The sequence below is a fragment of the Tenrec ecaudatus genome, chromosome 6 (assembly GCF_050624435.1).
Source record: "Tenrec ecaudatus isolate mTenEca1 chromosome 6, mTenEca1.hap1, whole genome shotgun sequence".
In the NCBI taxonomy this organism is placed as follows: domain Eukaryota; kingdom Metazoa; phylum Chordata; class Mammalia; order Afrosoricida; family Tenrecidae; genus Tenrec; species Tenrec ecaudatus.
In genome coordinates this window covers 53,100,834-53,161,781 of record NC_134535.1, presented here as the reverse complement: position 1 = coordinate 53,161,781, position 60,948 = coordinate 53,100,834, and the positions used below count along the sequence as shown (strand labels likewise).

Sequence of the window (60,948 nt, the reverse complement as noted above, 5' to 3'; positions counted from 1 at the left end):
AACTTTCTGGAATAAATATTACTTCTTTAGTCAGGAAAAAATGATATAAATTTCATTGAAAAATAATGACCTGAAATTTGGCATAAGTAAAATATTTTAGCAAGAGTTTGTCCCAAGGCTCTAGATGACACTAAGCCCAGAAACACAGATGTCTTATATTCAGAGAAAGTTAAAATATGATACTAGACAATTACTGATCATCTTTGAGGTATTATGAAAAACAACCAGAAAAAGATACCAAATTATTATATTTATTGCTTATTATAGTTCATAAAACAATTTTACATGTCTGATACTGTTGACTAACTGTGCTAGATACTAGACCTTCCACCAGATCAGAGGTTGACAGACCATAACCCAGGGGCCAAAGTTCAATATGCTGCTTGTTATTGTGGTAAGAATATTAAGATAAGTGATTTGGAAAAAATTATAAGAAATATAATGTTTGATAATTAAATTTAATTGTCCATAAATAAAGCTTCACTGGGACAAAAACCACGGCCACATGTTTACATATCATAGATGGCAACTTTGGGGCCACAAAGGTAGAGTTGAATAGTTGTAGCAAATTTTTCTGGCTTGCAAATTCTAAAATTTTTTAAAGTATTGCTATAAAAGCATAGAACATTTTTTAGATTGTCTTTCTTCATAGTTGTATTGGCATTTAATTCATGTATCATACAATTCAATTATTTAAGCATATTAAAATGGTTGTGCAATCATCCTGACAATCAATTTCAGAACATTTTCTTCACTCTTGTACCCCATAATAGCTGCACATTACCACCCCAACCCCCACTTCCCTTCCATAATCCTATGGAACTATTTAATCTTAAGCAAAGAGAAAGCTGAAGATAGTAGGATGCAGAACAAATTTAAAATGAATCAAAGGGAAATAAATGATAATGTCTTAAATGTTAACCTTACCATGTCTGCAGTAATCCACTTTGTATTGTACTGTCTGAAAACAAAACTATTCACATCTTTAGTCAATGGTCTGAGGGAGTTCAATAGAGGCTTAATCCAAACAAGGAGTCTGCAAATGGAATTCAGGCTTCCCTTTTCATCCAAAGCCTTATGCAAAACAGGCACACAGAATTTTGAACTCTGATACCACTCCCTCCTTTGATATTGGATTTTATTATTTACAATCCTTGGATCACATGGGCTAGTGCACTCCTTTCGTGTGAACTTAGCCGATGCCTCACTTAGCTGGCTGTTTATTTTATGGCAAGAATCCTGCTCTCTTCAATTTCCACCATTTCAAAATGGTAGTTTGGGTATCCTCAAGTGATTCAAACCATATTCCTCTTAAGTGTTCTTTGATTTGGGGCAACAAAAAGTAGTCTGAAGGGGCAAGATCAGAGTTGTATGGTGTATGGGGTGTGATTTCCCAAAGAAATTCTCATAAGATAGCCCTTCCTATCCCCTAGAAACAAGCAAGTACATTGTCACAGTGGAGAAAAAAAATGTCCTCAGCACAACTCTCCTGGCCTTTTCTTACCAATGCAGTTTTTGATTTTCTAAAAACTTCTTTCTAAAGGAATAATGTCTGGGTTTTAAAGGCTTGTCTTAAAGCAAGTAGCCATCTAAGAGAGGTGTCAACTAAGTCCACACAGAAGAAACACACCACTCTGTAATCCAAAGACTTTAAGTAATAAAATCCACATATGGAGGAGGGAATGTTATCAGATATTGAATTCTGAACACCCATTTTGCAAAAGTCTATGGATAACAATGAAAGCCCAGAACCATTTGCAGGGACCCACACATGGATTAAGGTACCAGTGAATCTCCTCTGACCACACTCCAGGTATCTGTCTTCCAAATTTCTTGACATAGACAAGTCTGTTGACAGACTTTCATTTATTTGTTGAAAAATCTTAATTAGTATTCCATTAATTCCTAGAACCTTCTTTACAGTTAATACCTTCATTACACGTCAGGTTCTCCCTTTAGTAACACTGGTTCTTGCTCATATGCTACATCCTGAAATTGTTGAAAATCGACCAATTCTTTTTAGTGCATAGGCATGCACATCGATCAAATAGATTACATCTGTTGAAAGAGCTAACAGAGAAACCCAGTATTATCTGTCAGAACAAGACAAGAGACCGATGTTGGGATATACCATCAATTGGCCATATGTAAATTCAAGTTGAAGCTGAAGAAAATTAAAACAAATCATTGAGAGCAAAGGTATTACCTTAAATATATCACATTTGAGTTTAGAGACCGTCTTCAGATTGATTTGACACACTGCACACTAATAACCTTAGACCAGATGAATTGTGGGATGAACATACATGAAGAAAGTGAAAAGTTACTAAGAGCCAAGAAAGACAAGGAAAGACCAAAATAGATACTGGAAGATATTTTCTCTTGAATTCAGAGTAACTAAAGCAAATAGAAAATATGATGAAATAAAAGAGCAGAAAAGAAGATTTCAAAACATGACTTGAGAAGCAAGACTCCTCATTTATTGACGTGGTTAGGTTCTAAAGACCATGTCACTATGAAAGTTGGCATGATGTGAAAATGGAGGATGATCACATCAGTTCACAAATAAGAAGACCACTATATCATTACATAACTTCCAAATCACTGAGAATCATGGCCCAGTAAAATTGATCCATAATTTTAACCATCAAAGTCAGTGTGACTCTGTGTTTTACCTTAGTGTTCATTACTTCCAGGCATACACTGTTAATGCTCAAATTAATCAGAAAGATTTTTTACTTTTTATAAAGATACAATTTAAGATAAGGAGATAGCTAATAAGTGAGAAGTAGGTATATATTGTAATGTACAAATATTGTAGTAGTTCTTACAACAAAAGGAAAGAACACGGTTAGTATTTCTCAAGCTGGAGGAATTGAAACAAAAATTGAAGCCTCAAGTTGAAGTACTGAAGGAATGTGTGAGACAACTACTGAACATTGCAGGAAGCATCGAAAGAAGATGGAAGGAATAGACAAAGTCACAAAGTGGTTGGTCCTGGAGCCTTTGCTAGATTTTTGCCTATTGAATTGTATCACATATGACTAATACATACCCTGCTAGTAAGCGCATTTCTAGATTGCATTATCTGTGTTTAAGTAATCCTTTCAAAATAAGCAAATTACCTGTAAGTATCCATACAAAGAAACTGTGTGTGGAAAATATGTTAATAATGCAAGCAAAAACTATCAAGGTAATGGCAGAGTTGCCACTTCCAAACGGAAGAGGAATCCTTTGTGAGCCACAATGAGATCAAAGCAATTTATAATCTAAGCTGGCCTGGCCTATCCAGTCTCATTCCTTGATCTATAAATACAACTAATAACATGAAAAACATGTTGCCTCCTTGTGCTTACTACAGGCTGTGCTCTTGCACTGACTGCATAGAAAAAGGAGGCAAAGTAAGTGCCCTGTATACACCTCAATCCTAGCCCTGTCTGTGCCTGGTTTGTATTGTGAACGGGGCAAAATGGCACACACCAAAAAAGAAAAACATGCAAGATAATTAGTCAAAGTATTTTGTGGCCAAATAGTTGGAGATCACTGACGCATATATGCAAAGTAAAGGTGAATCCTCAGGATCATTGAATCCAACAAACACCAGGAACCTTTCAGTAGTTAAATGTTTAGGGCTTCTTCATATGATCGGTACAACTTCTACTTTCTTTTTTGCTTTTCAAATGTTGCCAGCAGAATGACAGTGAAGAAATTGTAAGTATTTCCCTGGAAGTTGTTCGCAGTCATTCTGAGCCAATAGTTAACAGCGTGAGGCCCAAAGACCAGCAGCATCGGCATAACCTGTGAACTAGGGAGAAATGCAATGTCTCCAGATAGCACGTCTACCAAATTAGAAACCCTGGAGTGGGGCCCAGCAGCCTAAGTTTAAACAAGCTTCCTAGGTGATTTTGTTATAGTCCAAAGTATCCTAGGTCTATTCCTAAGGCAAGTTAGCTGAGATGATTCTTACTCATGGCACTGCAGAGTAGAATTGTGCTTTAATGGGTCTCAAGATTGTAGGTCACCAGGCTTTTCTTCCAAGGTGCTTCTCTGTGGGTTGGAACCACCAATCTTGGACAGTGGTTCTCAACCTCCCTAATCCCGTGACCTTTTAATACAGTTCCTCATGTTGTGGTCACCCCCCAACCATAAAATTATTTTCATTGCTACTTCATCACTGTAATTTTACTACTGTTATGAATCGGGCAACTCCTGTGAAAGGGTCCTTTGACCCCCAACAGGGTTGAGACCCACAGGTTGAGAACCGCTGGATTAAGCATAGAATGTTTAACTATTTTCACCCCCCGGGGACTCCAGTTCCCTATGTATGTTGTTGTTCGTAGGGGCCTTTGAGTCAGTTCCACCTCACCGAGACCCAAGTCAACACAACCTCGTCCTGTGCCATCCTCACAATTGTTCTGGGTTCGAACACATTGTTGTAGCTCCTGGGACAATCCATCTTGCTGAGGGCTTTCCTCTGGTTAATTATCCCTCTACTTTACCATGATGTTCATCTCCAGGGACTAGTCTCTCCTGACAGCATGTCCAAAGTATAACATTTTAGCTGTATTTCTTCTGAGACATATTTGTTTGTTCTTTTGGCAGTCCATGAAACTTTCAGTATTCTTCTCCAGCACCATAATTCAAATAAATCAATTCTCCTTCAATTATCCTTTTTCAAGGTCCAACTTTCAATAGTCCACCATTTCAAGAGATAGCATATGAACAAGAGCCAATGGTGTTGAAGGAAGAACTTCAAACTGCACTGAAAAAGCTCTGTTCAAAGTCATGTCTCCAGGAATTGACAGAATAGCAATTGAAATGTGTCAGTAAACTGATGAAACACTGGAAACATTCACTCATCTTTGCCAGGAAATGCAGAAGACAAATACTATGCCAAGTGGCGGGAAGAGATTCATATTTCTACTCATCCAAAGAAGTATGACCTAACAATGCTAAAATATCATTAATATCACATACCAGTAAAATTGTGCTGAAGTTCATCCAACAGCGGTTTAGCAATATATTGACAGAGACCTGCTAGAGGCTCAGAAGAGAGTGTGGAACAAGGGATAAAACTGTTGATGTCACATGGATTTGGGGCAAAAGCCAAGAATTAAAACACACACGCATGCATATCTCACTACCATCAAGTTGATACTATCTTATAGTGAGCCTATAGGAGAGAGTAGACTTGCCCCTGTGAGTGTCGGAGACTGTCACTGTTTATGGAAGTAGAAAGCCCTGTCTTTCTCCTGCAGAATGGACCTTGGGGAATCACAGCCTAATGCTTAACCACTACACCACCAGGCCGTGTAAGCCAAGTCCAGCAAATATTAAATGATAAATTACTAGAAAGATATGTGGGGATCTCTCAATATTCAAAGATAACTAATTATTAATAAAAGCCACTTAAAATGAATTCCCTTAGCTTCTAAATGTGTAGTCTTGTTACTCTGAAGAGCAGTCTAAGCAGAGCTAGGAGCTTTTAGAAATGTAGAACCAGACTAGGCCTTTTAACCAGCTTTCTGGGTGATTCACATGCATATAAACATTTGAGGCATTTTATTATAGAAAATTGTGTTTTAAAAATGTTTTGTTGGGAATTAGCTTTCAAAATGTTGACGTGTTGGCTTTTTCTTTGGGGCAAAATGGCATGATAATAGGATACAGTGGTCGCTCCTGTAAAGAATGCCCAATGGGGAAGTTCTACTCTGTTAGAGAGGGTTGTTATGAGTCAACATCAATTGACAGCACACAGCATCTTAACTTTTGTGACAAAAGTATTTGAGAGCCTCATCATTTTACTAAGGATGGCTTCTAATTTTTTATTTTTCAATGTGTGTTCTCTTGAAGAGCCTATCATCGTCCATTTATTTTCTCTTAGTAGAGTTTCTGATCAGCTTCACCTCCTCCCTTTAACAATGGCTTTTAAGTGGCCCAGCAGTTTCTCAACATCATGATTACTGACTTCAGGAAGCATATCGTGGTTCTAGAAATTCACAATCCATCCAGGGAATAACTGTCTGGCAGGCTTGTCCACAGGATGAGGATGGAAGCTAGAGTTAAATTGAAGGATGTCTGGGATGATGTGGTCATTAATTTTGTGTCACCAGGAGGTGGCTCAAGGCTTCCAGCTTCTCCACTGCTCGGTTCTTGTCCCGCTTGCAAGAAATATTTCAGGTGAGGGACAAAATTCAATCCAGAGTCAGAGAAAAGGGTTGAACAGAAAGTGTGACTTTATTGCAAGAGACACTTTGTGTGTGTGGGGGGGGGGGGAGTCCAAACAGCCTTTGGCTAGTTTAAAAGGCCCTGTAGAATGTAGAGTTGAAACTTTCATTCTGCGAATGGCGGACCACTGGCTACGTTCTGGAAGGCTTCTGCTACTGGCCGATCCTCTGTAGTGTCCCTCCTTTTTCCAGGTAGGATCATCCTCACCAGTACCCTGGACTCCATGTGGTGCTCTCGTCTCTAGACCCCAAACCCAAGGGTCTAGTCAGTCGTTGTAGGGGTAGTATAGACATCCCGCCTTTCTCCACCCAGCCTCTTCCCTCTCTCCATTCTCTTCCAATGAGGAGGCAATAGGTCTTAGCTGCCCTTCACCTTCTTTGTGCTGGAGAGCACCTCTCCTCCATGTTATGATTCCTGCCAAATTCCTGCCAAATCACCTCCCCTTCCTTCACCTGCTTCTGTCTAGCTAAGGACTCAGATAATCAGTGACATTTTCCACATTGTGGTGATTATTACTTTCTTCCTAAAAAAAAAAATGCATTTTGTCAAGCACATTTGTACATTTGTTGCCATCATCATTCTCAAAACATTTTCCTTCTACTTGATCCCTTGGTATCAGCTTCTGATTTTTCCCTCCCTCATGAACACTTGATATTTTATAAAATATTACTATTTTTTCATGTCTTACACTGGCCGATGTCTCCCTTCCCCCACTTTTCTGTTGTCCATCCCCCTGGGAAGGGTTTGTAGATAGATCATTGTGATCAGTTCCCCCTCTCTCCCCATACCTTCCCTTTCCCCTCCTGGTATGGCTCCTCTCAATATTGGTCCTGAGGTGTTTCCAGCTCTTATCTATACCCATATACATGCTCTGGTCTAGTCAGATTTATAAGGTAGAATTATGGTCATAATAGTGGGGGGAGGGGAGGAAGCATGGATTGTCTTCTCCCCATGACCATTCTGTAAGGGGATGTCCAGTTGCCTACAGATGGACTTTGGGTCTCCACTCCGCAATCCCCCTCATTCACAATGATATGATACTTTGTTCTGGGTCTTTGATGTCTGATACCTGATCCTGTCGACACTTCATGATCACACAGGCTGGTATGCTTCTTCCATGTAGGCTTTATTATTTCACAGCTAGATGGCTGCTTGTTTATCTTCAAGACTTTAAGACCCCAGATGTTATATCTTTTGATATCCAGGCACCATCAGCTTTTTCACATTTGCTTATATCCCTTCTTTGTCTTCAGCGATTGTATTGAGAAGGTGAGCATTAATGAATGCTAGGTTATTAGAACAAAGTGTTCTTGTGTTGAGGAGTACTTGAGTGGAGGACCTTAATACTAACCCTATAAATATATGTACATAGATCTATTTCCCCATCATCATATATAAATGTATTTACATATGTACATGCCTGTATTTAGACCTCTATAAATGCCTTTTGCCTCCTAGTTCTTTCCTCCATTTCCTTTTACTTTCTTCTTGTCCCACTATCATGTTTGATCTTTACGTGCATGTTAGTCCTAGTAGACTAGAGAATCAAATTCATAAACATGTATATGTATATAAGAAAGAACTTTATATACGAGAGAGATTGAATATTGAGAAAACATCCTAGCTCAGTTCAGATCAAGTCCACAAGTCCAATATTAGCCCATATGTCCAATATCCATCTATAAAGTTCTCTTCAGACTCACTTAACACATGCAATGACGCCGAATGCAGGAAGATCACAAGCCAGTAGGCGGGAAATCCTGTGGATCCAGTGATGTTGTAAGCATTTCAGCGCTGGCAGGAGTCTCCACATGGCTTCTCCAGCTCCCAGGGTTCTGACTGCATCAGGGCAGCTTCATGTGGCTTCTCATCAGAAATGTCTCGCAGGGAGTGAGGAGAAAGAGAGAGAGAGAGAGCCTCCCACCTCCAAGGAGGAAAAACTGGAATTCCCAGAATCCTCAGGAGAAGGCCATTCCCAGAGACTTCATTGGCTATCACCGGATTGGCAGGCTAGACTCTACCCCTTCATTCATAATCCTCAAATTGACAAACAATTATATAACTACCACAAATCGCATTTCAGTAAATCCTCTCAGCTACATTGCGCTTGATCAAACCCTACTAGGTATTCTATGCTCGTCTTACCACCAACAGTCTGGGAGGACAGGGGAGAGGGGTAGGAGGGGGAAGAAGGGGGAGCCTACAAACCCAGGGACAAGAGAATGACAAGTGACCTTTCTTAGATTACCTCATATTAGGCAGCTGGGCTGATGGAAACCTAGATGACAAAGGCCCCAATGTTCACAGTAATTTGGGCATGAAGGGTCCAAGGATTTTTATTTTCTTCTATGTGCTTATCAATATTTTCTAAACGTTCTAGAATGAATGCAGCTATTTTTGAATTCTGGGGTGTAGGGAGTGTTATCTAACCATTTTAAAGATTATGGCAAATTTACATTTAGTAAAATGCACAGAGATCCTGGCAACAATTCAATCTCCTGCCTCAGGCTCACTAAATCTCTTCGGAGTCTCTCATTCCAGGGCCTCAACCCATAATTTTTCCATTTCCCATGATCATTCTAGTGTACACACATTTTACAAGTTCAAGTCTATTTACATTTCAGTGTCAGCCATGATTAACTTGGTTCAAACCAGTTCAAACTCTGCCTCCAACACAGAACTAAGACGAGATGGTCAACACTGCATTCTGCATCTCTTTCTTGTGTTCCCCTTTGTGTATTTCTGACTAACGTTGTGAATAGAAGATGAGAAAAATATTTTTCTCCCACAATTTCCCTTCCCTTAAGCAATTTCTTTTTCTCCATTCTCCCTGATTCCAAATGCTAGTGAGACTCCTGAGAGGAATCTTTTGGGACAGCGTTTCCAACTATTTTTTTCCCCCCAGTTTGACTCACTGCTGAGAATTTGCATTGCCACCCCAGATACACTGAATCAGAACCTACATTTTGAAGAGGTCTCCATGTGATTCATATGTATTCATACGACTCTCTTGAGAATCTATAAGAATCACCTGGGGATCTTGTTAAGATGTAAATCCTATTTCTTTTTATCTGAGGTGGCAATGTAAATTCTCAGTGGGGTCAAACCAGAATGAACAGGTTCAAAACTTTTCCTCAAAGGTGAAAGCATCGTCCTTGCCACAACCTAGGAGACGTACCATTAAGTCACAGCCTTTTCTCCTAGACCCTACATACCCCTATCAACAACCACATGGCTTTTAAGCATCTCCTTACTGCTCTGATTTATGGTAAGGACAAAAGCAGTAAAAATGTTGAAATAAAGATAAAACTTTAAAAACACAAAACATTTCCATAAAAATGTTCTCGTTTTGTTAGGCTTACACAGCACCTGTTTATATATTTAAATTCCATATGCCAAGCAAAATAGGCACCAAGCAAAAAATAAAAAAGGAACAGTTCCTTACAGTTGGAGAAACAAATGAATATGAGGAAATAGGTGATGTAATGCAAGGTGTACATGCATATTAAGCATTGATTAACATCAATATTAAAAACTGATAAACAACCTAACAATAGGAATATGTTAAGTTGGCACACAGCTGAGTGGCCATCAAAAGTTAATTTTGGAAGACAAGGTTGAGTCCAGGTGTTTTTTGCTCTTGGGAGGATTGTCTGCTACTGCTGATATGGGTGGTTTAAGCTGGTCAGATGGGTGAATGGTACAGAACAAGGGTATGGAACTGAAACACATGATTCTTCAGGGGAGAAAAACACATTATTCTGTGGTAGGGGCAGAGAAGTAGGGTGGGGATATTGAAAATAGCACAGGCTATTATAATATGCCACATGTTAAAATGTTCATTGGATGTGTAACTGAGTCCACATGTTTGGATACAGTCCTTAAAGTTGTTTAAACTTTAAAAATGATGATGGAAGAATCCAACCTTTTTCCTAATCTATTTTAGTGTTATTGTTGTTGTTGTTTGTTAGGTGCCATTGAGTCAGTACCAACCCATAGCAATCCAATGCACAACATAACAAAATACTACCTGGCCCTGGGCCATGCTAGCAATTATTCCTATGCCTGAGCCGATTGTTGCAGCCACTATGTCAGGGCCTTCATTTCTCTGCCACTCTGCTTTACCGAGCATGATGTCCTTCTCTTGGCACTGGTCTCTCCTGACAAGGTCGAAGTATATAAAACAAAGTCTTGTCATCCTTGCTGTGAGGAAGGACTCTGTCAGATTTGTTTGTCCTTTTAGCAGGCTAGAGTACTTTCAATGGTCTTCCCCCACCACAATTCAAAGACACAATTCTTCTGCAGGGTTTTCTATTCAACATCCAACTTTCATTTACATACAAAGCAATTGAAAATAGCATGGCTTGGGTCAAGTGCACTTTATGCCTCAAAGTAACATTCTTGCTTTCAAATACTCTAAAGAGGTCTGGTGTTGCAGATTTCCCCAATGCGAGGCAGCTTTTGATGTCTTGACTGCTGCTTCCATGAGCATTGATTGGATTGTGGATCCAAGCAAGATTAATCCTTGACAATTTCAACCTTTTCTCCAATCTTTATCACGGTGCTACATTTGCTCCAGTGGTGCAGATTTTGGTCTTCTTTACATTGAGTCATAATCCACACTGAAGGCTGCAATCTTTGATCTTCATCAGTAAGTGCTTCAAGTCCTCCCTACTTTCAGGAGGCAAGATTGTGCCATTTGTGTATTTCAGGTTGTTAATAAACCTTCCTCTAATTCTGATGCCACACTCTTCTTCATATCATCTAACTTCTCTGCTGATTTGCTCAGCATACAGATGGATAAGTATGGTGACAAAATACAACCAGGTCACACATCCATCCATCTTTCTTTCTTTCTAAACGTTATCAGTTATTTAATTAAGTTGTTTTGCAAGCAATCTAGAAAAGCAATTTATGAGGATGAATTCCATTTGTGAGCATGAAGGTAGCACACAAGTAGCCTTGGAGCTGGGAACAACTTTGATTTTTGCCAAAAATTTTCCAGTCCAAGGCTTTCTGATTAGCTTTCCGCTGATCTCGTCTTTCTCTTTCTCAATGTCAAAGATCTCACCTACCTGGCGTCAAAGATTTCGCCTACTTGGTGTCTGTGCTTCCATGGCAGTTTCTTCTTGAAGTAGATGTCCATGAAATGCTTGGGGATTTTCACACCACTAATATCACCTTTGGTGGAGGTGGTGATGACAAATTTCTGGTGACTTCTCCACAGAGGAAATCGATTGAAGGAGAGAGGTCAAGTCACAGGCAGCAAGCCACTTCAGGAAAGCCACTCTCTTGCCTGGGTGGCGCCTGTGAAGATGATCAGAACGGTCCCCAGGGGGATGTTGGCGAGTTCTCCTACCTGCTCTTTTTGCTGTTGCTCAATGCTTCGGAGGCATGTCTTCCATAGGCATTTTGCACCACGGAACCATTTGGATACCACCATTCTTGTCACCACCAACTGGCTTTGGACTGTTGCCAGCTGCTGGTCTTCTTCTTCCACCTCCTCCTTCCCCTTCTTCTCAACCCTGGATTTGACCACTTCCTCTTGTGCATGGCCTTTCTGGTACACATGGCGGAGAGGGAACACCAACCAATTCCTCTGACCAGGATGAGGGTTCGGTGGCAGTGGGACTTGCCCTCCTTGAGCTTTTTGCCCTTGATTTTAGTCTTCTTAACTTGGCCACCAGCATTTTCCTTCTTGACTTCAGGCTTCTTCTCCTTGGTGTCTGGCTTCCTCTCAACCTTTTCTCCCTCCATCTTGCAAGATGGGAAAGAGAGTTAAGGACACAACTTCTAGTCTACAAGGCATCCAACACACACTTCCCCTGATTTTAAACCATGCAGTATTCCCTTGTTCTGTTCATCCAACTGCCTCTTGATCCATGTACAAGTGCTACAATGAAGATTCTGGAATTCCCCCTTTCTTTCCCCTCAAGGTTATCATCCATAGTTTGTTATGGTCCACACAATCCAATGCCTTGGCATAATCAATAAAACACAAACAAACATTTTTTGGTAGTCTCTGCTTTCAGCCAAGGTCTATCTGACATCAGTGATGATGTCCCTTGTTCCATGTCCTCTTCTGAATCTGTCCCGAACCTCTGGCAGCTCCCTGTCAATGTACTGTTGCAACCGTGATTGGATGGTCTTTGGCAAAACTTTACTTGTATGTGATGTTGATGAGATTATTCCATAATTTGAGCATTCTGTTGGGTCACCTTTCTTTGGAATGGGTACACATATGGCTCTCTTCCAATCTGTTGGCCAAGTAGCTGTCTTCCAAATTTCCTGATATAGAGGAGTGAGTACTTCATCAGCTTATTGAAACATTTCTTTTTAAAAAATTTTTTAAATTATTGGAGGATTTTACAGCTCTGATATACAACCCGAACATCAATTGTATCAAACACAATTGTACATATATTGCCATCATAATTTCTTTTTTTATTGAGTGTTATTTTTCATCGTTTTATTAGGGGCTTATACAACCCTTATCACAATCCATACATACATCAATTGTGTAAAGCACATTTGTACATTCATTGCTCTCATCATTTTCAAAGCATTTGCTCTCCACTTATACCCTTGGCATCAGGTCCTCATTTTTTTCCCCTCCCTCCCCATCCTTCCCTCCCTCATGAGGCCTTGATAATTTAGAAATTATTATTTTGTCATATCGTGCCCTGTCCGACGTCTCCCTTCACCCACTTTTCTGCTGTCCGTCCCCCAGGGAGGAGGTCACATGTAGATCCTTGTAATCAGTTCCCTCTTTCCAACACTCTCCATCTACCCTTCCAGTATCGCCAACCATCATAATTTTCAAAACATTCTCTTTCCACTTGAGTGTTTAATATCAGCTCCTCTTTTTTCCCTCCCTACCCCACACTCCCACCCTCGTGAACCCTTGATAAATTATAAATTATTATTATTTTCATTTCTTACACCATTTGCTGTCTCCCTTCATCCACATTTCTGTTGTTCATCTCCCTGGGGTGGGGTGAGGGTTATACATTGATCATTGTAATCAGTTCACCATTTCTCCCCCTTCCCTCATGGTATAAATACTCCCATTACTTTTCCTGAGGCTTTTATCTGTCCTGGATTCTGTGTGTTGAGAGCTCTTTTTTTTTCCTACTTAAAAAATTTTATTAAAAGATCATTTTATTGGGGACTCTAACAATTCATACATCAATTGTATCAAGCATATTTGTACACATGTTGCCATCGTTATTTTCTAAACATTTACTTTTTATTGAGCCCTTGGTTGTTGAGAGTTTTTATCCTCGCCAGTGTACATGCCTCGGTCTAGCCAGGTTTATAAGGTAGAACTGGGGACATGATAGGTATGGGGGAGGACACATTAAAGAACCAGAGGAATGTTGTGTGTTTCATTGGTGCTGTGCTGCTTCCTGTCTGACTTGTTTCTTCCTTGTGACCCTTCTGTGAAGGGATGTCCAATTATTTACAGATGGGCTTTGGGAAACGTTTCCATTGGGATTCCATCAATTCCCGGAACCTTGCTTTTGAACAATGCTTTCAGTGCAGCTTGAACATCTTCCTTCAGTACCATTGGTTCTTGCTCATAAGTTTCCTCCTGAAATGGTTGAATGTCAACTAGTTCTTTGGGTAGAGTGACTTTTTATATGCTAGCCATCTTCTTTTAATGCTTCCTACATCATTCAGTATTTTGTCATAGAATCTTTCAACCTTGCAACTCGAGGCTTAAATTTTTTCTTGAAATCTTTCAGTTTAAGATATGCTGAACATGTTCTCCCTTTTCAGTTTTATAACTCTAGGTCTCTGCACATTTCATTTTAATATTTGACTTATCTTCTCAAGCTGCTCTTTGAAATTTCCTGTTCAGCTCTTTGACTTCATCATGTCTTCAATTTGCCTTGGCTACTCTAAAATTAAGAACAAGTTTCAGAGTCTCTTCTGACATCCACTTTGATCTTTTCTTTCTTGTCTTTTAAGTGATTTTTTTTCTTTCTTCATGTATGATACTCTTGATGTCATCCCACAGTTCATTAAGTCTTCTTTCATTAGAGTTCAGTGCAGAAAATCTATTCTTGAGATGTTCACAACATTCAGGTGTTATAGGGTCAAGGTCGAATTTTGGCTCTCCTGGACTTGTTTTAATTTTCTTCAATTTCCACCTGAACTTACATATGAGCAATTGATGGGCTTTTCCACTGTCAGTCCCTGGCTTGGTTTTAGCTGCTGGTTTGAACTTCCCCATCATATCTTCCCAGAGATATAGTCTGTTTGATTTCCATATGTTCTGGAGAAATCAATGTGTATAGTTGCCTTGTGTGCTTCTGAAAAAAGAAACAGAAAAAAAAAGTCTGGGCTACTAACCACAAGCTCAGCAGTTCAAATCCACCAGTAGCTCTGTTAGAAAAAGATATAGCTTTCAATTCCCATGAAGAGTTACAATCTCAGAAACTCACAAGGGCAAGTTGTATCTTTCCCTACAGGGTCACTATAAGTTGCAATTGGCTTCAACTCAATGATGTGGCAGGGGGAGCTTTTGTGGCTGGTACATAAATTTAAATAATAATGATATTGATTGGATTTCCTTGAAAGCAGATAAATATAATCCTATCACAAATAGCATTGTACTTCAAGATAGCTCTCAAAAAGTCCTTTTTGACTATGAATGCAGTGCCATTCCTCTTGACTATGTCATTCCCAGAAGAGTAAACCATATAATTTTCTTAGTTAAAATGATCAATACCAGTCCATTTCAGCTCACTAACATCTAAGACAGTGGTTCTCAACCTCCCTAATGCCACGACCCTTTAATGCATTTCCTCAGTTTGTGGTGACCCCAGTCCTAAAATTATTTTTGTTGCTACTTCATAACTGTAATTTTGCTACTGCTATGAATCATAATGTAAATATCTTATATGCAGGTTGTATTTTCATTGTTACAAATTGAACATAATTAAACATAAGTGAAGCATACTGATTAATCACAAAATAATGTGTAATTATATATTGTAAAATATTTATGTGTTTTCTGATGGTCTGAGGTGACCCCTGTGAAAGGGTCATTGGACCTCCAAAGGGGTCGCGACCCACAGGTTGAGAACTGCTGACCTAAGATATTGATCTTTATGTGTTCCTTTTCATTTTTGATGAATTACTATCAGTTTTCATAGATTCAACTTCATATGTCCCATTATGATTATCAGTAGATTTTTTAAGGTGTTTCTTTCACCTTGAGTTATCTCCCCTCCTTCCCCACAAGCTTTACTCCATTCGTTTCACCTGGGTTGAAGCTACTTTGAGAAGTCAGTCCTCTCCAGGCACATTTTGAGTGCCTTCAAACCTGCGGCCCCTCCCCTAGCACTGTCTCTGACACCCTTCTGCTCCCATTCATTAGACCTTCAGTATCTGACCATGTTTCAAAGCTACGTATAACGTTTTCAGTGACTACTCCCTCCCAAGTGGACAACAATTCCTTCTTTATCTGTTCTTAGTCTGGAAGTTTCTCTTAAACCTGTTCACTTTGGATGACCCTGCTGGCATTTGAAATACTGGTGACATAGCTTCCAGCATCACAGCAACATACCAGCCACCACCGTATGACAAACTGACAGACAAGTGGTAGATCTCAATGTTATCACCCCCTTTTTACAGAGAGGGAGACAAAGGCTCTGAGGTGTTACAGAACTTGGCTGAAACCAGAACTTGGTAGGTGGCAGAACTAGAACTTCTATTAATTTTGAAGCTTTAAGTTTAGAGCTCTTAAATTTCACAATGATGCCTCACTAGTATTATTTTTCCCCAATGTATGCCAGGCATTCAATACAGTAGCTGTGTCTGAACTAGCATGTTGACTACACATAGTGGTATTTGAATTGCTGCTTCTTATTTTCAGGTTTAGAACTCAACTATGCTTGTTTGTGGATTCCTTTTTGATAAAAGGTTTCTTTTATATATATATAGAAATCTCTTTCTTATACATATATTGTATCACTGGATTGTTTCTCTAGACCACCTAATGATGGAAAACCTAATGAGACATCAAGGTCTCATTAAGATGACATCAAGAACATCATACATGAAGAAAGCAAAGGCCATTAAAAAGACAAGAAAGAAAAGTGGATGTCAGAAGAGACTGAAGCTTGTTCTTAATCTTAGAGTAGCTAAGGCAAATGGAAGAAATGATGAAGTTAAAGAGCTGAACAAAATATTTCAAAGGCAGCTTAAGAAGACAAAGTCAAATATTAAAATGAAATGTGCAAAGATCTAGTGTTATAAAACCAAAAAGGAAGAACACACTCAACATATCTTAAACTGAAAGAACTCAAGAAAAATTCAAGTCTTGGATATTGAAAGATTCAACAGGCCAAATAATGAACAATGCAAGAAAGTTCAAAAAAAGATAGAATGAATAAACAGAATCACTGTAGCAAAAAAACCAAAACAAAACAGAAAATCCCTAGTAGGCATTCAACCATTTCAGGAAGTAGTATATGAGCAACAACCAATGGTACTGAAGGAAGAAGTCCACTATGCACTGAAAACATTTGCCAACAACAAGTCTCCAGGAACTGATAAAATACCAATTGAAAAGTTTCAACAAGCTGATGAAGCAATGGAAGCACTCGCTTATCTATTCCAGGAAATTTGGAAGACAGCTACTTGGCCAACTGACTCGAAGAGATCCTTATTTGTAACCATTCCAAAGAAAGATGACCCAAAGGAATGCTCAAATTATAGAACAAGTAAAATTTTGCTGAAGGTCGTCCAAGAACGGTTGCAGCAGTACACTGACAGGGGGCTGCCAGAGGTTCAGGCCAGATTCTGAAGTGAACATGGAACAAAGGCACATCATCACTGAAGTCATTTAGACCTTGGCTGAAAGCAGAGACTACCCAAAAATGCTTACTTGTGTTTTATTCACTATGCTAAGGCATTCAACTGTGTGGACCATAGCAAATGCTGGGTATCTTTGAGAAGAATGGAAATTTCAGAACACTCCTACTCCTGCAAAATTTGTACATGGATCAAGAGGCAATGTTGGGAAAAGAACATGAGCAAACTGCATAGTTTAAAGTCAGGAAAGCTGTCCATCAGGGCTGTAACCTCTTATGTACCATTCAAAGTATACTGAGCAAGCAATCAGAGATGAATGTGGCATCAGGATGGGAGGAAGGCTTATTAACAACCTGATTTCTCTACTTGTTGATGAAGACCAAGGATTGCAGCCTTCAATATGGATTACAACTCAATGTAAAAAGAAAAAAAGAAAGAAATATTCACAATTGGAGTCGGTAACATCCTGATAAAACAAGGTTGAAGTTGTCAAGGATTTTAATCGAGATCAAAAGCTCCATTGCATTGGGTACATTTGCTTCCAAGACCTCTCTGAAGGGTTGAAAAGCAAGGATGTTGCTTTGGGGCCAAAAGCACACCTGCCTCAAGCCACCAGTATTTCCAGTTACCTCGTAAGCACGTGAAAGTTGGACCTCGAATCAGGAAGATCCAAGAAGAATGAGTGCATTTGAATTCCAGTGCTGGTGAAGAATACTGAAAGCAACAAGGATGGCCGAAAGAATAAACAAATGTGTCTTGGAAGAAGTACAACTAGAACGCTCCTTAGAGGCAAGAATGCAGAGGTTTTGTCTTATATATTTTGGATGTATCATCAAGAGAGACTAGGACCTGGAGAAGAACATCATACTTTGTAAAGTAGCAGGGCACTGAAAGAGAGGAAGTCTTCGAGAAGAAGGAGTTGCACAGTGTGGCTGCATCAATGGGCTCACACGAATGAGCGATGGTGCGAAGGGTGCAGTGTCTGGCAGGACTTCATTCTGTTAGGCGTAGCATCATGAAGGTTGGAACTTAAGTAATGGCACCTATCAGCAAGAATTCTTTAAGAAGCCAGCTCTTTCTCAGTCATACTTTGAGTGGCTCATTTTCTGGCATGCTCTCTGACAATGTTTGTCTAGTTTTCATGAAGGTTTCAGTACCTAACAATGTTCTGCCTCTGTCTACAAGGTTTTCAGTGGCTAGTTCCTCTGAAGTGGACAGACTATTTCCTTTTCACAGTCTCTTCTTAGTCTGGAAGCTCTACCGAAACCTGTTTGGGGTGGCCCTCCTGGTATTTGAAATACCAGTGACAGAGCATCAAGCGTCACAGTAACATGCAAGCCACCACAGAATGACAAACTGAAAGACAAGTGGCAGTGGAAAAGGGTCAGAGAGGTGGAAATACTGTTTTCAGAAGCATATCGACCTACATGCAGAACATGTTGAAAAAGAATAATTTCACATTTTGACAGTTTTGTTCAAAGTTTCTAGGATTTTATAGCAATACTTTTTTTTACTAACCCTTGTATCATCTCATATAATTCTTGAATCAACCTGATAAAGGAGGAGGAGTATTTTTCCCTCCATTTTGAAGATTTATTTAACATTTAATGCTAGACATAAATTACTGAGTGCCCAGCGCCGACATGCTAGTTTAACATATGATGATTCCTTTAGTCCTCAGAGCAATCTATACTGTGAGGACTATATCTTTCCCTCTTTCACAGAGGGAAAATGGAGACATAAACATTTAGTAATTTACCCAAATTCAATTAGCTAGGAAATAATGGAGCTGAGATTTAATACTGTTTGACTCCACAGCCCATGATCTTGTCTTATTTATTTATTTTAAATCATTTTATTGGAGGCTATTCCAGTTCTTATAACAATCCATACATCAATTGTATCAAGCACATTTGTACATATGTTGCCATCATCATTTTCAAAACATTTTCTTTCTACTTGAGCCCTTGGAATCAGCTACTCTTTTCCCCTCCTTCCCCCACCATTCTACCCTCATGAACCCTTGATAAATTATAAATTATTATTATTTTCATAACTTACACTGTCCGCTGGTTCCATTCACCCACGTTTCTGTTGCTCACCCTCCTCAGAGGGTGGAGGGCTATATGTCGATCATTGTGATCAGTTTCCCCTTTCTCTCCTTCTTTCCCTACCTTCCCCCACCCTCATAGTATCAATATTCTCCATATGGGTCCTGAAGGGTTTATCTGAAGCCAGATTCTGTGTGTTGAGAGCTCTTATTTGCAGTAGTGTATATGCTCTGGAGCCCAATTTGTAAGATAGAACTGGGGTCAATTGTCTACAGATGGACTTTGGGTCTCCATTCAGACTCCCCTCATTCTCATCAAAATGGTTGTTTTGAGTCTTCTGATGCCTGATACCTGATCCTGTTGACACCTTGTAATCATAGGGGTAGGTGTGTTTCTTCCATGTGGGCTTCATTTCTTCCAAGCTAAATGGCCACTTGTTTATCTCCAAGCCTTTAAGACACCAAATGCTGTATACCTGGGCACCATCAGCTTTCTTCACATTTGCTCTGCACCCATTTTGTCTTCAGCAATTGTGTCGGGAAGGTGAGCATCACAGAATGCCAGATTATTAGAACAAAGTGTTCTTGTGTTGAGAGAAGACTTGAGTAGAGGCCCAATGTCCATCTGCTACCTTGATACTTAACACATAAATATATGTACATATACCTAGATCCATACCTTTATATATTAATATATTTACATATATGCATGCCTGTATTTAGACCTCTATAAATGTCTTTTGTCTCCTAGTTCTTTCCTCTATTTCCGTTTACTTTCCTCCTGTTCCACTATCATGCCCTACCTTCATTCAGCTGTCAGTAATTCCTCTCGAGTACATTGAACTAGATCAAACCCCACCAGAAGTTCTACACCCTCCTCACCATTGATTTTAGATATCTTGTTGTTCCCTAGTACCTGGGTTTGTTGGCACCCCCTTCTCCCACCTCCGCCCTCTCCCCTGTTCCCCAAGGAACCATCGGTTCCATTGTTTCTCTTTGGGATTGTTTGTCTTCCCTATCTTATATAGATAGACATGAAAAAAAGAAGGGGAAAAAAGGGGGGGGGCGTTGTCTACAAATAGCTCCAGGTCTGTCAGCTGACCCTTATGTATGTTTTCTGCCTGAGTCTGATGAGATGACAAGCCCTGCCCTCTGAGTCTGAAGTCTCTTTCCAGGATTTCTTGTGACCTTTGCTGCTTCGCTGCCCTTGCTGCTCTGTCGCACTCCCTTTGTGTTTTGCCCGTTTGGGGAGGGGGACCAGGGCAGGTCAATTCCTGTGCTAGGTCTCCAGTGCTGTCCTTGCAGCACACGTGGTCTTAAAGAGCATTTTAGCTCACAGGTAAAATGGTCAAAACAGAATCAAAGAAGTGATTTTTCCAGAGTTAATTAGTAGATAAGGGATCAAAGTCAGAATTTGAACTCAAGTCTTTTACTGTATGCCTAAAATACTAAGTAAATAACTCAGCAATGGGTGCTGCTGGGGAGTCTACCTTGTCTGACATAAACCATAACCAAATCTGCTGCCACTGAGTCAATTTTGACACATAGAGACCTTACCTCTATGGAATCATCTTTATGGGAGTAAATAACCTCATCTTTCTCCCAAGGAGCAGTGGGTGAATTTGAACTGCCGACCTTGGGGCTAACAGTCCAATGCATAACCCAAACCATCACCAGAAGAGCTTGTTTCTGACATAGTTATGACAAATATATTTGTTACCCAGTTTTCTTTTTATTCTATCTGTAACTGTTTTCTTAGGATGGGCTCCCTGAAGTTTTACTGTTGGGCTAAAAGGATATAAATATTTTGAAGATTTTTAAATAAAAGCTGCTAAATATTTTATCAGGTTGTTTTAGTTTAGGCTCCAACCCTTGGCATATGAGAAGTCTTTTCTCACTACACAGGCAAGCATTGGTATATTCGCTTTTCATTCATAGGTGAAAAAAATCTTTTAGAAAAATTGCACAGATTGAATATTTTTTGTGCTTTTTAGTTTTGCATTTCTCGATTTGAGAAACTACTTTTAGGGTTTGTTTTTATAGTTGATAAATCAAACCAAAACAAATAACAAAGGTTACATTTAATTGTGTTTATCTAAAGATGTTCAAGGCTTGGCAAACAGAAGTCAAAATGATACAGGGGAATATGAAGAGTGAGAAAATTCCAACTTAGCCAACTTGAGATTGCCTCTTTTTCTCCAGGAAGGTTCCAGCAATCAGTGTCTATATATCTTTTAAATGAGAGAATAAATTCCCGTGTAACGGTTCTTACTACAATAATTCGTACTAAATGTACTATAAAATTTCTGGCCTCCTGGACTGCCTGTAAGGTCATTAGGTAAAGCTCAGTGATTATTAACGAAACAAGTCCTTGGCAAAGCAGCCATAAACTTCTAAATATGCAAACTCCCTGTCATCACATCAACACTGACTCATATCAACCCCATAGGACAGGGTAGAAATGCCCCTGTGGCTTCCTGATACAATTACTCTTTGTGGGGGTAGTAAAAAGCCTCATCGTTCTCCCTCGGAGTGGCAGGTGTTTTTGAACTGCTGACCTTGTGGTTAGCAGCCCAACACATAACCACTACATCACCAGGGCAGTCATGGGCAATTTAATCATATGGGGCAACTGCTTGACTTGAACTGACAAAAATTACTTCAGTAATTTCTAGTGGCTCTATAAATGGTGATTTTTTTCAATTGTGAAGATCTGAGCTGATCAACTACAGTCACTGAAAAGGGAGTCCCTGGGGAAGACAGAGTCCATGGATGAATCCACTTTTCAGAAACTGGCACTGTTCTGAATGTGACTATGAATCCTAATTTTCCTCCAGTGACTTTCCCTAGTGCTTGCCCTTCTCTTAGGAGATCCCCAAAGAGGTATGCAGTGGGCATATTGTGAATATATCTTAGACTTCCCTGAGACAGAGCTTTTGTTTAGCTCATTGCCTCAGTGACTCAGCCACGGAAAAGTGACAAATAGTCCAATTACTCATTTAACATTAAGTACCACCCTCTGAAAGGGTTTGAAGGCACAGGCCATATCAGGAAAAGGTGTTTTAGTATGCCTCTTGTAAACATTTGGATAAAGGATATTAATACACAGCTTTAAGCCAAGCATTTCACCAATATTTGCCAGTGGTATGTCAGGATTGTCAATATTTGCCAATGGTATATAAGATTGGCAAATAGAGGGTTAAGAATTCAGGCTCTGGATTCAGACAGAAATGAATTTGAATTATAGTTCACTTAATAGCTTCAGGTCCCTTGATAAATTGCTCAATTCTCTTGAGCCTTATTTTGTTCATTTGTAAGACACGGGGACCATCCATAGAACTTACCTTTTGGAGTTTTTGAGGATCAAAGGAGAGAATCCATGTGGGTGGGCGGCAGGACTCTAGCTGGCATGTACTGGACTTAGTGTTTGCTGTTGTCTTTGATCACTCTGACTCACTCCATCTATTAGTGAGTCTATTTATGAAGGCTGTTATACGGCTTCTCCCACAACAGGCTTTGGAATACCAAGAGAGGAGTGACTGATGAGTTCTTGAGAGAAATGGCAGAAATATTTTGTTTGTATCCTGGTACATAAGAGGCCATAAATCTCAGCTCGTCAATCAACACCCTGGAGTACATTGTGAAACAGAGAAAACTGGCTTAGGAATAATCTGAGTGGCAGTTTTTAAAACTTCTCTGGCAACTAAGCAGAGCACAGCACATTTTTCAGGCAGTGAAATATTCTGTGTGAGACTGTAATGGTGGGCACTGCTCACATTATGCATTTGCCAAAGCCCATCGGACAGAACAACACACACAGTCAACCCTAATGTAAATTATGGATCTTAGTTAATAATACTGTGTTTGTCTTGGTCCATCAATTATAACAAATGTACAACACTGTTTTAGGCTGAGTTGTCTAGAAAAGCAAACCTACTAAAGCTTGTGTGTATGTGTGTGTGTGTGTTGGGCCGGAGGGAGCAGATTTATGTCCAGGAAATGACTCGTATGATTGTAGAGCTTGGCAAGTCCAAGTCTGTGGGTCAGAAGTCAGAATGGAGGCTTCTTACTCATGTAACTGCAGGGGCCAGTGACCCAAGATCAGCAAGCTGCTGGGTTCAAGGGCTGATGAATCTAAAATCAGCAAGTAAAATGGCAAGGTTACTGGCTCACACGATTTGGCAGCTAATGATACCTGGATCAACTGGCAGTACAACAGGCTGCTGGCTCAAGTACAAAAAAATGGAGATCATATCATCATAAATTAGAGTTGGATCCAGATCCAGTAAAAAAAAAAAAAAGCAGAGAGCTTTGCCAGAATCTATCTATCTATCTATCTATCTATCTATCTATCTATCTATCTATCTATCTATTAGAAGCAGGCCACACCCCCAAAGAAATTCTCTTTCAATTGATTTGCTGGCCATAGCAGATCACATCTTGAAGATGATTACATTACATTAGAACAGGGTGATGACTGCATTATTTAACTGCTAAACTGCTGAGAATCATGTCCCAGTCAAATTAACACAATCCTTATCCATAATACACACTAATGTAAGCTATTCATGATAGGAGAAATGGTTTCAGGGAGAGGTAGAAGGGTATATGGGAACTCTGTACTTTATGAGCAAATTTTTAGGCAAACCTAAAATTGATTTTAAAAATAGTTATATTTAAACAAGCTTCCCTGTGAGTGGGTGGTTCGTCTTTTTTCCTTGGAGTGCATCATTAGTGATTGTTCATATAGGATGATAATTTGAGGACTAAGATATGCTGGACCCAAGCCATGATATCCTCCACTGCGTCACATGCACGTGTAAGTTGGACACTGCATAAGGAAGATCATACAAGAATTGATGCATTTGAATTGCAGTGCTGTAAAGAATATTGGAAGTACCATGGCCTGCTAACAGGAAAAACCTATATGTATTGGAAGAAGTACGGTCAGAGCACTCCTAAGGCAAGTTTGCTAGCTGGGTTGAGTAGAGAAACAACTCCAGAGACACTTATATATGCATAAAGAGAGAGCTTTATATCAGTAAGTAGTTATATATTGAGAAAACAGCCCAATCCAGTCCAACTCAAGCCCTCAAGACTGATACTAGTCCAGAAGTCCTTCTTCAGACTAACGCAGCCCCATGCAATGATGCAGAATGCAGTAATACCACAGGCCAGTGGGTGCAAAGTCACGTGGGTCCAATGGCAGTGGAAGCATCCCAGGGCTCTGGTAGGACTCTGAGTGGCACGCCAGCAAGAAGGTGAAGGCAGAGAGAGAAGAAGAGGTTCCCAGAGCTCTCCTTTTTGAGAAGGCCACGCCCACAAGGAGGCACCATCAGACTGTGACCCGATTGACAGGTTGAATACCATTCCTATACTTTTATTTATCTTCAAGTTGACATATGTAACTACCACAAAAATGATGGCAAGACTTCGTCTTACATATTTTGGACATGTCAGGAGAGACCAGTCCCTCGAGAAGGACACCGTGTTTGGTAAGTGGAGGGGCAGCGAAAGAGAAAGGCCCTCAGTGAGATGGATTGACACCATGGCTGCATCGTTGGGCTCAGGCACAGGAGTGATTGTGAGGATGGCACAGAGCTGTGCAGTGTTTCCTTCTGTTGTGCGCAGGGAGCTGACGCTATGGCATCTCACAACAACAATAGCAATCACATAGGAAAACTTATTAGATTAAAAATAATATTTAATGCTATTTTTAAAAGATGACAGAGCAGATTCTTAATCATACTGAAATAGATGGATGTAGTGAAGTTTTGTTTTTTTATTTATATTTAAATGTCTCTTTTGAGTAGTGTTGCTTGTTGGGCTTCTCAGGAAATAAGGAGACAAGCAAGAGCTGGAAGAAGGTTAAAAACAGGGACATCTACAAGTGAAACTATTAGTTCTTCAACATTCTGATTTGTTTGATGTTCAGTGTAGCTGGTGCCTTTGTTACTCACCTCCCCCAACAAGAGGCAGCTAGGAGTGGGAGAGTTGCCCAGAGTTGTTCTGCTTTAGCTCAAAGCTGTTTGTTTGGCTGTGACTCATTCAGCAGCTCTGACAGGAATGAAGGAATAAGATTCAGGAAGTAAGAAAGTTTTTCTTCCCTTGTGGATTAAATACAGATTAGGATAACAGTCAGAAACAGTCAGCAATCATCAAAACCAGAACACCTATGAGGGGTCAGTTATGGCCAGAACAAGCTTTGTTTTATATGAAAGTTCCATTTGTTAATCTTTGAACACGGTCTTGTTTGGGGAAGAAATTTTACATTTAGCAACAAATAGCCAAGACCATGTCCAGGCGCAGCACAGAACAGTGGTGAGCAGCGTGAATGCTGCCCTCAGTGTGCCTGTACTCAGATCCAGTTATTAGTGGTACAATTGCAGACATGTTCTTCAATATTTCTGCTTCCATTTTTCTTATCTGAAAAATAGGGGTGATGATCTGACTTTTTATTAAAGTTGCCAAGTGGCCTAGGTTTTTCTTGTTTTTTAAAAGTTCTTCATTATAATGAGCTGGAATTTGCCTTCTTATACAATGAATCTACCAAGCCTAGTGCTGTTCTTGGTAACAGCACAGAGGGAGTCCAATCTAGGAGCTTTGCTATGGTGAGTGGGAGGAGGTCATGGGCCAAGGAATTGAACTGGTGGGAAAACAAAATGACATTTTTACCTTTACTTCTCACTCACTCACTGCTACTAAGTCATTCCAATTCATAGCGACCCTACCTCTAGTTAAATGTAGATTTCCTCCCATTAAAAATGGAGGCAGCAAATCAAAGCAGTATTAATCGCCCCTGTGACTTTGTCACAGATATTTTCTTATCCCATTTGAGTTGTTCCAGAAATCTTGAAATATCACTTGTGAGATCAGGTCTGGAAGGGTTCTGTGGGACTGTTTTATAATTAAAGGGAAGAAATTAAGAAACAGAAGAAAGTTTGGGGGTGCGCATCTCTGCCATGACCTCAGGATCCCGGTCCATGCCGAGAGAGAGAGAGAGAGAGAGAGAGAGAGAGAGAGAGAGAGAGAGAGAGAGAGAGAGAGAGAGGGAGGGAGGGAGGGAGGGAGGGAGGGAGGGAGGGAGGGAGGGAGGGAGGGAGGGAGGGAGGGAGGGAGGGAGGGATTGTATTCTCATCAGCATGCAAGCCCCTCTAATTATGTGTGCCACATACATAACAAAGTGGGCTGTATGTGAACCCTAAAGGTCCCTGAGCTCATTGGGGGAGTCACCTGACACCAGTGCTGGGGCCGGTAAGGGGGAGTGAGCGTCTCCTGAGCCAGGAGAGCATTAGCACCTGTCTGCTCCTATAGTTACAGCTGCTGGCTGGACAATCAGCCACGTGCTTGTAAGAGGTAACATTAAGGCAGCTCCATTATGGGAGGATAATGTGGGGATTAATATTAATTATGAGAATATAATTGGGACTTATCTCTAATCCACAAGTGTGAAGACCTCCATCCACCCAGAACCCTGGCTGTGCAGACTTCTTAAAATATAGAAATAAAGAATTTATCTCTGTACACTGTTTTCCCAGTCCTGTTTTCCACAATCAGTTATACTCAGAGTAACTTTGTAATTTCAGAGATTTTTTAGATCTGCTGCTACATCTTATTTATTGCATTAATAAGAAGTCTTACGTTGCTCTATCACAAACTTGTGTTTGAAAGTATTTTGATAACTAAACTTCCATGTAATTGGTTTATTTGTAACCTGGTGTTAATGCACCTAAAAATAGTATTCTTAACAAAAAGAAAGCAAAAGAATATAATTAGACAAGGAAGAAATAAAACTTTCACTGTTTGCAGATGATATGATTTTCTATGTAGAAACCCCCAACGAATGGACTAAGAGATCGTTGGAAACAATCGAATGTTTCTGCAGCATGTCAGAATAGAAGATTAACATGCAAAAATCTATTAGATTCCTGTATACTAATGAAGAGAGCTCTGAAAAAGAAATCAAGACAACCATCGCATTTACAATGCCACATAAAACTGAACGGTTTAGGAATAAACCTAGCTTGAGAAATCGAAGACCTGTATAAACACTTTCTTAAACCGAGTCCATAAGCATCAGCAGACAAGGAAGGGGACCCACGGCCTGAAAACGTTTGGAAATCCTGGCCTTATTCCATATTTGTGGGTCAGACCTTCAAACAGGTGAATCTACAGTTCGCCTTGCTTTCTCTTTTCCAGAGTAAAAGTTCCTGGTATCCTATTTCCGGTACAACTGTCCATCAGGAAGCAGCAGCCCGGCAGAGCCTGCCCAGGAAATGGGATCCCCACGGGGAGAGGGGGGGAGAGGGGAGAGGAGCCACAGTTCCTGGAAGGGAGCCAGTTGTCAATGCAGAGAGCGCTGCGCCTGGTTCTGGAGCAGGCGTTGCGTGTAGAAAGAAGGATCACAGAAAGTTGGCAGCATTTTAAGAACCGTGTGTGTGTGTGTGTGTGTGTGTGTGTGTGTGTGTGTGTGTGTGTGTGTAGGGGGTGGAGGGGCAGGCATGAAAGTGGCAGCAACATTCAGCAGCAGAGGGGTCCCAACTAGTGGGCGGGGCTCAGAAGTGGAATGGAAATAGATGTGAGCACCGTGGTAGATATTTTTCAGACATTATTCGGTTTATCCTCAGAGTAAATCAGTGCGGTGGGTATTATTTTCCGTACTTTAAAGGTGAGAAAACAGATGGTCCAAAATGATGAAGTAATTTGTTTGACTTCATCCAGCAGCACGAGACACGAGACAAAGCGGCCGGTGGCATTTGGGACGGTCAGGTCGCGCTAGAACGGGCTCTGGTCTCCGTTATCTGAGAATGTTGGCATATGCCCTAGCGTGTGGGGAAGATTTCGGTTATCTGGGAGTGTCGGTGCAGGTAGGAGTCGTGGTGGCGGAGTAGGTTAAGAGTTGGGCTGCTAACAGCAGTCAGCGGTTTGAAGACACTCCACGGGAGAAAGATGAAGCTGTCTGCTCCCGTAAAGATGAACAGTCCTGGAAACCTAAAGAAGCAGTTGGGCTTTATGCTGTAGGGTCTCTGTGAGTCAGAAGGACTCAATGGCAGGTTTGTCGTGGTTTGGTTTGATGAGGTAACAAGTACCACGACCTTAGTTTTAATCTCCAAAATTAAACTCATTGCCATTGAGTCAATGCCAACTCAGCAACCCACAGGGAGCCAGTCTTTCGTCCTCGGAGCTGCTGCTGGTGGTTTTGAACTGCCGACCATGCCAATGGCAATCCAACACATAACCACTACACCGCCAAGGCTCCTTATAACTTTAGTCTTCAAGTGTCTTACAATTAGGTTGGATTCCAAGAAGCGCTTACCACAGTAAGGAAGGCAGAGACTATCAGACTCAGGATCCAAAAGGAGGTCTGGCACTCTAGAGCAAGTGCAAGTGCACAGTGGACCTTTCATTTCTATGCCTTTGCTCATGTTGCCCTGTGGTATGAGTTGAGGGGTGCCGGCCCCCACCACTAATCACGGGTTCAGTAAGCACAATTGAATGGTTGAGATTTATATTATATATAATATTATAATATAACATTATATTATATTAAAGCCATCGGAACTTTATTATATTAAAGTCATCGAGAGCATGAGACAGAAGAGGTATTGCAATTATAGGGTCAGACACATTTTGTGGAGCATGCTCACCTCAGCCCTGCATGATGGTCTACCTGGAGAGGGTGGGGGAAAGGAAGGAGGACAAGGGGAAAGGGAACTGGGAGAGGGAACTGAGGAGAGGAGGGGAGCCTAGTGAGCAAGGGATCTCTATTGCTAACCCAGGCCTATATACCTTTTGGGGGCATGCAAGCCCACTGATTACAGGTAAAGCCATACGTCACAGGAAGGGGTTGCACTATAGGTTATACAGCATTGAGAGGGGGTGGTCTAGGGACATACACACAATGGGAAGAGGAGGGTTGGGGGTATGCATGTGATAAAATGGGAAGATCCTGCATTTAGGATGGCAGCTTAACTTTGACCTGTTCTCTGGATCTCCATAGGAACCATTAGCAGTAGGGTGGAAGCCCCACCTACAGGAACCAAGCTAATGGTTGCAAGCTTCAGGGAGAAATAGTCCATTGTCCCCAGCAGCAGGGAGCAGGCCCACCCCTGTGGTGGGGCCAGATGGTAGCAATTGCCTTCAGGGAGGATGCCTGTAAGCATCTGACCTCCCCCCACATTGCCCCTTCCGGCTGATTCCTATTAAAAGAGTCTAACAAACCAGTTGGAGTCCAGTTGATTCTGACTCAATGTATAGAGTAAGGCTCTCACCTTATTTTACTAAGGAATTCTCATCTGGGAGAAAACCATATAAACATGCCATGTGCACACACTGAGGGAGTGACAGGAACAGATGGTCACAGACCTTATGGTGCCACCAACAAGCTGCTTCTGCTTGAACTTGTATGAAGGAAACTCAGCCACATAAACCCAGACAACCAATCAGCCAGTGCTTAGACCAGAGCCGAGTCTTGGTGAAGACTTATCTGCACATATGCTTCTGGAGGTCTAGCCTCTTGCAGCAACCGGAAAGCTGGCCCTTGAGATAAGAACAGCCATCAGCACAGCGCATCCTGGGCTCACCTTTGAGTCTCTGTCTGCCTTGGCTTGAGCCTTCTCTCCAACTTGCTATCTGCAGAAACACGGATGCTGGCCTCCAGACTGTGACCTCAGGCCTGAGACTGACACACCTGTTAGCACGCATCATACAGAGCCTACCTTCTGACCTTCAGTCAAATAAGAGCACTTGGTGTAGCCTCCTCCCTACCCTTTGCCTATTGGGTGAGTTTGTATTTACTTCACCATAAGTGTTTGTGCCTTGTACTCAATTATTTTGAGCAAAACCTTTGGTTTATTGAGAACATTGCAAATGATAATTGACCCTGTGTGTCTGTGTGTTGCAGAGTAGAATTATAGTCTATATCATCTTCAAAGTGTTGGTCTTTCTGGAAGCAGATTGCCAGGCCTTTATTCTGAAGCTCCTCTGAGTACATGCAAACCACTAACTTGGATAACAGTACTAATGGCTTATGCAACACAGGGTCTCTTTGATTCTCCCTAGGCAGTCCTTTCAGGCACTCAAACCCACCGCTCTTTCCAATGCACGGCAGACTAAGGCAACACTTATTGTAGCCCTTACTCCATGAGCACATTACACTGCCTCTCCCCCTCTTCAGTTCCCATCCAACTAAGAGAGTTACATGTGTTCACAAATGAATGAAAAGGTCAAGTCCCCAGCAGCTTTCTGCTTACCTTCCTTGTTCAGACTTCAGCTATTGGCTCGGTTCTGCTGCGTGTTCTAAAGTCAAGGCAGGGAAAGGCACCTTATTTTCTGCCCTTGGACAGACTAAACCTGTCAAGTTTAGTCTCTGGGATCTCATCCAATATATAACACCACCACTACCCCTCGCCTTTCGCTTCAGATTTTTCCCCTTCTCAGCTTGATGAAACTTAATGAAGGCTAAATACTCAGAGTTTTCTTTCTCAACCCAGATTACCAGGTTACCTACAGAATCACAATCACATGGTTTTAGCAAGTGTTGATGAAAGTATTTTTTAATCAGTCTTTTTTTCATCTTAAGAAAAAAGTCTAATGATAATTTAAAATTTTCAGTGAGGCTTTTAAAAATAACGAATGTTTTCACCTTAAATTTTCATGTATTTTGAAGCCTGTTTGTATAAGTTATTGCTTAAAATCATAATTTTAATTAGTCTGAATGCAAACGCTTTATTGGATGTGCAACAATGAGTCTGAGCTGATGTATAAAAGATAGGATTTACCTGCATGGTGCTTGGATGCCCTATCGTAGTGATGGAGTGTTTACTGGACAAATACTATTAAGAGAAGGCACTGTTGGAGTAGAAATCAGTAACCAATAAGTTCTCTCAGCCCTGAAAGAGCTTTTCTTCTAAAGGCAGGGACTGACTTAAGACAATGCGTCTGTAGACTTAAAGTGTTGTTAGCAGTATCTTCTTTTGAGCTAAAGGAATCCTGGTTGCTCAGTGGTTAAGCACTTGGCAATCTTGTTCCATAAACATTCACTACAGCAACAACAGAATAGAAGCACATCAAACTCATTGTCACTGAGTGAATTCTGACCCGTGACCACCCTAGGAGATGGAGTCGAACTGCCACATGGACTTTCCACGGCTATGCATCTTTAACGCTATAAAGGATATGGACTGCTACCTCTTTCTCCCACTCTGCCTCTTTTTCTGCTTCCTTGCCTCCATCATTTTTTCTATCTGCTTATTAAAACTTTAAATTATTAAATTATAATTTTATCATCAAATTTAAAACATGTCTATAAAATTTTTGAATAAACAAAATAACTTTAAAAATACTTTGAGTTCATGGAGTTTTTATTTCACTAGGGCAAAATTAATATAAAAGTAATCATTAAACATTTTAAGTGTGCAACTCAATGGTATGCTCACAGACTTGTGCTACCGTCACCTCTCTTTAGTTTTAAGACATTTTCATTTTCCCAAAAGGAAGCCCAAACCCATTAGGCAGTCACTCCCCACTCCCTACTCTATTTAGCCCCTTGCAACCCCTAGTTTGCTTGCTGTCTGCAGAGTGTGGATGCTTCATGTAGATGGGGTCATAAACATTGTGACATTTTGTGTTTGCCTCCTTTTGCCTTGCACAATGTCCTCAAGGGTCGTCTACATTAGCATGTACGAGAACTTGGAACAGGATTCCACTGTGTGCATAGGTATTTTATTTATCCATTCATCAGATGACGTGCATTTGGCTTGTTTCTACTTTTTGGTTGATGTGAATAGGGTTGCTATGAAATTTCATGTAGTGGTATTTTTTTTGAAGACTTGATTTCAACTCTTTTCAGTACTTAATTCTGTGTTTATCTTTATGAAGAATTATAAAACTATTTTGTACAACAGCTGAACCACTTTACTTTCCCATCAACAATGTACAAAGGTTAAATATATATATATATATATTTACGTTTATAAACAATGTACAAAGGTTCCAATTTCTCTACATCCTTGCCAACACATGTTATTTCCTTTTGTTAATTTTTAAAATGACTCATGGCATCTAACATGCTTATTTCCTGAAAGAGTTTTTGAACAAATTTAGATCAACATGTTAGACACAAGTACTTGATTAAACTTTTGATATTGTAGAGTTAAACAAGTAGAAAATATAAATACATGGTATATATCTCAATAAATATCATGTGGGTAATCATCTAACACTAATCTAAATCTCTAACATATTATTTGTTTAGTCAAACTAAAAGATTATTCTTTTAATAATTTCTTGGATAATTATTCTTATTGGATGAAGAGGTTTCAAAAAGTCCGTGGGAAAATTCAATTATCTTTCAATTCCAGGTAGTACTGTTAGAGACAAGCAGAGTGTTGCTAGCTAGGCTGATTTCTCTGGGTTTTACTTTCCTTATTTCTAACATTGCTTTTCTAACTTTTCTTTGTTTCCTTGACATCTAATAAGAAAAGCCTCATGTAACCCTTAACTCAGTTCCATGATGGTTCTGTAATGATTGCAAAACCCAGGTAGTAGAAATTTGAAGATGCTTTACAAAGAGCCCTATTATAATGGGGTTTGCATTTAAAAATGTGTATGTGGGTGTGTGTGCATCTATGTGTGTGTGTTATTAGTCAAGCCCAGTCCCTGAAAAATATTCATATCACATAAAATACCTCCATAGCTTTATTAGCTGATTATGCCCGGGTCTTTTTTATATGATATCTAAAAGACTTCTATTGAATGGAATTAATTCTCCTGCCTACCTTCACATACAAATGTTCAGCCACAAACATGAAAATGGCCTTTACATCTGATTGGAGATGGAAGGCGAGCCTTAAGAATGAAGCCGTCATGCCTCCCCTCTTCGGGATATTTAAAAGAACACTGTTAAAATGTGAATGATTAATAATTTGAAAGTTGAAGGTTTTAAAAAATATTGATGTGTTTAAAATAAAGTATTGAGTGCTTTGGGATAAAATGACATATACATTGCACATTTTCTTGTTGAGGGCCACAGAGCTTTATAAATGCCAAATAATATGCAAATAATTTTTGTTGTTTATGACAATTATACAAAGGGAAATAAAGGGATAGTCTTCACACCTTTCTTTGAAAAAAAATTAGACTTCCCTGCACCGGGCGCACGTTGCCTGGGCCGTGGGCGAGCTGATCGGCTGCAAAGATGTCTATGGCCAGCGACTTCTACCTGCGCTACTATGTAGGACACGAGGGCAAGTTCGGACACGAGTTCCTGGAGTTCGAATTCTGACCAGACGGAAAGCTTAGGTGTGCCAAGAACAGCAATTACAAAAACGATGTCATGATCAGAAAAGAGACTTATGTTCACAAGAGTGTAATGGGAGAACTGAAGAGAATTCTTGGTGACAGTGAAATTACAAAAGAAGATGATGCTTTGTGGACACCTCCTGACAGGGTTGGCCGACAGCAGCTTGAAATTGTAATAGGAGATGAACACATTTCTTTTTCCACATCCAAAATTGGTTCCCTTATTGATGTAAATCAGTCAAAGGATCCTGAAGGCCTAGGAGTATTTTATTATTTGGTACAGGACCTGAAATGTTTAGTTTTCGGTCTTATTGGATTACATTTCAAGATTAAACCAATCTAACTGTAAAAAAGAAAAAAAATTAAACTTCTCCAGCTACTGATACTGAGAGTTTGGGGTAATTGCCATATGCATGGATTTCGCCTTAGCCTTTCTTGCAATGCAGGTCCGTCGTACAGGACCACCTAAGCAAAGGCAGTAGCCCAGCTAAGCTGTGTGGTGCCGACTGAGGAGCAACAGAAGGGAAGCCAGCTGGAGAGGAAATGCTCCAACAACGGACACATGGCTCATCCCACTGAGCTCCCCCGGCGTTTACTAGCCAGGAGCCAGGCTGACCTCGAGTCCTGTGGGAACACACCCACCAATGCCACTTGTTAAGGACCAACTCCTGTGCCTATAGGGGTTTTTAAAGCTGTATGATGGGATATGTATATCACAATAATGTATATTGAGGAGTGACTATGTCTTCGGCATCGTACAAATTTAACTAGCTGTAACTCTCCAGCAGAGCGGTTCTGTAAGATTTTCTGTTTTTGTACTACTTTGCCTCTTCTTTTCCTATTAGGCAGCCTCCAACGGAAAGAACCCAAAAGTTGAAGTCTTGCTCGAACAATATTAATATGTAATCATTGGTAGGAATAGCAGCTCTAAATATTCCCCCAAAGTTTGATGTTAGGTGTCCCAAAGATGTTTGCAAGTGCGATGTGATTATCAACCTTTTTCTCTCAAAAGTAGGAATTCTAGTAGTAACTTACAATTGTCACTTGATACAGATAAAAATAGCAGCAGACACCCTTCCCCTCCCTCTGTAGGTCATGCGCACTGCTGAGCGTGCTGTAATTATGTACACTAAATGCACTCCAGCTTGAGCTAATGATACCATACTGAGTACTAGAAAGCTGTAATTACACAACCGCATAATAGATACTTAGCAAGATTTTCAGTAGTGGGGATTCTACTGTCAAATAGCATCTGGCAGAGTTAGAAGTCCAACTTGGAGGTTATAATAATTGGTCTAGACTGAAATAATTCAGGACATTATGACATAAGCATAATAAATCATGCATCAGTTAGCTAGCCAAACCCAATGATGATGAATGTAGAAGCAGCATAACACCTTAAATCATAGAACCTCATGGTTGGGGAACAGAAAACATTTCCAGATTGAGTACCTGCTACACACCTGCCCAAGGTGCTAGGTGCAGGATATTAAAACAGCAAACAAAACAAAAGGAGAGGGAGAACTTCTGCATGTCAGTTGCTCACAGTCTCACACCTAACTATGACACCATATAAATTTATGTTTTATGTTTTAATAGAGATTTGTGGAGATCACAGTGTATTAACAATATCACTGACAGCTCTACTATCATGAATGCTGGCCTGTATTAGATAACTATTATGCTCAAAAACATTTCCTATAAATCTCTTATGTTTTCCTAATGGTTCCTGGCATTATTCCATAGGGCCACCTTCATGAGTACATTTGTGATTTTCCCCCCCTTGCTAAGCCACTGTAGATTGCATTATGTCTTGGTCATCTTACTAAGAGCAGCTAGTATTAGTCAGTAGTCAGAAACGTGTCTTTCCATCTGTCTTATGTAATGGATAAAAAGAATTCTGTTCTCTCAAGCAGGAGGTAATCTTAGTGTTGTTTGTGTGTGCTTGTTGGTTTGGTTGTTTTTTTTTGCCTTTTGTGTATCATTATTGCTGTTTTGGTATGCCTTAACTTAGAATTCCTTTTAGCCTACAAAAAGCTTATGTAGAAATATGTTTGGTGATTGTATTAGGCAGGATTCTCTAGAGATGCAAAACCAGGACACTTAGGATTATAGATATGTAAAAGAATAAGTTTATATAGCAAAAATGAATATATTAGCAAATTAGTCCACACAGCAGTACAGAGAGCTCAGTTCAACTCACTTTTGTGGGTCAGTAAATATAATGAAGATCCTTCCAACTCACGTGGCCATCACCCCAAGGCCAAGGAAGCCAACAGCAGGGAGATGAGATGTCCAGGTGTAGCAGAGGCCAGTAGCTCAGCATGGCAAAGCAGGTGGCGGTGGAGGCTCACGGTGTAGCAATGCGAGGTGGCTGGCTGGAGGTGCGGTGTCTGGAGTGGTGGCAGGATAAGCGGGGTCGGCCTACAGGCAGCAGACATGGCCACGTGGGGTGGTGCTGAGATGTGGAATAGCACGGCACAGCTAAGTGGTCCATTGAGGTCCACAGTTGGCTCGGCCAGGTGGAGCAGAGCACGGCACAGCCCACAGCACGCTTGATGAGGCAGGTAGCTGATTAGGCACCGCACTAGTGTGACCACCAGGGAGAGAGAGAAGTGCCGCTCTCAGAAAGCCACTGATCTTCGTGGCACCTCTGAAGGAGGTCATCAAGCTGTGACCTGATTGAGAGGCTAACCGCCACGCACGTCTTCGTACAGGTGCTATTTTGGCACACAAAAACCTAGCTATCACGGTGATGTTTAAAACACACATGTTCAAAAACTTCTAGTAGAAATTTCTTGTTGGTTCAGTGGTTTCTTGGACTTTTTAAGTATTAAGTAAATAGTCATTTGTATAAAGTCTGTCTTTTGCAGGAGCCTGTCTCTAAAGACATCTAGATTTCTTGTATTTTGGAAAAATTCCAACTTCTATAGTCATGCACACAAACTCTGTCCAAGTTTATCCTGATGGAACATCATTGGATTTTGTACCTATTGTTCAATTCAAGAAATGATGTCTGTATTTGATGCAGTTCATTTCTTGGCATTGTTCTCAAGTGATGAATTTGAATCATCAGGCTCCAACTGACCCCTTTGACTTAGCCCTTTCCCCGGACTGTCATTTAAGAAGCGACTCAAGAGGTTTTCCCTCTGTGCTTTAATGTGCTTACATTTTCTTTCAATTGTGAGTACTGGTGAGAATGTCCCAATACTGTCAAGTATAACTATCCAAGGAATACTGGTTACTAAATGATCTTTAAAAAAATAGAATATCGGTTACTACTGTGCTTGCTGAGACAGAGCAGTAAAATGGTCCCATGTTATTGTAACGCAATACACGCTTAAAGAGCCACAATGATAAGGTTTAAAAGAACAGGACTGAGCATATGTACAAGGGGGGGAGAGTAATTATAAGTTTTGTCAGGCATAACTGAAAAAGCTAATCATTGAAATATAAAGTAGAAAACATAAAATAAAGGAGAAACTACCTGTGCCATTAAGTTGCACAAGCTAATTATTATAGCATGTTCCACACGAGTTCAGACCACTGTTCTTTGTGCTCTATGATGTTGTTATTAGGTGCAATAGATTCTGGCTCATAGAGACCCTATAAGTGACTTACTAGGTTCCAGTTTATGCATTCACAGTTTATACCAAGCGGTATTTCAGTAATAACACTGCTTTAGTCTCATTAGTGTGACTTAAAAAAAAAAGATAACTTGGTGGTGTGGGGGTGAGATTCTGAAATTAGCACTAACATTACATCTTTTACAAAAATCATTATGTCAAGCCCATTGTGACTCAGAGCGACCCCATGTCCACAGAACGTAGCACTGCCTGGTCGGCATCATCCCCGCAATCATGCTTGAGCCCCTTGTTGCAACCATGTGTCAGTCCATCTCCTTGATGGTCTTCCTGTTTTTCACTGGTACTGTTTTCTAGGGTCTGGTCTGTCCTGATAACACGTCCGAATCTCATGAGACAAAGTCAAATGGACCTCTTCCCAAATCATTGAAACTTTACAAGTTCATGGGCATATGCTGCCATAAAATAATAGTTTTCAATATATTGAATATTTTAAGGACTATCATAAAGGCCTCGATAGTAACAGAGAAAACCCCAATGTTAACCCCAATGAGTAACAGAACTGGCTCAAGTCTGGAAAATGGTGGAAGTAGACTGTGGAAGTACTATTAATGTGATAGCAAATGACATTGGGACCCTACATGGTCCACTGTTTTCGATTGTGGGCACATAGCTTGACCTCAGCAAGCTTTGGGCTGGCTGGATGCTAAAAGTGGCAGGTGAAGGTCAGATAACTCAAAGAACGAAACTTTCCACCAGTCTTTTGATGAAATTGATGACAATTTCATGGCCAGGAAGAGATAAGCCTGCACCTACAGTGCTAGGTATATTTGTTGAAATATTTTCGTTGGTATTCCATGAATGTCGAAGTCTTGTTTTTGATAATAGCTTCAGTACAGCTTAGATTTGTATTATTGGTTCCTGATCATACACTAACTCCTGAAATGGTTGAACATTGACCAACTCTTTTTGGTTTAGTTACTCCATATATTCTTTTCATTAACTTTTGATACTTCCTGAGTTCTTCAATATTTTGCCCTTAATTATACTGGAGGCTCGTATTTAAAAAATAATTTTATTAGGGGCTCTTACAACTCTTATAACATTCCATACATCAATTGTATCAAACATATTTGTACATATATTGCCATCATCATTTCCAAAACATTTTCTACTTGAGCCCTTGGTATAAGCTCCTCTCTTTTCTCCTCCCTCTCTCACCCTCCCACCCTATGAATCCTTGATCAATTATATATTGTTATTTTTTTTATCTTACAGTGTCCGCTGTCTCCCTTCCCCTATATTTCTATTATTCATTCCCTTCAGAGTATCTGCTATATAGCCAACTTTGTGGTGGGTTCTCCCTTTCTCCCCCTTCCCCTTCCCTGACCATCCCCCTGCCCTCATGATATCACTACTCCCACTACTGTTCCTGAGGGGTTTATCTGTCCTGAATTCCACGTGTCAAGAGTTCTTATCTGTACCAATGTGTGTTCTCCAGTCTAACCAGATCTCTAAGGTAGAACTGGGTCATGGTAGTGGTGGGGAGGAAGCATTCTGGAACTAGAGGAATGATGTGTGTCTCATTGGTGCTATACTCTACCCTGATTGAATCATCCTTTCATTATAACCCTTCTGTGGGGGATATCCAATTATCTACAGATGGGCTTTGGGTCTCCACTCCAATGCCCCTCTTCACACCGATAGTTGTTTGTTTTGGATGTTTTGATACCTGATACCTGACCCCATCAACACCTCATGATCACACAAGCTGGTGTGCTTCTTCCATGTGGGCTTATTTGCTTCCCTGCTAGATGGCTGCTTGTTTAACTTCAATCCTTTTCTCCCCCCCTTTAAATCATTTTATTGGGGGCTTATACAACTCTCATCACAATCCATACATCAATTGAATTAGGCATGTTTGTACATATGTTGTCCTTATTCTCTTCTAGACATTTACTCTCTCTTTTTTTATCCCAAGGTGCGGCCCCTCTCTCGGGCGAACCCATTCCAGGGCGCCCTGCCCTTCACAAAGAAAAGAGAACTCTCCCCGGGGCTCCCGCCGGCATCTCCAGGATCGGGTGCGTTACCGCACTAGACATTTACTTTCTATTGAGCCCTCGGTACCAGCTCCTGTTTCCCCCCTACCCTCTCACCCTCATAACCCCCTGATAGATTGTACATTGTTACTATTTTCATCTCTCACACCGACAACTTCAATCCTTTAAGACCCCAGATGCTATCTATTTTGATAGCTGGGCACCATCCGTTCTCTTCACCACATTTGCTTATTCACCCATTTTGTTGGGAAGGTGAGTATCAAAGAGTGCCAGATTATTAGAACAAAGTGTTCTTGTATTAAGGGAGGCCTTGCATAGAGGTCCAAAGTCCATCTGCTGTCTTAAGACTTAATATATAAATATATGTACATTGGTCTCTATCCCTTCCATTATAAATTAGTATATTTTCATATATATGCCTATAGCTATACCTCTATAAATAGCTTTTGCCTCCTATTTCCTTCCTCTACTTACTTTCATCTTCCTCCTATCCTACTGTGATGCTCGCCCTCCATTCAGCTCTCAGTACTTCCTCTCAGATACATTGCACTTGGTTAAACCCCACCAAGCATTCTATGCCTTCCTTGCCTTCAATTTTAGATCTCTTATTGCGCCTTTATCCCTGAGTTTGTTGGCTCTCCACTCCCCCTCCCCGCCCCCTCCTCTCCCATGTCCCCCCAGAACCACCAGTCCTGTTGTTTTCTCCTAGGGATTGTTCATCCTGCCTATCTTATGGAGATAGTCACAGGACAAAAGAAAAACCAAAAACAAAAAAACAAAACAAGGGGAAAAATAGATAGTTCCAGGTCTGTTTACTGATCCTTATGTATGTTTTCCAATCAAGTCTGATGAGATGTCCTCCAAGTCAGAAGTCTATTTTCCCTGTCCTCCAAGTCAGAAGTCTATTTTCAGGACTCCTTGGGGACTTGGTTACTTTGCTCCCCTTGCCACCCTGTTGCACTCCCTTTGCATTTCACCCACTGTGCATGGGGCAGACCGGGCACACTTTCTGCACAGTGTCTCCAGTGCTGTCCCCCATAGCGCTATGGGTCAGCAAGGGACTGTGAGGGAATATAGTGTCTTGTGGTGAGGCTGCCCCTCCTCTCAGTGTATTGGCTGCTCTGAGCAGGGAGGTCGTCCCTGGGGCTTAGTGGGCCACGATGAGGTCCACTGTCTCTTTTTCTCCCTCTTAGTCTGCTCCTGTGTGGTCTGAGCAGACCTGCCTCTCTCCCCAGGCTCTATCTTCAATGCTGTGCTCTGTATTGCCTTCTTCTGGGGAGGGGGTCAACATAGTTTGGCTTGGGCCCGGCCCCATCATCTCAGGTAGTTCTCTCTCCGTGCCAGTGTATTGCCCTCAGGGCTTGGTGTTCTGGGATGGGATCTGCAGGCTTGAATTTTTTATTTATTTCATTCAGCTTGAGAAATGCAGAAGGTATTCTGCCTGTGCCTCCCTGTGCAATCTATTCAGCTCTTTTAAACATAATTTTGTTTCATATTAGTTGTTTTACATCAAAGTTTAGATCACTTTCAGCCTGGGATTGATCAACAGGCAATCAAAATGCATTGGTAATTTTTGGCAATTGAAATGCAAAAGTAGCAGCAGTCCAAAAATGCGACCTGGGTGACAGAAACAAAGCTGGAGGTTGTGTGATAGGACTTTGCAAGACAAACGACTTCTGATAGCAAATACCTCTTTTTCAATAACACGCACAATGCTATCCATTGTAGCACACAGACATCCAACTGCCTACACCTGTGGGAAGAGACGATGGAGACAATCAACATCAGCTGCTTAAAGCAGGGGCTGAGTCTGGAACAGAACATAAATTGCTTACATGTTAAGTTCAAGTTGAAGCTGAAAAATTAAAATAAGTCCAGGAGAATCAGAATACAAGTTTGAGTCTATAACATCTGAATGTTGTCAGTATCTCAAGATTTGTGGCATTAGCCTAATAATAGAAGAGCTGATGTGTTCTGAGAGGATAACAAGACATCATCTATGAGAAAAGCAAAGGTCACTAAAAAGACAAGAAAGAAAGAAAAGATCAAATTGGTGTCAGAAGAGACTCAAACTTGCTCTTGATCGAGGAAGAACCGATTGAATTAAGAGGTGAACAGAACTTTTGAAGGGAAGCTCAAGGAGACAAAATCAGATATTATAATGACATGTGCAGTGACCAAGAGCTCGCAAACCAAAAGGAGGAACACTGTGAGCATATCTGAAACTGACGGAACTTAAGAAAAAAATCAAGCCTCAAGTTGAAATATTGAAAAATTCCACGAGGCAAAATATTGCTTGATGTACAAAGCATCAAGAGGAGATGGAAAGAATAGATTCACTGTCCCCAAAAGAACTAGTCAGCATTCCACCGTGTCAGGTATTAGCATATGAGTAAGAACCACTGAGACTGAAGGAAGAAGTTTGAGCTGCACTGAATGCATTAGCTAGAAACCAGGCTCCAGGTATTGGTGAAATACCAACTTAAATGTTTCCGTGAAACGCTGGAAGCACTAACCAGACTCTGCCAGGAAATTTCAAAGATAACTACTTGGCCAAATGACTGGAAGAGATCCATATTTGTACCCATTCCAATGAAAGATGACCCCACAGAATGCTCAAAGCAGAGAACAGTCGCATTAATGTTACATACAGGAACCTCTCACAGTTGCAGCAGTACATCAACACAGAGTTGCCAGAAGTTCTGGCCGGATCCAGAGAGGAGGTGGAACAAAGACTATCATTGCTGATGTCAGACGGACCTTGGTTCCTAGCAGAGACTATCAGAACGATCTTTACTTTTGCTTTATTGACTATGCCAAGGCAATTGCCAGTGTGAATCACAATAAACCATGGATAACTTCAAGAAGAACGGGAATTCCAGAACACTTCCTGTGCTCATTCAAAATTGCACATGGATCAAGAGGCAGTTGTGGGACTATAACAAAGGACTGTTGCAGTTTAAAGCCAAGAAAGGTGTGTGTCACCTTCTATGTTCCATCTTTATGTTAAGCAAATAATCAGAGAAGCTGGCTTACCCGAAGACAAATGTGACATCAGCGTTGGAGGCAGGCTTATTGACAACTGAGATTACGCAGATGACCCAACCTGGCTTGCTGAAACCGAGGAGGATTTGAAGCACTCGCTGAAGAAAACCAAGCGTGTGGCCTTTAATATGGATTATACAACTCAATGTAAAGAAGATCAAAATCCTTACAAATGGACCAATAGGTACCATCAAATACTGAAGTTGGTAAGGTTTGTTTGTTAGTTTTTTGTTTGGGGCCCTTTTCAGTTTATTGCATGAAGGAATTACACTAGTCCAACTTAAAAGTGGACCCCAAATGGTTACATCAGACAAGCCGTGAGGTTTTCAACTTGTGACAAGGGACAGAGGGAATTTTTCAACTCATTGCAAGCAAATCCTCACTTAAGCTTCCATGAGCCCAAAGGACTTAAACCCACAAAGCTTCCACTGGCCGTCCTGAGCCCGTCCAATCTCTACGAGGAACGGGCCTATGTTCCTGCGCTGGTCACCCTGGAGCCGAATCCCTTCCCCAGATTCTGGAGGCTCAATCGCCCAACCATTGCACGCAAATTTCTTCTTGAATGCCTTCGCGCGCGGTTCTTTTTGTCCCGATCTTCAGCGATCCCTGGGGCAGGAGTAAGGGTCTTCCTGCCATTGCGCTGTTGAGTTCTTATCTGGATGCAATCCTCCATCCCGTGGGCAGCAGATCCTCACCCTGACTTGCATCAGCAGAGGGGTGAAAGAGTGGAGGTTCTGGAGTGAGGCGGGAGAAGGCGGGCAGCGGGGACGGGGCTCCGGGGGCTCCGGGAAGCGAGGGGGCTCCAGGAGGGAGGCTGCTGAGTCCTCGGTGCGAGGTAAGGATTTTTTATTTTTTTCTCAGTTCCACAATCCATGCTCATGGAAGCAGCAGTCAGGAGTACAAAAGACAAATTGCATTAGGTCGGCGGTTCTCAACCTGTGGGTTGTGACCCCTTTGGGGGGCGGTGAACGACCTTTTCACAGGGATCGCCTAAGACCATCGGAAAACACATTACGATTACATTATGATTCATAACAATAGCAAAATTACAGTTATGAAGTAGCAACGAAAATAATTTTATGGTTGGGGGGTCATCACAACATGAGGAACTGTATTAAAGGGTCACGGTATTAGGAAGGTTGAAAACCACTGCATTAGGTACATCTACACAAGACCTCCTACGATTATTGAAAACAAGGATGTAACTTTGAGTAATAAAGTACATGTGACCCAAGATATGGTATTTTCCACCGCCTTATATGCATGTAAAAGTTGGTCATTGAATAATGAAAACCAAAAAGGAACCCATGCATTTGAATTGTGCTGCTAGAGGAGAATATTGAAAGTACTATCAATTGCTCAAAGGACAAACCGATCTGCCTTGGAAGAAGTAGCGTCAGAGGGCTCCTTAGCGGCAAAGATGGCAAAGTCTTACATACTGCAGGCATGTTTTCAGGAGAGATTAGTCGCTTTACCAGCATGCTGGGTAAAGAGGAGGAGCTGCGAGAAAGAAGGCCTTTGACTAGATGGTCTGCCACAGTAGCTGCCACAGTGAGCTGGGCATAGGGACAATGCGCGGCTGGCGCAGGACCGTGCAGTATTTTGTTTGTTGTGCACAGAGTCACTAAGAGTTGGAATCAACTTGGTGGCACCTGTCAACAAAATGCTTTTCCAACATTCACTTTTCTATCAATAGTAATTGCCATTGCATCTTAATTATATATTTGATCAACTTTAAGACTGTAAAGATAGTAAAAAACTTCAAATTCTTCATCATTGGCATTAGTAGTTAATCTATGAACTTGAATAATTGTTGTATTAACTGGTTTTGCTTGTAGTAGTGGTAGTTCAGGATATATTTTGAAATGCACCTTTTTATAGTATATTAGTTTGAGTTGAGTAGAGAAACAAATTCAAAGGCACTCATCATATGTGTACAAGAGAGAGCTTTATATACAAGAGCAATTGCATATTGATAAAACATCCCAGTCCAGTCCAAGTCCATAAGTCCAATATTAGCCCATATGTCTGATACCAGTCTATAAATACCTCTTCAGACTCACACAACATATGCAATGATGCCAAATGCAGAAACATCACAGGCTAGTGGGTGGAAAATCTTGTAGATCCAGGGCATGGAAGCATCTTAGCGCCGACAGGGATCTCTATGTGGCTCCTTCAGCTCAAGACCTGTAGCGTAGCCACATGTGTCTTGTTAACAGGAATGTCTCACAGGGAGTAAGTGTGTGTCCTGCCTCCAGCAAGCTATTTATCTCCGGAGTGCCTCCAAATGAGGTCATCAAGCTGTAACCTGATAGACAGGCTAAAGCTCCACCCCTTCACTCTTAATAGTCTCAAATTGACAACAGATTATGTAACTACTACAGATAGTGAATGTGATGTCCTTCCTCTTCCATTTGTCATTCCTGACTTACTAGACTATTTGTTTGTCCAATGCAGAGGGACGAATGCTGGGTTGTTTCTGCTCACTTATGTCTTGGATGTCTATCTTCAAGAATTCAGTTTTATATTTATGGTTTCCAATGTTTTTAGATTCACAAACTGTACTGCCTACATTCTGATTATTAATAGATTTTTTAGCATTTTCTTCTCATTTTTAATTATAGTGCATCAACAGATAGATGTCCTCAAAGTTTTATTCCATACATTACTAAGATTGGCTCTACTTCGAGGAGGTAGCTCCTCCCACCATATCAAAGTTTCATGGTTGTTCATAAGATTTTCACTGGCCAACCTATTAAAATAAGTATTTCACCAGGTCCTCTTTCCTAATTTTTTAGCCTGGAAGCTCCACTGAAACCTACCCACCATGGTTGATCCAGCTGGGATTTAAAATACCAGTGGCAGTGTTCTCTCCTATCCCGTGGCCGCTGAGCTTACTGTGACCCTGTTCCTCCACAGCCAACAAATGACTGGCAGCCAAGCTCCCCCAGACTCTATGGTATCAGATGCAGGAACCTGTGCGTAAGAACTCAGACTTGTAGGAGTCACTCAAGAAAAGGTTAAGCAACTATTATCCCCAAACAGAAACGAAACTCATGCATGAGAAAAGGTGACTCCAACACAAAAGAATATGGCTGTGCAAATACCAGAATCCGATCAGATATAACAGTTTAAGGAGCTTCTTGGAACCTATAGTAAATTTACCGAAACCTGCTCTTTGGACTGTGCTAAAGACTTCACAACAAGAGAAGTGAAACCTGAAGAGACTACGCGTTCAGAGCATTGCTTACAGAAATATTTTAAAACGACACAAAGAATATCTATGAGATTTCAGGAATATCATATTCAGCAGAATGAAGCTCTAGCAGCCAAAGCAGGGCTCCTTGGCCAACCACGCTAGAGGTGGATGGACAGGGGATGTCATGTTGCCCTGAATGAGGATTCACTTGACAGAATGCCTTGAGAGCAAAAGTCGCCACGCTACACTGTCTGGCAAATGGCATCCACTGGAGAACCAACTGCTGTGGAGCAGGCATCATCAGACAGAAGTCTGTGCAATGGAAATAGTACGATGCAACACTTGTAGAGGCCTTAAGGCTCGCAGCTTGGACAATTGATTAGAAAAATAAACTATTTCTTCAGTTGTGACTATTAATTTTAAATCAAAATATGTGTCCAATCATGTAAGAGACAGAAAACAATTTTATTACTAAAAATAAATGGAATAAAAATAAATTAATAAGTAAATAAAAATGGAAGCAACAATGAAAAAAAATACCAATGGCAGCACCTCTAGCCTCATCGTCTGACAAGTCGTGATCACTATGTAGATTAGTTGATTATTGGCTTCTTCCTGTTGTTTTCCGAAAAAGTCTACAATTTCTTCTTTTACAAATTCGTTTTCATTATTTTTGAACAGATGAAATCATTGTAACTGATTTGAAAATAAACAAACTATCCTGTCACAAAAGTCAATAGTGTCCTTCTGTATCAGCAATAGCAAGCTAAACATATAACAGAGTACTGTGATGCCACTCAGAATATTAATCTAAACTCTAAATTGTCCGTGACATAGCCAAACAAACAGTGTATAATATATTTATGGGGAAATGTATTACATTTATTCAAATTATAAATGCCTACATAAATAGATTTCTGCACTAACCTTGATTCATGAACTGTGGTGTTGGTGAAGAATATTGAAAGTACCATGGCCTGCCAAAAGAACAAACAAATCTGGTACATAAGTTTGAATAAGTAATATCAATTATTTTTCTTGTCACTCACTGGCAGCAAGTGAAACTTGACTCACAGAAATTCTATAGGACAGAGTAGAACTGCCCTTTAGGTTTCTGGCACAGTAAATCTTTACAGAAACAGAAAGCCTCATCTCTCTCCCAAGAAGTGGCTGGTGGTTTTGTATTGTTGACCTTGCACAACTCGTAACTCACTGTGTCATCAAATCACTACCATCAAGTCTACGCCAACTCACAGCAACCTTATTGTACAGACTAGAACTGCCTCTGTGGGTTTCTAAGACTAACCTTGTGGTTCTCAACTTTCCTAATGCTGCCACCCTTTAATAGAGTTCTCATGTTGTGACCACCCAAGCATAAAATTATTTTTGTTGCTACTTCATAACTGTGATTTTGCCACTGTTATGCATTGGGAAACTCCTATGAAAGTTGAGAACCTCTGCTGTAACTGTTCATGGTAGTAGAAAGCCTCATCTTTCTCCCACAGAGCATCTGGTGGTTTCAAACTGCTGACCTTGCAATTAACAGTTTAATGCATAACTACTGTCACTAGGGGTTTTATATCTATAATGGATAAATCATTTTTGTTCATCTAATAAAAATGACAAGCACAGGAAAAATGGTTAAATAATATGAACATGACATTAACGTAAAGAGAAATACAAATGCCTAACATATGAAAAAATGGTCAATTCACCAATAATCGACAAATACTGTTCGGAGCAGAGACCCCAAACCCATCTGTAGATAATAGAACATCCTCTCACAGGAAGGTCACAAGAAAGGGATGAGTCAACCAGGGCCCAGTGTAGGACCAATGAAACAAGATTCTTCTGGTTCTTTGAGGCTTCCTCATCCCCCACTATCATCACCCCAGTCCTGCCTTTCACTTGTGGCTAGACCGGCGCAAGTACACTGGTACAGGTAGGAGCTCACGACACACGGAATCCAGGTCAGATAAACCCTTCAGGAACAGAACTGGGAGTAGCGATGCCAGGAGCTAATGGGGAAGGTTGGGGAAGAAGGGGAGGAAGAGACAACTGATTGCAAGGATCATGTATAATTTCCTCCTAACCCCCAGGGAGACAAACAATAGAAATGTGGGTGAAAGGGGACAGCAGTCAGTGTAAGATGTGGAAACAGTAATTTATCATGGGGTCATGAGGGTGGTAGGTGTGGGCGAGGGAGGGGAAAAAAGAAGAGCTGATACCAAGGGCTCAAATAGGAAGTAAATGTTTAGAAAATGATGGCAACATATGTACAAATGTGCTTAATACAATTGATGTATGGAATGTTATAAGAACTGTAAGAGTCCCCAATACAATGATATATATATATTAGAAGTTAAGGTGATTGGAGAGGAGGACACAAAAACAAAAGTCATGGAAAGATAATTTACTGTATATTAAAATAATTACAAATAATCATAGGGATAGTGGGGAACGAGTATTCGAAGACATGAGCTAAAGTCTCCAGAAACTGGAGGGTTTGTAGATGACTGCAACCAGAAAGGATGATCAGATGGTAAAGATCTGAGAGTAGAGGAGGGAGACAAAAACATGTAGAAGGAGGATCTGGAAGCTAATTCTCCCAGGGTCTCTGAATATTTTGTGAGCAGACCCCCTTTGTTTTGGACTTCTTTTCTTTTTTTTAAATCATTTTATTGGGGGCTCATACAACTCTTATCACAATCCATACATACATCCTTGTGTCAAGAACATATGTACATTTGTTGCCATCATCATTCTCAAAACATTTGCCTTCTACTTGAGCCCTTAATATCTGCTGCTCATTTTCCCCCTCCCTCCCCTCTCCCCCATCTCATGAACCCTTCATCATTCATAAATTATTATTATTTTGTACTATATTACACTGTCTAATGTCTCCCCCCACCACCTTCTTCTCAGCTGTCCATCCCCCAGGGAAGAGGCTATACGTAGATTCTTGTAATCAGTTCCCCCTTTCTACCCCACATTCTCTCCACCCTCCAGGCATCGCCACTCTCACCACTGGTCCTGAAGGAGTCATCTGTCCTGGATTCCCTGTGTTTCCAGTTCCTATCTGTGCCTGTGTATATCCTCTGGTCTAGCCAGATTTGTAAGGTAGAATTGGGATCATGATAGAGGGATGGGGGGAAGCATTTATGAACTAGAGGAAAGTTATATGTTTCATCATTGCTACCCTGCACCCTGACTGGCTCATCTCCTGCCCACAACCCTTCAGTAAGGGGTATTTGACTATCTTTTCGAGGAGGTTTGTCCAGCAAACAAACCAAGGCGGCAAAAATATCAAAGGGCAGATTTGTGTACTGTTCACTATAATAAAGATAATCTCTCTGAGGCAAAGATCAAGGCAGGCTTATTGCCAGTTAGAGAAGATTTGTGTACTCCAAGCTCATCTTGCCTCTCCTGAAGCCTTCTCAGGCGTGTAGGTATCACCCGATCCTCTTTATGTTACCCTATGGGAACTGATACTCATAGAGAGATGATACTCTGGCCACTACTTACCCATGCTGTGAGCAATACCTTGTCTTTCTCTCTAACCCAGGACCTCATGTCTTCTGCCAACATCCACGAAACAGTGGCAATCTAGCTTTAAGCTTGCAAATGAGGCACAAGCTCCAACCCCTACTACAAGACCTGTGAGCAAGGAAATGGCAAGAAAAACAAAGGGGTGAAAAAAAGAAGCTCATCCTGATTAGACTGGGCTCTGTTAGTCTCCAAGGCAGGTCTGTGGTGGGGGAGGAAAGCAAGGTAGGGGAGAGATCCAGTTGCCTACAGAGGTGTTCCCCAACACCATAAGTCAATGTGTCGGTGCTTCTTACGTCTTGCTTTTTCACAGGCCTGCTTTTGCATATGTAAGAGATCATCGAAAATATCATGAATTTGGCTTAATGTGCTTTAGCTCTAAAAGTGATATTCTTGCTTTGTAGCACTTTAAAGAGCTCCTTTGTGCAAATGTGCCTAATACAATATATTGTTTGATTTTTGTGTGTGTGACTGATGCTTCCATGGACATTGAAACTATATCCAAATAAAATAAAATATTCGACTACTTCAATCTTTTCACCGCTTATGATAATGTTGCTTATTGGGTCTGCTGTGAAGATGCTTGTTTTCTCTGTATTAAGGTGTAATTCACCCTGAGGCTATACTTGGATCTTCAAGCCATTTCCACCTCCAGCAAGTTAAGACTGTGTCAACTGCATATATTAGATTGTTAATGAGTCTTCCTACAATCCTGAGGCTATATTCTTCATAGGATAGTTCAGCGCCATGTGGTGTTTGCTCTGTATACAAATTAAACAAGTATAGTGAAAGGACACAACCCTGTCACCGACATTTCCTGATGTTAAATAATGTTAAACACATTTCTTGCTATGTTAGAATAACTGCCACTTAGTCTATGGGCTAATTAGAAATGAGCATAATTTAATGTTCTGAACTTCCTATTCTTTACAATGCTAACCATAATTTGTTATGATCCACACAATCAAATACCTTGGTGTAATCTGCAAAACATAGGTAAACATCTTTCTGGAACTTTCTGCTTTCAGCCAAGATCCACCTGACATCAGCAATGTTCTTTCTCCCCCCATCCTTCTTTATTTATAAATTTTAATAAATCATTTTATTGGGGGATCTGATATCAATCCTCCTTTAAATATGCCTTGAATTTTGATAGCTCCCTGCCAATGCGTTGTTGCAATCTTTTTAAAAAATTACTGTAAGGTCTCTCTCTGCGGGACTAGATTCCAATCTCAATCCTTGGCTCCACATGAGAAAGATTTCACGCCGAAGCCGGGCTTGTGATCCAAGTGAATTTAATGAGAGTTAAGAAAAGTTTCAGGTTTTACGCGGCACCCATAGGATTCCTTTGACCATGCGGCCTGGCAGAGACTGCCCCAGGTCACGCAAGGATCTCTCTCCTCCCAGGAAGCTGACCAGACAAAGCCCCTCTCCCTTCTGGTCCCTGCCTTTTCAAGGGTTCCCGGGGGAGGTGTGGTGAACGATCCCAGGTCGCTCCCATTGGCTGAATTGCAATCACATGGCCCAGGTGGGCTGCTCCAGGTATAATGCCCATTCGAGCCCACCAGCGGGAAAATCCAGCTTTGTCCTGTGCTGGCTCTCCTGGGCATGTGTAAATGGACTTCCCAATTCCCTAGGCTAAGCTGCCTAACATTACCTTCAGTAAACTTACTTGCATGTGATATTAATTATATTACTTGATATCTGTTTGATTCAATTGAGTCACCTTTTTTTAGAGTGGGCATAATATGGATCCTTTCCAGGCAGATGCCCAGATAGCTGTCCGGATGTCTCTCAAATGCTTTGCTAGAGACTAGTGTGTGCTTCCAGAGCCGCATCTGTTTGTTGTTGAAACAACTCAGTACTCCATCAATTGTTGGAGTCTTATTGTCACCAGTTCCTTCACTATGACTTGGCGCTCTCCTCCTCCTGCTCCTCCTCCTTGTTCTAATGCTTTCTGCATCATTACATAATTTTCTCTTGGAATCCTTCAATATCTCAGCTCAGGGATTGAATTTTTCGTCCTGTCTTTCAGCTTGAGAAATGCTGATCATATTCTTTCCTTTTTGTTCTCTAACCCCAGTCTTCGTACACTTTTTAAAATTAGTACTTTGTCGTCTCAATCAGCCCTTTGAAAATTTCTCTTCAGCTCTTTTACTTCATCAGTTCTTCTATTTGCTTTGGCTATTCTGCACTCAAGAGCAAGTTTCAGAGTCTCTTCTGACATGTATACAATACTACTGAAATAAAGAGGAAAAGAGAGGAGGAAACATTATGGATCCCAGGGGTTTAAGCTACAACTGACCGAGGGGTGGTGCAGAAAGACACAGAATAGCAACACAGAGCTCTGAGATCTCCTCATCATGCCTGATGAACACCATGCTTTCTTCTTTTGGATATAACTGCTCTTGGCAACAAAGTGTAAAGGCCAGGGAAATGAGGTCTTACTTAAAGCACATGGGACTCTGGGACCTTTCTTATTATTCTTTCCACATAATTTCTTATGTAAATCCAAATGCACAAATTATGAATGCAGATATAATTTTACATAGATATGTCTAAGGATATATATTTCACATAAAAAATTGATTTGAGATATTTTGAAGGGTAGTGATAAGACCTTATGCTTCCAGTGATGACAATAATGAAGCATCTTGTTCAAATAATTTCAACATCTGGTGTGATCTGTCCTTGAGGGACTCACTAAGGGACACAGGAATATTCACCAGCTAGTTCAATGTAATACAGTATACTCATATACAAAATGATATGGGAAGACAAGCATGAGAAATTAGTTCAGGTTTGAGATCTTTGAAGATGCTTCCTCTGAACAACAAAGCTGAGCTGAGATGAGTCTAAAGGAATAAACAAAAACAACCCAAACACAACCAGCTGCTGTTGAGCCAATTCTGACATCACTCCCTTCTGGGGGAGAGCAGAACTGCTACCTTACTATTTGTGACGTTATAACTTTATAAAGCCTCATTTTACTCCCCTGGAGAGGCTGGTGAGTTCAAACCCATGACCTTTTGGTTACCACTTGTTTAACCCACTGTACCACCATGGCTCCTTAAACATATCAAGAGCTACCAAAAGAGATGATAAAACAATTTTTTATAATAGCCCGTAGCTACTAACTGTAGTTTTTGTTGTAGTGAGGTAATAACGTTTTTTGTAACACTATTAATATTCTCAGTGACATCTCTAGTGAGTCTGCTGACCCCCCAAAGCTGCAGGATGTTCTGGTTTTGCTACTACTGGCACCAGAATGTTCCAGGAGCTGGCCCTACGTAGAGTTGATCTCCTTTTTGTCCTTTGGAAGAGTAACAGTTAAGGATCTGTTCTCTTGGTCATACTCTTCATGGGTAAAACTATACTTAGAAAAAGAATCAACCATCAATCTAGTTTTACTGGCTCTTGTTCCTGCCTGCTAATGTAGGACTTCAGTGTTCTGCAAAAGCAGGTCCAGAGGATCTTACACAAGACTAATCAGTTAACCTTCCTCCACTGGACACTTCTACTTCCTTCCCCACATAAACTTGGTCTGTAAGATCCTGCTACCACATCCACTGGCTGTACCGGCTGGACGCTTCCAACTCCTAACACTTGACACCTCTCATCGGGTAAAGTTATAGATGTGCCAGAGTTGCTAGGAGGTCATCTCCCTCTCCTTTAGATTACTGTTACAGTGATATTGCCTCACTGGGTTGTTTTCGAAAGAACTCTCAATTGCAGCTTTTTGCCAGTCACCCCCAGATCCACCATGTAAAAATGTGTCGGTCGGGTTTGCCCTGAGGAGACATTTGTGTTGAGGACACCATGTAGAATCGCACCCCGCCCCAGCCTCCAGCTTTAATATCTGCTCTCTGTTCTGTGGGGCTCATTCTCCCCTAAGTGCCTCCTTCATGCTTACAGATAGGAAAGAGCTTCAAAGGTTAATGGGAAAGTGTAATGAAAATATCATGAAATGACCCACAAATGGTTTAAAGTCCCTTGTAGACTTCTTGAAAACTCGCCCTGATGCTCACCAAAAGTGCCCTCAAAATGTCTGCGTTCTTCTTGGCTTGATTCTACTTGGTCTGTAAGATCCTGCTCCCAGAACCCGTTAAGGAAGAGTAGGGCCATATTAAACCGTATTCTCTGTTCTTGGAACACATGCATCCCCCACACCCCTCCTAGTTGAAGTGAGCTTTATTTGAAACCCGTAAGTTCATCTCTCTGCTATTTTGTTACAGAAATTCAGAGTAAGATCATGTTTTAGGACAACAGATTTAAGAAATAACTCCCAATATCTTGTTTATTTCTCCTAAAATGGTTGCTTTTCTTGTGTATTTTTTACTGTTGTTGTTGTTAGATATCACTTTGTCCGCTCCAGTTCACAGCACCCTGTGTTCCATGGAATGGAATGTGCCACCCTTACCACTGTTGCTATGCCTGATCCCATTGTTACAACCACTGGACCAACCCACCATATTCAAGGCTTTCTTCTAGGCCATTTAACTTCCAAAACATAATATCTTTTCCAAGCTCTGAGCTCTCCTGGTAATATGTCCAAAGCTTGTGAGACAAAATCTCATGATCCTTGATTCTAAGGAGCATTCTAGCTGTACTTCTTCCAAGACACATTTGTTTATTCTTCTGGAAGTCTGTGGTACTTACAATATTCTGCAGCAAAATTGTCACTCTAATTCTTCTGTAATCTTCCATATGAATTTTTCAGCATTCAAATGCATATGAAGTGACTGAAAAGAGCATGGCTTGAGTCAGGTGTACCATAGTCCTCAAAGTCACATCATTGCCCTTAAACACTTTAAATAGGTGCAACACTATGTTCTATTGGGTTTCCCAGCGCTGAAGCACAGGAGCAATGGACATATGATGATAACAACTGTTACCAGGTGTTGTAGGGAATGCAGGGGTGGGGCCGTGGGGAGGAAGGGGGATTTCGAGAGGGAACAGTGAAGGCAGGAGTGGGGAGGGAGCTCTAGAACTGATAGTGATTGCGCAGCTCAGTTTGGAGGCAATGAGACTATGGGGCGGGGCGGGAGTGGGAGAGGCTCTAAGAATAGATGTGGTGGTAATTATATAACTCCCCTTGATGTGATTGAACTTAGTGAATTGTATGATATGTGAATTATGTGCCAATAAAACTGTTTGGAAATAAATAAGTGCAACAGATTTTCCCAATGCAATACTTTTTTAAAGTCTTATTAGCATGTCATCCATATGTCATACAATTCAATAATTCAATCATATCAAGAAGAGTTGTACGATTGTCACCATATTCAATTGTAGAACATATTCTTCTTTGTCCCCCCCCCCCCCCCCGATTTCTTGAAAGCTCATTCCATAAGCATTGATTGTGAATCCAAGCAACGTGGACACATTGACAATTTAGCTATTTTAATACAAGGGACGTGTGTGGTGGAGGCCATTTGGCAAGAGCAGGATGGTTCCTATTAGCCAAAAAGGGAAACTAGAAAGTCTCTCCTATTTCAGGTCAGGAGAAGTTGAAGGAAACAAAGACAATACCTGTAAGTGAGAATGCCCAGGTTATTCTGCCATCCTTCTCCATGCTCTTTGGAAAATGTCGAACTCCTTCTTCTAAAAACTCATTGCTTAAAAAGTCATTTTAGACTCACAACAGCTCTATATAATTTCGAGGCTATAAATCTTTACAAATGCAAACAGCCTTATCTTTGTTACATGAAGTGACTGGTGGGTTTGAACTGTCGACTTTGAGGTTAGCAGCCCAGTGCTTATTCAACAATGCCACCAAGACTCCTATCAGAAAGGCCTAAAATCACCATAGCACTGGAGCTAGTTGGCCTGCATGAGAGGTGAGTTAGAATGGTGAAAAATTCATCTAGGAGACTCAGTCTAAAGAGGTTCTTAGAGCTTCTTAATTCCTTCTCTGCACACTCCAGTGGGATGACAAAGAGTTATGGATTTCTCAAGGATACCATGAAAGTCATTAGGAAGACAATGCACCAGAAAATATTTGTGGTAGATCATAATACTCAGTAACCTCATGCACTGAGCCTGCAGCTGGTATCATGGAACACCCCATGCAGAATACAGGTGCCACCTTAGTCTATTGTAAATGGACCAAAGCCCTTGAGACCTTCATTTGCTGATATAGCATGACTGAGAATATGAAGAAAGATATGAAAATACTCATTAATAATCAAATCATAGAATGCATGACGCATGAAATTAGAAAAATTGAAAGTTGTCAAAAATGAAGTGGAATGCCTAAGGATCAGGATCCTAAGCATTAGGGAGATGAAACACTAGTGTTGACAATTTAGACTGGGAAGTTTCCTGTGCTGGAAATGACAAATTCCAGAGGAATGAGATTGCATTCATTATCAAAAAGAACATGCCAAGATCTATCTTGAAACACAGTGCTATCAGTGACGGGATAATATTAATATGTGCACAAGGAAGACCAACTAATATTGACTACGACTGACAAACTGATCTGTCTTGGAAGTACAGCCAGTGCTCCTTAGAGGCAAGAATGGCGAAATTTTGTCTTCCATACTTTGGACATGCTGTTGGGAGAGTCCAGTCCCTAGAGAAGGACTTCATATTTGGTAAAGCAAAGGCTCAGTGAAAAAGAAGGCCCTCAAAGATGAGGATTGAAACCGTGGCTGCAATGATGGGCTCAAGCCCAGGAACGATTAAGAGGCTGGAGCAGGACCAGGCAGTGCTTCGTTCTGTTGTGCGTAAATAAGATGGCTGTGGGCTGGAACTGACCGGATGGCACTGAGCAGCAACAACGATACTGACTACTCTTCAGATCTATGTGCCCGCTATGATGAGGAAAGTGAAGAATTTGATGAACTTCTCCAGTCAGAAATAGATCACCTATGTAATCAAGATGTATTGTTACTTACTAGTGATTGGAATGTGAAAGTTGGAGCCAAAGAAAAATCGGTAGTTATAAAATATGGCCTTGGTGATAGAAACTAAACTGAAGATCATATGACAGAATTTTGCAAAACTAACAACTTCTTCATTGCAAAGACCTGTTGTCAGCATACATGACTTGCTAGATGGAACACACAGGAATCAAACTGACTACATCTGTGGAAAGAGACGATGGAAAAGCTCAATGTCATCAGCCCAAAGTAGGCCAGGGTTGATTGTGGAGACCATCAGTTGTTTGTATGCAAGTTCAAATTGAGACGGAAGGAAATTCAAACAAGTCCCTGAGAAGAAAAATCTCATATCACATATCTCACCTACATTTAGAGACACTTTCAAGAATGGATTTGATGCATTGAACACCAGTGATCAAGACCAGATGAGCTATGCAATGACATCAAGATCACCAGACATGAAAAAAGCAACAATTCATTAAAAGAAAGAAAAAAGTGGATGTCAGAAGAGATGCTGCTTCTTATTGAATGTAGATTAGCTAAAGAAAAGAGAAGAAATGATGCTGTAAAAAGGATGAATAGAATATTTGAAAGCAAAGCTAGAAAAGACTAAATTATTATAATGAAATGTGCAAAATCCCGGAGTTAGAAAGGCAGAAGAAAGAACATACCCAGCATTAGTCAAACTTGAAGCACTGAAGAAAAAACCCAAGGTTCTTGTTACAGTACTGAAGGATTCTATGGTAAAAATTGAATGCTACAGTAAGCATCAAAAGAAGATGTAAGGAATAAACAGGGTCACTGTACCAAACAGTGCTGGTTGATGCTCAACCTTTTCAGGAGGTAATGTATGCCAAGAACTAATGGCATTGAAGGAAGAACTCCAAGCTTCTCTGAGAGCATTGGTAGAAAACAAGGCTCCAACAGCTAATGAAATACCAACGGAGTTGTTTCAACAACCAGCAGATGCAATGCTGGAAGGGCTCACTCATCTATGTCAACATTCTAGAAGAAAGCTACTGGCTGGAAGAGATCCATATTTGTTTATAAGACCCAAATAGGACCTTATAAAATGCATAAACTATCAAACAATAAAATTATTACATGTAAGTAAAATTTTGCTGAATTTCAAATTTGCTGGAAATTTGCAGTAGTATCAGCAATAAGGAGCTGCCAGAGATTTGAGCTGGATTCCAAAGAGGGTGTGGAACAAGAGACATCGTTGCTGACAGTAGGTGAATCTGGGCTAAAAGCAAAGAATACCGAAAAGATGCTGACTCGTGTGTGACTGACTGCACGCAGGCAGTTGATGGTGTGAATTGTAATGAACTATGGGTAACATTGCAAAGAATGGGAGCTACCCAACATTTAACTATGCTCCCGTGGAAGTTGTACGGGGGCCCGGCAGCAGTCCTTCAAACGGAACAAAGGGTTACTGAGGGTCTCACATCAGGAAAGGTGTGTCTGGGTGATAGCTTTTCACCATGCTTATTCAGTTTGTATGCTGAGCAAATCATCTGAAACGCGAACCTGTATGAAGAAGGATGCATCATAATTGGAGCAAACTCATTAACAACCTGTTAGTCAAAAGAAAAAGGGGTTTGAAGAAAATCAAAGTTCATAGCCTTCTGTATGGATTGCATTTTAATGTAAAGAAAGTAAAAATATTCACAACTTGCCCAATATGATAGAAGGGGAAAGAACTGAAATTGCCAAGTATTCCCCTTCACTGGATCCACAAGCAACCCCTGTGGAAGCAGCAGTCAGGAAATCAAAGACTATTGCATCGGGAAAATCTGCTCAAAAGATATCTTTAAAGAATTCCAAAGCAAAAATTCTACCTGAGGACTAAAGTGGGTCTGCCCCAAGCCAGGATATTTTCAATTGCCAGATATGCATGTGGAAGATGTACAATAAATAAGGAACCAAAGAATTGATGACTTGGAATGACGATGTCAGCGAAGAATATTGAATATAGCATAGGCTGAGATGAGAAATCAGATCTGTGTTTATTAATATGCACAATCGGAATGTTCCTTAGAAGCTAGAACTGCAATTTCCTCCTCTTTCACAGATATCACTGGGAGGAATCAGTCCCTGGGGAAGGAAGGACCAAATGCTTGGTAAAGTCGAGGGTCAGCCTCGAAAAGCAGCCCTTCCATGAGATGGACTGCCACCGTGTCTGCAACTGTGGGCTCACACACAGCCATGTGAGGACGGTGCCGCCCTGGGCAGTTTTGCTTCTGTGGCACAAGGGCTTCTGTGGGATCAACTCAGGGGCCCCGATCACATGTGTGTGCTTGCAGTGTGCTTTGCAGCCCACACGCATGAGCTAGGTGCCACTGATAGTCCTATCTTACAGATGAGGAAACTAGCCACACACTAGGTTAAGAAACAGACCCTGAGTCTTGGGGTACAGAAAACATTGTCTCCCAAGGGACCGGGGTTTGTGGGTGTGTCTGTTTGTATTTTATTGGCAATATTTACTTCTCAGTCCTTTACTGTTTTTCGCTCCCTTCCCTTTGCTCCTCCTCCAGGTTAACAGGCCATTCGGGTAGCTGGTGCTGACTTACGCAGCTCTCCCCTATGATAATTAAGTATTGTCTTAAATTCTAGCCAACAGTGTTCGTTTGGCTCTTGACGGGAGGCTGCCCTGATATTCCTAATGCTAATTTGAGGGACTTGGAAAGTAGAGCAAGTCCACAGTGGTTTAACAATGTAGACTTTCTGCAGTGGCGTAATTCATGCTGGCAAATAAAGATTATTTCACTTGCTTCGGTGCTTTTAGAAGTGAGTTATTGGGAGTGCATCAACTCTAAATCCCGAGGGGAGCCCATTAGGGCTGTGTCCAACAGCACCAGATGCCTGGAGGTAAGTGACATCAGCTGTGAGCTTTAGAGCCTGGCATCTGGAGGCACTTAACCACTTGCTTTGCTGCCACTCATTCTTCCCAAGGAAGATAGTTAGCTGCTCAGGATATAAGGCCCTTTAACTGGAAAGGCAGAAGAAAGAAAAGGAAGGAAGGAAGGAAGGTATTTAAATTATTCGTCTTATTCCTCCTGAGGAAGAAAACAATACTGTATTAGTGAATCAGCAATGGGAGTTGAGTACTTAATGGTCCTGCCTGCAACACAGAACAGCCAAAGGAAGAGACCTAAGCAGAAAGCTCCACTTTCCACACCCCTCTCCCTCCACAGGACAGATTTGTACTGGCTGCTATACCAGATGGGGAATCGGAATCCTTTAAGTAGGGAGCAGGGATAATGGTCTCGGAATTTCATCAACGATCTATAATCCCCAAATAGAATTAGAAATGCTTCCTGTATAGAAAAATGTTTACTGAATGGAAATTTTATTTCCTGTGTATTGAGTTCCAGTGACACCAAGGACATTCCTGTGGAGACAAAGGTTCTGACCAAGTTTGATTTCTACACTTTCATGAATTCCAATAAAATTTCAAATTGCCTTTAAATAACTGTTCAAATGTTTGAGTGGGTTTGACACTTAAGACTTTTTCTATAACACTAGTTGAACCATTGATTTTGAGGTGTAAGTTCTTTAATACACACTTTCTCTTTTGAGCCTTTAGAAAGCAAAACCTTAGTAATGAACGTCAAGGGAGTAGGCAGGCACCTTGATCTGCACAGGCGTGGAGGGAGAGGAAATAGGACGAGATGGCGAGCAAAAGAAAGAAATGCTCTCTGACTTTTTTAACTTTGAACCTGGTTTTCTGACTTTTTTTTTTTTTATCAAAGTCTGAGACAAGGACCTTAAAAACCTTAAACACAGCAAGTACAGGTGCAGCCCCCACCGAACGCTTGTTGCCTTCAAACCTCTTTCCTCCCCTCCTGTGGGGCAAGCAAACCCCAACTGCCCATCATCCTCCTGTTCCGGGCATCAGTTTAGTGACTAGATGGCTAGAATGATTCACTCTAATTCAAGTTTTGTTTGGGTAAAATAATTTTCCCCTAAGGATACTTTATTTTCAAGTATTGGAGGAGGGGAGGAAAGATTGATCAATAAAAGATTAATATTTAATGTGCATAAAGTGGTTAAAAATATACCTGGATTCAGAAGACATTGACATTCAACTCATAACAGAGTTTGATATGAACTGAACTTAGCTGCCTCTGACTTCTGATATTTGGGTCATCATCCACTTATTTCATGCCTCTCCTGGCCTTTGTTGGATGACTTAAGTAAACTGGATATTTTCTTCTATTGAGTCCTTATGTGTCAGGGGAAGCCAGTCCCTAACACATCATTACGGGTCCGGTAGGCACAATTGTACAGCGTTAATAGGTAAAGATCAGAGTAAAGTTACAGAGAGCATGAGAGATAGAAGTGAAGTATTGAAATAAATGGAGTCAGACACAATTCATGGTAGCATGCTTACCTCAGCCCCACATGATGGTCCACGTGGAGGGAGAGAGAGAGTGGGTCTAATGCTAGCCCAGGCTTTTTATCTTCTCTGGGGACGTGCAAGCCCCCTAATTACAGGTGAGGACATATGTCACTGGAAGGGGCTGTGCTATAATAGGAAGAAGAGGGATTGGGGATATACATGTGACAAGATGGGTGGATCCTAGGTTTAGGATGGCAGGCTTAACTTTGACCTATTTATCAGTAGGGTGTAAACCCCACCTACTGGAACCAAATGGATGTCTGCAGGCGTCCATTGTCTTTAACAGCAGGGAGTGGGGCCTACTGCAGTCTGCAACTCACAGGCCCTCAGGGAGGATGCAGTGAGGGTCTGGCCTCCCCCCACACTGATGTACTGCTCATAGGAGCTCTGGCAGCACAGTGGTCTGTGCATTGGGCTGTTAAATACAATGGTAGTCTGCACCCATCCACAGCCCCTGTGAAGATCCACAGCCTCTGAAACCCACAGGGGCATTTCTATTCTGTCCTGTGGGGTCCCTGGGAGTCGGAATCAACTATGGCAGTGGATTTGGTTTGGTATTTTGCCTGTACCTGGGACATTGAACGATTTTTCCCAAGGGGCTTAGTCTTCCCTATTCATCCCACCCATGGCCTATCTTGGTCCTGGGAAAGCTTAATTTTGTTTTTCTAATTTGTCTTTTCTTTCTCCCCCTGCCCCCTTCTCCTGGTGCTCTGTTACTCTATTTTCTGGAAAGAGAGAGACATATGCATGTAGTTGTGCAAACAAAGAGTGTTTCGCTGCTGAAACAAAATGACGAAACTATAGAGGACCTCC

At 41.0% G+C, this 60,948-nt stretch overlaps 1 non-coding gene and 3 pseudogenes across 1 annotated transcript; 3 read left to right on the top strand and 1 right to left on the bottom strand.

Annotated features, from left to right (window-relative positions):
* The first annotated feature begins 3,339 nt into the window (after positions 1-3,339).
* LOC142452250 (small nucleolar RNA SNORA51) lies at positions 3,340-3,473 on the top strand. The gene has a single exon (XR_012785273.1). It is a non-coding gene; the product is annotated as a small nucleolar RNA SNORA51 (small nucleolar RNA).
* Positions 3,474-11,127: 7,654 nt separating this feature from the next.
* Positions 11,128-11,985, bottom strand: LOC142450809 (large ribosomal subunit protein eL6-like; annotated as a pseudogene).
* Positions 11,986-33,302: 21,317 nt separating this feature from the next.
* Positions 33,303-33,749, top strand: LOC142450808 (protein mago nashi homolog 2 pseudogene; annotated as a pseudogene).
* Positions 33,750-44,903: 11,154 nt separating this feature from the next.
* On the top strand, positions 44,904-45,562 carry LOC142450807 (mitochondrial import inner membrane translocase subunit Tim9-like; annotated as a pseudogene).
* The last annotated feature ends 15,386 nt before the right edge of the window (positions 45,563-60,948 follow it).